General features: G+C 35.0%; 2 protein-coding genes across 2 annotated transcripts in view; both read left to right on the plus strand.

Moving 5' to 3' along the window:
• The first annotated feature begins 36,524 nt into the window (after positions 1-36,524).
• Positions 36,525-49,540, plus strand: LOC100888849 (coagulation factor XIII B chain). Its single transcript, XM_011683740.1, has 6 exons — positions 36,525-36,546; positions 45,058-45,240; positions 45,778-45,969; positions 46,631-46,816; positions 47,956-48,106; positions 48,639-49,540. The coding sequence occupies exons 2-6, from the start codon at positions 45,099-45,101 to the stop codon at positions 48,829-48,831; spliced, it is 864 nt and encodes a 287-aa protein (XP_011682042.1). The 5' UTR covers positions 36,525-36,546; positions 45,058-45,098; the 3' UTR covers positions 48,832-49,540.
• Positions 49,541-62,490: 12,950 nt separating this feature from the next.
• The window catches only part of LOC105446662 (P-selectin-like), a 10,569-nt gene continuing 970 nt past the window's right edge, over positions 62,491-72,089 (plus strand). The window contains exons 1-10 of the mRNA XM_030988311.1: positions 62,491-62,497; positions 62,687-62,872; positions 63,485-63,673; positions 64,015-64,200; positions 65,178-65,363; positions 66,393-66,587; positions 67,787-67,978; positions 69,258-69,443; positions 70,448-70,598; positions 71,901-72,089. The exon at positions 71,901-72,089 is cut by the window's right edge and continues 970 nt beyond it. Coding sequence (XP_030844171.1) covers positions 62,491-62,497; positions 62,687-62,872; positions 63,485-63,673; positions 64,015-64,200; positions 65,178-65,363; positions 66,393-66,587; positions 67,787-67,978; positions 69,258-69,443; positions 70,448-70,598; positions 71,901-72,089 — 1,667 coding nt within the window. The remainder of the gene's footprint in view (positions 62,498-62,686; positions 62,873-63,484; positions 63,674-64,014; positions 64,201-65,177; positions 65,364-66,392; positions 66,588-67,786; positions 67,979-69,257; positions 69,444-70,447; positions 70,599-71,900) is intronic.

Raw genomic sequence — 72,089 nt, forward strand, 5'->3', positions numbered from 1 at the left:
TCAAATATCACTTTTCTTGATCTTAGTATATTGTATTGCCAAACAAAAGTACTTTCAAAATATCAGGACAGAAATATCTATTCATATGATAATTAGGCGTTGATATTGACCTGCTCAATGATTTGGCCATCTATTTCGAAACGCAGTCTAAACCTTTTTTTCTCCTTGGTGCAAACCATAGACAGAGTTTCATTAGCATTTATTTGTAGCCCAAACCTTTAACTTCATAACATCCAGTAATTGTTGCCGATCTTATTCACAAACTGAGAACAAAACGCTGTCATCAGAAAAAAATCGCAAATCTTTAATCTTTGACCTTGACCTATCTTGACCTAAGCCTTCTGCACCATCTGGGAGATGCGTGATGGCTTCAGCTTCATGACGTCAAGCCAGATCTTGTGACGTTCTTGTCGCTTCTGTGAGGGATCCCAGACATCTAGTAGCACAATCGGCTTTTACACAATCTATCCATTTCTTTACTGGTCTGCCCCGGGGTCTATCACCATGGATATTAGAAGTTAGGAGTATATCTGGGTATCGTGATGGTCTCATCCTGTAAACGTGGCCAAAGAATCGTAGCCGTTTGTTGGCTATTTTGTCCAGAATGGTTGGTTTAATCTTTACACCTTCAAAAACTGACACTAATCATATCTGTCATTTTCGTAAACCTTGTCCGCAGGTTTTATAAGCAAAGGTCAGGACAATACATTTCACTGAATTGATCCTTTTTTGATTTCTGTATAACCCGATATGTAATTAGTAATTATGATGGCAACTGTTTGCTCCCAGTAAAGTTTGAAGATTTAACACATGTTACTAACATCAATATTGAATTAGTGTAAGGTTTCAATCAATTTATCTTGATTATTATAAATATGAGCCTCTTTTCCCAGAAACTAAAATCATATATTTGATTCCCTTTCTGGTTGAGTTCAATATTGTTAGCATATTGCCTTTCCTCCGTACAACAGGTCGTTCAACCAATGGAGAAATAGCGCGCAATTTCTTTACAATAACTGCATTTACACTACAGAAAAAAGATTTTCAGCTTTTCTCACATTCCGGTGTTTCGCTGATAGTAGCGAAACGTGACGAAACATTGACATCGAAAACCAATCTCTTGAGTGTAGCTAAACTTTTTTTTTTGCAGTGTAAACAAAACAAAACAATATTTTAGCTTTCACCCACCATAATTCGAAGAGATAAAGTCAACGTTTTCCATATTCACGCTTCTCGACCAAAGATTACATATTTATCTTCATGTGACGTTCCTCGCTTCCGCGCTAACGCGTGTACCAACGAATCGTCGGCATGCTCACCACTCACCCCTTAAACCGGTACATGCAAATTGTTTGAAGTTTTGTTCAGGTTTTTGTTTCCAGAAGCGTAATTGGTAGTCCCCCCCCCCTCACTTTGATTGACCATTTGACGTCACAATGTTTATCAATTAATAATTTGCCTTCAAATCTACTTGATTTAAAGGTAGTCTATTAATTTTGCGGCAAACATCAAATTGTGTAAAACTTTCCAGGAATCATGGGTATGTCACGTATGTCCTTTTTGTGAAATTTAAAAGTTAGCAGTGACCTAGTTATTTGCAAAGAAACCGTTTACTTTCAAGACTTCACTGTCGAATATTGGCATGGATCGATAAATTGATATTTCCAATCCTTTAAAATCAGCTGTAGTTCGATTTATAAAGTAAAATATTACTAATATTTCCTTTCTTTCGTTACTTCTCTTTGGAATGCTTGTTTTGCTGCATTTTGTTTCTTTGGTGTCTCTTAACGAAACATTCATTTAGAAATCTGTGCCAAGAAGTGGTCAGTTAAATGTATCCTACGTTCATGGTTTCCGTTATATTACTTCAAACATCATAGCTGAACGTTTCGTGGGGCGGACGGCTTCGCGGGCTACAGAAATGAATCAAGTAAGGCATTCCATACCCCTAAAAAGAAATGATTCAAAAAGAAGAATTGAAGATATAAAATACAGTTGAATCGAATAAAGCCAAGGCTTCGTTTAACTGGAATAGACTGATCTATGATTGGGGGTGGTCCTTTTCTGACTAGGCTACTCGTCCGAAGCCGACTAATTATCAACAGGTTGAATTCAGGGAGCTCAACTAATGAAATATTTGCGTTTATATAGCAGTGATATAAGTATGATGAACGTGTACAGCTGCGCTTACGGTATTACCAACGATTAAATATGCACGTATTCTCCACTGTTATATCCGTACCAAGCATTCGTTGGATGCAACAAACCAGGTGAGACGTTTGTATGAAACTAAGTTGTTTAACTTACAGCCTCCTTTATTATATTAATTCATAATATGTCAATCATAAGAGTTAGCTTAATTAACACGAAATTCCTATTAAAGAAAGAATGAAAGAAAAAGGAAACTTGATAAACGGAGGATACTTCCAACGGGTATATTGTGACGAGCGTTTATTCCATAAACTCGGATATTCTTATGGATACAAATGTATATAGGGCCTACTGACGTTCGGCTAAGCGTGAGATCCCACCTAAATTACTCCACCAGTAAAACAAACAAAACAAACCTTTTAAAGAGTTGATTTCAATCGAAACCTATTTGCGATCGGTATCGATCTCAGCTATGTACATAGGAGATTGGAGAGTGCAAACTTGCAATTGATTTGGTTCAATTTCAACTGTTAAGACAGAGCCCAGGGCAGGGGACGTCGCTAGACCTTTTACAGTGGGGAAGGGGGGGGGGGGTTAGAGGCCAACGATTACCGACAAAACTAGCCACCAATAACCGACAAAATGAAATGTCCCAATATCAACAAATTTAACCCTACAAATCCAGGGCCGAAGTTTAAACTGTTTTTCCTATGAACTATCTATAATACTTGCATATGCGCAAATGGTCATTTTCCTCGACGACATAAATATACGAAATATTTCGTCAACTTAGTCAGCATCATAGCTATATATTTAAATGCAGGCGCGTAGCTAGGATCTTGTTTTAGGGAGGGGCATTAGTGAGCAAGCGAATCACTTAAAGGGGCCGGTGGGTTAAAGGTCTCCCGTGCGAAGCGCGGAAGCTTAGAAGTTTCATTTAATTATTAGGAAAAGAAACGACTTGTTTTACCGTTCTCTACTTTTAACCCTAATTGTCTGAATTCAGTTCCCCCCAAGCGCGGAAACTTTGACGTTTCATTAAAGAAATTAGAGAAAGTAGACAATTTTTTGTATCGTTCTCGACTCTTAATCCTTGTCTGAATTCAGTTTCCCTTCTCCAACGCAAAGCGCGGAAGCTTTGACGTTTCATTGAATTATTATAGAAAGAAGACGACTCGTTGTACCGTTCGCGTCTCTTAACCCTAATTCTCTGAATTCAGTTTCTTCCACCCCTCCCGCGCGAAGCGCGGAAGCTTTGATGTTTTCTATAATTATTAGAGAAAACAGACGACTCGTTGTTCTGTTTTCGACTCTTATTCTTTATCTGAATTCAGTTTTCCCCCTCTCGCGCGAAGCGCGGAAGCTCAGATGTTTACCTAAATTATCAGAGATAAAAGACGATTCGTTGTACTGTTCTCAACTCTCAATCATTTTCTAAATGAAGTTTCACCCTCCCGTGCAAAGCGCGGAAGCCTTGGCGGTTCATAAAAATATTACAGAAAGCAAGACGATTCGTTGTATATCGTTGTTGCCTCTTAAACCTTGTTTAAATTGTTTGAACCTCTGATTTCTTTAGCTGATATTATAGGAAAGTGAAACTTCGAGAAAATACAAGTATTGTAGTTGTAGTCACTCTCGAAGTCGTCACAGCGGAGAAAAAGTCACAGTTCGTAGGGGAAAAAGACTTCTCGGCCGACCGACATTACCAATCTCACCGACTTCAAACTTCTGCATTGATATAGTACACGAGGATCCAGCAAGAATAGGGACTTTTAGATTTGCGTGGACTAATACGTGCGACGTCCATTCAAAGCAGTGAATTAAAAGGACGTCGACCGTAGCAATCCACATTGTCTTCGTGCCAATCTAAAAGTCCCTAATACCGACACAGCTGACCCGACACAGCAACACATTTATGTGTATGCGTGTTTTACTTGCTCCCTCGACGAGACGAATCCATCCAACAACCCCATCTCTCTTTTACTCCCACTCATCCTCTCTCATGCTCTTACCTCCCCTCACTGTCATTCCCCGTATCTTTCATTCCTTTTTTTCTTTTTGTTTCCTTTTTTTTCCTTTTATTTTTTTTATTTTTTTTTTCCTTTCTGTCTTCTCCTCCCTCTTTTTCTTTTTTGTCTCTTTCTTTCTTCTCTTTTCTTTCCTTTCTTTCCTCTTTTTCCTTTTTTCCTTTCTTTCCTTTTTTTTCCTTTCTTTTCGTTTTCTTTTCTTTCCCTTCCTTCTCTTTTTTTCCTTCTCTCTGTTCTCCTTTTTTCCGACGGCAGCGCAATTTTACCGACAATATCCTGACAGGTGGGGGTGTCGCACCCCCTCCCCCCCTTCTTTGGAGACGCCCCTGGCCCAGGGCTGGCTAATTTTACATTGTGTAGTTCGGTAGTATGTAAACATGATATGAATGTAAGCTTTAAATACTGCATGTGCAGTTTGACTAAGAAATACTCTGTTTATGATGCTTATCACATTATTTCTTACTTTTCCTTAATTGTTATTATTTACATTTTGTCAAGATGTCTGGTTTTACTCGCCGTATGGCCCCTGATTGTAGAGGCCTATGTGAATGGATTTTATAAAATAAATAACATAATCGAACAATATAGTACTAAGGCGAAGCGGGGCATTAATTATCATGCCCGAATATCTATACAACTTTCAATGACCTTCGGTTGGATACAATGAGCATCAAATTTTAGCAAGTCAGCAGAGCGAACGAAATATTTCAAGACACTAGATACGCACATACAGATCTATGTAGGGCAAGTTCCTCGGTTTCATAAAAATCATAAAAAGAACAAGAAAATAAGGAATAATAGATAAAGAAATCTTTATGTTAATCTCTTCTTTTCCCCCATTAATTATACATGTAAATTGCTCAATATTTTGCAAGTTGGAGAGACAACTATTAGCAATAGTTGTTATATTTATGAGGTTCAGATTAGTATTGCGCTAAACAAACCTAAACAATGAAGCTATTAAGCTCTCTGATGGTATTTAAAGTGATATATCTGTACCATTATTTCTGGTCTGCGTCGCAATGGGCCACGAATAGGTATTTGAAGCCGTCAAATATCTGTCATCAGTTGGGATTCAGGGAGCTCAAATAATGGGAAGTCTATGTATATATCAGCAATATCGGTATGACAAGAATGTATAGCTGCTCTTATAGTATTGCAAAACTACACAATCTGCACGTATTATTCAACGTCAAACAAAAACATAGCATTTGTCGGATGCCACAATCCAGGTGAGACATTTGTCTACGACACTAAATAAGCTGCCTTTAAAATTGATTTAAACAAAAACAATGGTTTCGTAAACGAATTTAAAAGGTTGTATTACTATAGGTTTCCGTTGATCTTACTAGCAGGAATATGGTATCATCGTTTTACAAACGTGTCCGTATGTTCGACTATCTGTATTAGTGACAGCATAGGATGAAACGACCTATGATTTAATACAACACTCAAGTGACAGACAATGACGCAAAACAAAATGAAGTGGCAACAAGAAAGCCACGGAATACCAGTCACACACACAAACTCAATATGTATTCCTTAAATCTTAAAATTAATTACTTTTGTATTCATGAACACTGTGATGCGTGCATACGTAATAAGCAATGATTGGGGTTATTTCGATCTTTGATTTTCATCATTGCAATCGCTCATTTGGCATTATGTTGGCCATTTTTTTTAAAGATAATATTTTGAACTGTATTTGCCAATGCATGAAAGTTATTTCCATGGACATTTAGGTTTGGACGTCGGTGGATCAGTAAAGATTCATCTTCCTTGCAATTTAGTGCTACTTTCACTATAAAATTACATTTCGTAAACAACAAGTTGTACCCCGTATGGCGGATCAGTAAAGGTTCATTTTCTTTGCATATCAGTGCTACTTTCACTATCAAATAACACTTCGTAAACAACAAAGTATGTATTTGTTTGTTGTTGTTTAGTAAATATTTAAAAAACAGTTTTTTTATCAATTTGTACACACATTTTATTTTTTTGTATATGTAGAGTTAAATATATATATATATATCAATTTTTTACTTCACAGATTTGAATACTTCGCATGACAAATTATTTATTATATTTGGGTTAATATTAAAACAGTGTAACTTGATAAGTGGTACAGGATAGGAATGCCACAAAAATGATTGTCGCATACAAGTATAATGACAAAAATGAATATGATTAAATTAATCAGGGCATTTAATTAAGAGGTCATTATAAAGGGTGTTTTCTTTTCTAGCTTACTAGCTAACAGATGGTGGTTAGAGTCCATAGTATATTTGTAAAGCACTTAGAGACATTTGTATTAAGCGCTATATAAAATTTAAATATTATTATTATTATTTATACCATTATAATTGGTGGTCACTTTCTGATCGGGCTATTGCGCTGAAGCCGTCGAACATTGATATTGTCATTTATTGGGATTCATGGAGCTATTAAAGTTGACGAAGTGTATTTGTGCAAAGCAGTTATGTCAGTATGATGAACGTGTACAGCTGCGCTAAAGGTATTACGAACGATTAAATCTGCACGTATTCTCCACTGTCATTTACTCACCAAGCATTCGTCGGATGCAAAAAATCAGGTGAGACGTTTGAAGGAAATTAAGTCGTTTAACTTACAGCCTCCTTTATTATATGTATTAACGCCACAATATGTCAATTATTAGAGTGCTTAATTAACACGACATTTCTGTTAAAGAAAGAATGAAAGAAAAGGAAAACTTGATGGACGGAGGATACTTCCAGCGATTATATTGTGACGAGCGTTTATTGCATAAACTCGGATATTCGTATGGATAAAAAACGTATATAGGGCCTAGTGACGTTCGTCTAAGCGTGAAATCCCGCGTAAATTACTCCACTAGTAAAACAAACACGCCGATTTAACACACACTATATTTTGTTAGCCAACCTGATAATACGCGTTAAGCGGAATATACAAATTATTTATTACATCTGTCATATCATTAGAGGACGATATACATCCATAGTTCATGGCGATATTAATTGTACCGAAAAATTAAGTTATAAACCAAAAAAGGGATTTAAAACCAGGGACGGGTAGGGTCTTGTCATTTGGCTTAGAAGTATTGCATGTGGTCTACTGGATAAGTCGTCGGAAGGTGGATCACACGGTCCGTGGTTTGAGTCCCGCCGCGGTACTAATGTCCTCTGGCAAGACATTAATCTACATTTGCAACTCTCAACCCAGATGTTAAATGGGTACCAGTGGGAAGGAATTATTTGAATGCTGTGAGCGCAGACATCTGCAGCCTAGCAGAGATGGGTAATATTCGGATATAAATATCTGATATTAGTATTATTATTATTATTATAAAGAGTGGATATCGATCGCAACTATGTACATACAAGATACGAGACTGCAAACTTACGATTGATAGGAGGACTTACGAATGGTTTCGATCACTCGTAAGCCTTTATAAGACGATGCCAAGGGCTGTCTTATATCACATCGTGTAGTTCGATAATAGGTAAAAAGGATGCGAATGTAAGTTTAACAAAAATCCATGTACATTCTCACTAAGAAATACATTCATCACAAGATTAAAATACTCTTTTTTTGTGATGCTCATCAATCGATTCCTTACTCTTCGTTAATCTTTACTCTATACATTTTTGTAAAGGATTTTAGAAAATTAAAACAAATATAATATAATCAAACAATATAATACTAATTAGGTAAAGCAGGGCATTATATTATGCCTGAATATTAATATACCATTTAATGACCTTTGGTTATACAGTAAGCATTACATTTTAGCAAGTCAACACGACAAATGAGTTATTTCAAGACACAAGATACGCACATGAAGATCCACGTTTATATTTCGTTGCTGTTTTATGGAAAATTCTAAATCACTTTCGGTGGTACTTTGAATATATTTCATTTAGGTTAATACTACCAAAAAGGCCGTAGGCCACATTTTTTTGCGTCAGCCATTCCGTGCGTTGTGGCATTCAAGCATTTGGTTAAGATTCATTTCAAGTTGTATCTCGTTTGTTTGATCACATGCATTACGGGCCCCTTTTAACTTATCACATGGGCGATATGCACCAGAGTGGCTGCGGCAGGCGTCCATATTTGGATACACTAGGTTCCTCCCTGAATGATTCGATACTCATATATTGGTCCTTCCTTAATAGTTTGATCAAAGTACACTGTTCTGCCGAGTTAAGGACAGCCATCTCACACAACAATTCAATTTACGTATAAGTTTTGGATAACATTCCAAAGCCATTTTACATGTAGGCCTACACACAAAAATCAATACAAAATGTGCCTTCACTACAAGTCCATAGCAGTTTCGAAACAAATAAAACCCTTTTTTTGCGACCAGTCGCCATTTATTTACACTGACGGAAAAGAACAAAAACAAGAACGGTTTTATTTTGTATAGCTATTCAGCGGCGGTTTCCTATTGGATGTCAAATCATGACTAAGCTTTTACAAACATTCAGATTATTAACGATATATTCATTAATATATCTTAGTATCACCAACACTAAAAGACGTGGGCAAGCAATAATTTATAGCTTTAAGCTTTTTTTGTTTAGTTATCATATCCAATAAACAGAAAACTAAAAATTACCTCTTTTGGGAGTGTATTTTAACTCTTTATGCGCCACTTAAAAAACCCCCCTGTGCCACATTCTTTTAGGGTCACACATTTCGAGGGAATCTTTATTGACTCTGCTGAATCAAGAGGCTATAACTCTTCACTGGATGATCATGATGAAAAATATTGTGCAGCAAAGTTGTAGACCGGAAAACGTGCTTTTCGATGAACCGTCATTTGTTATATTTTGAATTATCATTTTTATAATAATCATAATTATATAATGTTTAATTTTTCTTATTTACGGCAGTTTTTTATCCCTCTAGAATTTCTTATTTAGCAATGATAAGACATCTTCAAATCGAATCTATTAGAAAGGTGGACTTCTTACCTTTCTTTACATACCTTGCTCAAGTATTCTAACAATTCAGAAGGTTAGTATTTAGGTTGTTGAAGAAAAGAAGTTCAATAGGGAGAGACTTGAAAGTACCCCGCTCAGCCACCCTTGACAATGGGCTAATCTGCCCATTGAAATCCCTATTACCCCAGGTTATTGTCAATGTCCGGTTTAGCGGGGCATGAAAAGGGACGTCGTGGGGATGTTTTTCTTTGTTGTGCCATGATAAGTCAATAAGAAATAAGAGAATGTTATTGATTTTGCCCACTGGTATGAGCATGTAAAAATGGTATAGGCATAATATATTATATGTGATATACATGACATAATCAGCATCTTATTGAAATGTCTCATTATGAATGTTCACCGCATCTGTTCTCTCACCTTCTTTACCCCTCAATAAAATTGATTTCAAGTACATTTATCACAGCCATAGATATACAAAGAAAGAATGAATCAATCTTAAAATATAAACTATATTGCATTGTTTTCCATTTACTTTATTGTGAGAGAGCTTATTATCAGAAATGATTGACGAGTGGAGTATGCAATGAATAAAATATGGAGAACGGACGTGAGAGACATTATGAGAGAGAAATAGTGATATGAAATGAAAGGACTTTACTGTGAATAAAGATTATAAGAGAAAGAGATAAAGATGACGGCAAGACAGGATACATATTGATACGAAAATAACAATAATAATGAGATAGAGATGACGGAAAGAAAGAGAGTAAACACTGATAGCATAAGAATGAATAAAGATAATAAGAGAAAGATATAGAGATGACGGCAAGACATAGGGTACATATAGATAGGAAAATGATAATAATAATAAGATAGAGATGACGGAAAGAAAGAGAGTAAACACTGATAGCATAAGAATGAATAAAGATAATAAGAGAAAGATATAGAGATGACGGCAAGACATAGGGTACATATAGATAGGAAAATGATAATAATAAAAAGATAGAGATGACGGAAAGAAAGAGAGTAAACACTGATAGCACAAGAATGAATAAAGATAATAAGAGAAATATATAGAGATGACGGCAAGACATAGGATACATATTGATAGGAAAAAAATAATAATAATAAGATAGAGATGACGGCAAGAAAGAGAGTAAACACTGATAGCATAAGAATGAATAAAGATAATAAGAGAAAGATATACAGATGACGGCAAGACATAGGGTACATATAGATAGGAAAATGATAATAATAATAAGATAGAGATGACGGCAAGAAAGAGAGTAAACACTGATAGCATAAGAATGAATAAAGATAATAAGAGAAAGATATAGAGATGACGGCAAGACATAGGGTACATAATTATAGATAGGAAAATGATAATAATAATAAGATAGAGATGACGGAAAGAAAGAGAGTAAACACTGATAGCATAAGAATGAATAAAGATAATAAGAGAAAGATATAGAGATGACGGCAAGACATAGGGTACATATAGATAGGAAAATGATAATAATAATGAGATAGAGATGACGGCAAGAAAGAGAGTATTACACTCATAGCATAATAATGAATAAAGATAATAAGAAAAAGATATACAGATGACGGCAAGACATAGGGTACATATAGATAGGAAAATGATAATAATAATAAGATAGAGATGACGGAAAGAAAGAGAGTAAACACTGATAGCATAAGAATGAATAAAGATAATAAAAGAAAGATATAAAGATGACGGCAAGACAGGATACATCTTTCTTTCATTAGTTTTATTCATTCTTATTCTATCACTGTCTACTCTCTTTCTTGCTGTCATCTCTAGCTCTTTCATTAATTTTTATTCATTCTTATTCTATCAGTCTACTCTCTTTCTTGCTGTCATCTCTATCTCTTTCTTTCATTATTTTTATTCATTCTTATTCTATCACTGTCTACTCTCTTTCTTGCTGTCATCTCTATCTCCTTCTTTCATTTTTTTTATTCATTCTTATTCTATCAGTCTACTCTCTTTCTTGCTGTCATCTCTAGCTCTTTCATTAATTTTTATTCATTCTTATTCTATCAGTCTACTCTCAGGGAACACTTTTATCACTAGAGTCTTCGTCACTGCTCGATTCGTCGGAATCAGAGTCCATGCTCCATGCTTCCATAGTAACAAGATCTCGAGCCTCCTCTACACTAAACACACGTTGACGTTTTCCAGCAGGTGCCATCGTAACATCAGTAAAAAAAATCCAAAGAAAACCGCTAAATACACGGTAATTTCGAATGTAACACTATGAAGAAAAACAGTTTACCGGAAAGTGTGCGATGTATACAATGTAAACAATAGTAAACGCAACGCGTGGCTACACACTGCGAGCGGTATTATGAATGTCTAATTGACTCGTATACATCTGTGCAAAAATGCGAAGTTGGCACGCCTACGTCCGTGCAAATCGGCGAACAAAGCAAACAAAGAGTTAAGTGATTTTCAAGTATGGTGCCTTTTGAACTAAATTTAAACGTTATGGACACGTGCCTTCATTTAAACAAAAAAGGTACTCCTGTTCACGTTTTCATCTAACCTAAAAACCACCAATTTATCACGTGACTGGAGTAACGTGATTACACTTACCTCTGTAAATCAAGTGTTTATGACCAAATAACCACTTGACCAAGCAACGAGTTTTTTTTACCGTTAACCGATGGTAGTGATAAATACGTAATTATTTGGTCTTGTAAGCACCTTTATCGATTGGTTTCACAGGTTATCCAAGGTTGATGGTAATAATCACGTTACTTACACCGGCTAATCGTCTTTTTGTTCTGTCCTTGAGTCTCTGGTTATATTAAATTAGTAATTCTGAGGTGTCTTTAAACACCTCTTTAAATTGTTTTCAAAGTTACCATAAATTTCTTGGTTATGATCACGTGGCTCAAGCTGATTACTAATCTAAGCTGTGAATACGTGATATTTAGGTGTGAACATTAGTAATTATTAGGTGTCTTAAAACACCTTTTTTAAATGGTATTCAAAGTTGCCATAAGTTCCGCGGTGATGATCTCGTGACTCAAACGGATTATTAATCTAAGCTGGGCATACGTGACTTGTAGGTGTGAACAATTACTAATTCTTAGGTGTCTTAAAACCCCTTTTTAAATGGTTCAAAGTTACCATTACTTTCTTGGTGATGATCACGTAGTTAAAACTGATTACTAATCTAAGCTGTAAATTCGTGATATTTAGGTGTGAAAAATTAGTAATTATTAGGTGTCTTAAAACACCTATTTAAATGGTAGTCAAAGTTGCCAGCAGTTTCGCGGTGATGATCTCGTGACTTAAACGGAGTATTAATCTAAGCTGGGCATACGTGACTTTTAGGTGTGGAAAATTAGTAATTATTAGGTGTCTTAAAACACCTATTTAAATGGTAGTCAAAGTTGCCTGCAGTTTCGCGGTGATGATCTCGTGACTCAAACGTTTCACAGTTACCATTTAAGTTCCGTTGTGATAATCCCGTGACTGTTGGCATATTTCTATGTTCACCAGTTGACAATTGACTGTTGGCATATTTCCTTTGCACCAGTTGATAACTGGTCTGTGTGCATATTTCCAGTTAAACCAGCTGACACCAATTAATTTGCATATTGAATATGGGGTGCGTGCAGATCTATGTTTTTTAAACAATTTATCTGAATTTAGAGCATATTTCTTAATTACTGATGATTTAGTTATATGCAATCCATTTCGAAAATACTACAAATTTAAATTATCAGTTATTAGGACATTTCGCTACTTCGTATAAATTACATTTAGTTAAACATGAATAAGGGAAGCATTAACTATGCACTAAAATATTTCCAATAAAATACAAGTATATGCATTTTTTTTCGATTAATTAAATAATGTAAGTCTACTTATTACCAATGCCTCTACATTATAAATACAGACATACCAGTATTGAAGTGTTGTTGCCGTTCAACTTGTTGGAAGTTTTACCAAATGGTTCTAATGGTTCAGCTAGACCAGTTAAATTCTAACTGGCCATATGGAAACGTTTGCTTGTATTTATCTCATAAAAAAATTTGACCACAAACTGAGTCCCACACGGTGTTGAGTGCTCAGGGGTCACAGGCCACTGGCTTCATCGGGCAGGTAGTTCCATTATGTAAATGGGTAAATTAACTATTACAAAATGAGGGGACACATCACATTGTACAATAGGGACACACATTGTTTTTATTGTGCAGAACATAGTCTTTTATTGACTTACTTATTGCATGAAACTATAAAACCAAAATGCATTTTGCATTCGAACAATTGGAGTACAAAGAATAATAACAGGTGAATGAAATGCATTAAACATCACAAACACCTGGGGAGGAAGCATTCATAAATGTGAACACATAGGCCCGAATTCACAAAGCAAGGTTTGAGCTCAGACCAAGGTTTGAGCTCAAACCTCCTTTTGTTTCGCCAAACCTCCCTTTGTTATTTACAAACCAGGTTTGTAAATAACAAAAGGAGGTTTGGCGAAACAAAAGGAGGTTTGAGGTCAAACCTTGGTCTGAGCTCAAACCTTGCTTTGTGAATTCGGGCCATAATGTTGATAAACGACTCCGATGAAACTATAAAACCAAAATGAAATTTACGTCCTGGCAATTGGAGTACAAAGAATAAAATGCTTCAACAGCAACACAAACACCTTGGAAGCTAGGAAGCATCCATAAATTTGAATAATTTAGTTGATAAACGACTCCGCATGTGAACGTTTGTTGGAGCAGAAAGCAGTGGATTCTTAACAACACGAACCCATTTAAAAGAATGTCGGAACGTAAATTAAATTTGGAGCGGTTGGAAATGCATCTTTCTACGCTGCGACTTTAATGGTACGATCTAGTAAATTAAAACAGTAAAATGGCTCTTATTTTAAAATTACTCATTAAATAAAATCCAAAACTTCAGTGATATCAGAAAAAAAATATGTTATATCTTACTAATAATTAAAAAGATGTATAAACATTGTGAAAGTGTCGCATTTTGCGATAAAAGACACCGATTTAGCAAAGATGACCTCATTAGTGCGCTTACATCAGGGAATTCAAGGTCAAAAGGTCAATTCAGACGCTGATAAGTTATTGGTCGAGCCTTTTTGTTTTCTTTATTCCGACATAATTATACAATCAATCAAAACAAGTTTAATACCAAAAGAAAGCTAACGATTAGTATTTTCATTAACCGCTTGCCCCAAAGTCGCTTGACCACAGTGAAACGAGTGAGAGCTTGCGAGAGCGGCCAAAGTGTGATTGAAACTCGCTATTTGTTATTCTTCAAGGCAAGAAGAGACGACACTGTGCTGGATAAATGTATTTTTTCCGACGAAAGTACAGACAATTTGCATATGGTCTTTTTATATTATACTTTATGAAATGTTACCCGAGTGACTTCCGGGCGCCCCAATGCTGGAAAGAAACGCCCATTTTAGAAAACTTCACTTTTTCATAGAAAAATGCTTATTTGTCCTATGCACGCAAGTCAGATTGAGCGGATGATACAACGTTTTCATATGTGGATCAACTGGATCATTTAGCCCATTTCAATTTCCAGGGTTACCAGTTGGCATTAACTGGTTCATCAACTAGACTAGTTGCAACTAGCTTTCTCTTCTGGGATGTTTGCACCCACCCCACCTCAATGGCGGATCCAGGGGGGGGGGGGGCACGTAATTTGTACCTTTTGGGGGCGATGCCCCCCCCCCCCCACTGGCGCTCAAGGGGGGGGTGCAAATTTTTAAATTTTCGAGGGCCAAAAAAAAAAAAAAAAAAATGTGCTCACTACCTACTCACTAAGAAATCCGGGTTGAGAACGTCATTATTTTGGTTCATCTATTGTGTAACATTTGCGCCATTTTTGGATTGAACGCGGACGTAAATTTCACGTGAATGAAGAACATGATTCATTTCAAGTCAGCCTCGTAAAATTCACGTGAATTTCACGCAGATATTTTGACTTAAACTATCACTAACGCTTCACGTGTTTCTGTGATGCGATAATTTCTTTTATGAAGATGTAATTTCATAACCAAAGAAACACGGGAGTATTAGGTTTACAAACCACAGTCTCCAAGGTAGGGATAATCACGTTGTTATAGTGGTGATATTGCAGTGACAATTGCGTGATTTAGTGTACGTGTGTTTTAAGTGACCTAGTGCAATAATAAACGTATTAATATATTTACGTAAATGTCAGGTGTTTGAAGAACGTAACTCTCCTCAAGTCGATACCTTGATATTGACATGATTTTCACGAGATTTTGTTTATTGGGTACCTACTAAATCAGCTTTCATTCAGTTAACATTGTTATTTACCCTTGTCCAGATGTTGAAAGCTGAATAAGTTCTTAAATCCGTTTTTATTGGGCAAGTTCCTCGGGTTTTTTTTCTTTTGAAAATCATAAAAAGAACAAGAAAATAACGAATGATGGATAAAGAAATCTTTATTTCAATTCCTTCCTTTCTCCATAAACTACACGAAAAGCAAAACGAGACGAGTTTCTTGTGGCGAGGAAGATATATATTGCTCTATATTTTGCAAGTTAAAGAGACAACTATTAGCGATAATTTATATCTATTATACAGTTCAGATTTTTATTGCGCGAAACGGACCTAAACAATTTAACAACCTAAACAATATTAAGCTCTCTGATGGTATTCAAAATGATAAATCTGTACTATAATTTCTGGACTGCGTCTCAATGGGCCACGAATAGGTATTTGAAGCCGTCAAATATCTGTCATTAGTTGGGATTCAGGGAGCTCAAATAGTGGGAACTCTATGTATATAGCAGCAATATCGGTATGACAAGAGTGTACAGTTGCTTTTACGGTATTGCACAACTACACAATTTGCACGTATTCTTCAACGTCAAACAAATACATAGCATTTATCGGATGCCACAAACCAGGTGAGACGTTTGTCTACGGCACTAAATAAGCTGCCTTTAAAATTGATTTAAACAAAAACAATGGTTTTGTAAACAAATTCAAAAGGTTGTATTACTATAGGTTTCCGTTGATCTTTATAGCAGGAATATGGTATCATCATTTTACAAACGTCTCCGTATGTTCGACTACATGTATTAGTGACAGCATGGGATGAAACGGCCTATGATTTAATACAGCACTCAAAAGACAGACAATGACGCAAAACAAAATGAAGTGAAAAACGGAAAGCCACAGAATACCGGTAACACACACAATCTTAATATGTATTTCTTAGATCTTAAAATCAATTACTTTTGTATTCATTAACATTGTGATTCGTGCATACATAATACGCAATGATTTGGGTTGTTCAGGTCTTTGATTTTCTTCATTGCAATCGCCCAGTTGGCATCATGTTGGTCTTTTTCAAGGATAATATTTTGAACCTTATTTGCCGATGCATGAAAGTTGTTTCCATGGATATTTAGATTTGGACGTTGGCGGATCGTAAAGGTTCATTTTCGTTGCATTTCAGTGCTACTTTTACTACAAAATATAATGTCTATAAGACAAGATATTGCTCTCTGTGTTTTATCACATTCATGATATGGTATGGCATAGATGTGTCAGCAACCAAACAAACAAAGATGAATAACGATTACAATATTTGATTAAATTGTTTCTTCTTACGTCAAATATGATGTGTATTCACATATATATTTGTTTGTATATATACAGAAATATATATATACTTTTTACTTTACGGATTTGAATACTTCGCATTACAATATATATATATTAGATGTTGATTAATATTTTTAAAAACGTGTAACTTGATAAGTGCTACATCATAGGTATGCCATAAAAAAATCATTGTCGCATGCACGTATAATGAAGAAATATGAATATGATTTAATTAACCAGGGCATTTAATTAAGAAGGCATTACAAAGGCTGTATTCCTTTCTAGCTTACAAGTGGTAGTTAGAGTCCACTGTACTATTATAATTGATGGTCCCCGTTTGACTGGGCTATTGCGCTGAAGCCATCGAACATTGATATTGTCATTTGTTTGGATTCATGGAGCTTTCAAAGTTGACGAAATGTATTTATGTATAGCAGTTATGTCAGTATGACGAACGTGTACAGCTTCGCTTACGGTATTGAAAACCATGAAATGAACACGTTTTATTCATTGTCTCATAATTATAAAGAATTAGTCAAATACAACAAACCAAGTGAGACGTTTGATACGAACAGCTCCCTCCTCTTTCTGTGTATATGTCATTATAAAAAAATATATATCAAGATATGCATTAAACCAAAGATTTAAGGAATGAATGACATCGTCATTATGACATCGTTATTCTGTGCAATGGAAAACAAAATCAAGAACAAACGCGATTAATTGCCGCACAAAATAATAGGCGTCTTAAGGTGTGCATCCCTGCCATTGCCTTTTGCAAATACGTGCATTTAATCACGTTTTTATTTGACGTACATCTAAACCTTGCAGTTTTCTTTTTAGATGTGGGTTATCAAGCTTCAAAGTGTGGTTGGGAAAAATGATGTTACGTGGTGTCGTTCAACCGATTGGATTGCCTACATTAAAACCCAATTCATGATCCAAGAAATAAAATGTCAGCTGAATGGATTGCAAAAATGTTACTTAAGTCATAACTGCATTTTTGTCAATCATTCGATCTTTTCAGAAAACTGTGCGGGCTTGAGATTTAATAACCGATTTAAAATACTTTGATTAAGAGAAATCCGCTGCAACTAAAAACAAACTCAGTAAAGTAGAAAAATAAGAAAATGTACGTCATTGCATTGTAATGTATTGTATTAATAGTCGTTATAATTTGGTTACATTAAAACTTTCGGATCGTACAATTTACATCAGAGAAATAATTCAATGTTTAAACGAAATGTATCGCTTATACAAAGAGTGGCATGATGGCTTAGTTAATTAAGACCCGTTGAAGATCACCCATGAGAATAATTTATAACGTGAAACAGAGCTTCCTTTAATGTTACGAAATTGATTTTGATCAATTTGATCATGTTCATGTTTGTCATCAGGCATCACCATTTTTGTCAGAAAGCGTAAGAATACATGACGTAATCGATGTGATCGAAATACTTAGGTCAGAGCTGACTGTACTCTATGATTGCTGATAAGTTGTTGGTACAAGGCAAACTGATGCAGTTTTTCAACAGCTTGAGAAGTGGCCACTGCAAAAAAAGTCGTTGGAAATGGTGGTTAGAGGTAAAAAGAGATCAGATTCTGATCGGAACATATGTACCTGTCGTATCTAGTCTTTGACGCACTCAACCTCTTGAGACGTGTGTAGTCTTCTTGCCAATATACGGTCGAAAGAGGAGGCCAGGGGAGGGAGGCATGAAGGGCAGTAAAGTTGAGAACTGCTTGTTAATTGCAAAATGGTTTCGCTAATTAAATATGATTTATTTCAATGTAAACAGAAATTAGGTGCTTTAGATGAAATGAAGAATTTAACGACTCGGGGGGGGGGGGGGCAGCCCTAGTCAATATTTGAAGTGACGTCAATCTACTTTATGGTCGAAGTTCACTGTACTTTTACCATTCCTGGTTATTGGCTAAACTATTGAAAATGTTGATCATCTTTTGTCAGCAAGAATTCGAGAAACTTAATTACTGATAGTGGGAATTCTATGAATATTGAGATCTATGATGCAAGTGTTTCACTTGCTTTGTGGGGGTATTGACAACTTTAAAATTGGTAATTCAAACTTTGTTCCGTTAAAACCTTTTTTGTAAAGTTACATCTGCCAACTTCAATGTAACTATGAATAAATACAAGACCAATACGCCCATGAACAAAGACAAAGTACAAACGTATACGATAAGACAGAATTAAACGTACTAAGGTACATGATCCTTTAAGAAAGTTATAAAGGCAACTCTGATGATGAAGTGCTTCATAATGAAAAAAAATGTTAAATAGATAAATTGAATACGAAAGAAAAAACAACAAATACAGCCAACAATATGAAACGCACACTTTTAAGCCTGTAGAAAAAGTTCAAATGCTAACTTAACGATGCATTGAAAAAAATTAAAACGCCCTTTGCCTAGAAAACATGTGGTTATTTACCCATAATCGATTCAAATCAAAATTCATCATATAACTGTAAAACTCGTATTTAGTTAAATATGATTTTATTATCAAATGATTAATACAGGAGAAAAGCTGTCATCTCAAATCAAAAGCCTTATATTTATGATACATAAACAGAAATGAATCAACTTTTCAGTCATCAATCATAATTCAGCTTACAGCAAATATAATAATAATATGATACATATAACATACGAAATTCGGATTTATCTGAACTAGTATAAACTAAGGTACTTTGCGAAATACTTTCAAGAGATACCCAAAAGTGCTTTGTGCGGTTGGGCTGTTAGGCTTATCAAATCTAGTACTATTTACTGCATAGTTAGGGGAACTGGATATGTTTTGGTAAAAATCACTGAAGCAATTCACTAAGGCTCAAATAAAAAGGACATGTTTATGTTTCTGCTACTGTTCATGGGGAACGAAGAGTACAGTGTTTACGACTCTGGGGCGGCCCTGATCAAAACTACGACCTAGTGGACGTCAAGCTTCTATAGATGGCAGTTGGCGTGCACTGAACTTTTATAGATAAATGGTATTGATGTATGGTCTATCGTTTGAAACATTCGGAGATGTATCGTCATTTGGGATTCGGGGAGCTCGACTTATGAGATGAATATGTCCATGACAGGTCTTACAGTATGACAAATTTTATTGTATTAACTGTACGGTTTACTGACCTTCGACATTTTCCGTCTTATACATGTATACATATTTAAAGCAATCGTCGGATGCTACAAACCAGGTGAGACGTTACAATGTTAGAAATGGAAACATAACAAATATATCTCGTTTCAACTTTCAAATCTAATATTGTTTTTTTTTTTTTCAACGTCTGATATAGGATCGCACATTTTTAGTAGTTGACGTTCAGGTTCAACCTCAATATTATGATTTTGGTGACTCGTCTAATTTCCTGGAAAGTTTTGTACGGAACTATCTATAATTAGATGAATATATATATATATATATATATATATATATATATATATATATATATATAAATATAACAGAGAAATTCAGATTTTGCAAGATACAACGGAGTTAAGACCAGACACGTTGTAACTTAAAGTATGACACGTGTATGTATTTATTTTGCTTTGCAGCTGGGGGGGGGGGGGGGGGAGGGGACTCAAGGGAGCATCTTACGAGATGAATGATTTTTCTCGGAACGAGGCAATGATAGCGTGAAAACACTTTGAGTATTCTAGTCCAAACATATGATAACTATTTATCAGTATTTTCTTTTAATATCACAAAAAGTATGTGTTGTTATTTTAATTAATTATTAAGAGATGATTAAGGAACCGATGTTTAAAGTATATTATGAACGTAGTCATTCTAGAGGTACGTGTATTTTAGAGTTCAATACAAATATTATTTGGAGTAGGCTGTACCAGCTGCATTGGTCTGATTGGTCCTCTTACCTGAAGCTGTGGAGCATTTGTCGTTAGCTTGTATTTATAGATATCAACTGGTGGAAAAGCATACACTTAGCACCCCGCGGTCACTAACGCAGTTTAGCCCATGTATTTCAAGCTACTGATGCCAACTGTTGCCATTTTATATAGGAGAGTATTCAGTAGTGGTCAGGTGCCACAAACCTGATGAGAAGTTTGAAGGAAGGGGTCTATAATTTATGAAACTAATCCTGACTTTCCCTAAACTTTTCCAAATACACCTACCCAGCTTAAAATTGTTTCTTTCTATTCATAGAACATTGACAGATGTTTCAACTCGGAAGACATTAAATTGTTTGATAATCCAAACGTTAGAATTGGTAAAAGCAATATGAGAAAATAACTTTATGTTATATCATGAGATCTTCTAGCTTTTGAAAACTCAATCAGTTTACATTTGATGATGTTTACACTTTAAATATTCATAAAATAATGAAATACAGGCGACTAGCACAAACAGAGCAAGATGTCCGATCTAGGGCCCGCCTTCTCCTAATAATCCCGAGGCATTTCTGTATTCTTCTTTTAAAATCCAAAGTCCAAACGGTCTGAGGCCTGAATGTTCTATAAGCGTAATCTTAGATATTGTTTCACCTTTTTCTGAATAAGAAAAATACTTGTCCGGGAGTATAGCACAGCAAGCTCATTATTATACCATATATACAGGAAATCGGGCATGTAAACACCGATCTTGATATAATACGAAAACATACAATATACGTTTATGTCTTGAAAAGAAAAACAGACAATTCATACTATGCCGGTGAATGCACGGAAACCAAATTATACTATTTTTTTTAAAGAGAGGTAAATCTAGATAATTAAAGAAGAACTGCATATCATTTATCGTTATGATATCATTAGAACATAGAATATGCCTTGCATAGGCCTGCAGCTATGCATATGCATGTTCTTGTGTGGTCAATCGCTAACACTGGTTAATGAATTCGTAGACTCAACTCTAAATCCATTATTGTGACTGCAACCTGTTATAACAATTTTGTGTTAGACCAAGCCTTAGTATTTTACCAAATAAACCCATAGTGCATTGCTTTGAGACCAAGTGGGAGAGTAACGGGGTTTATATATTGTGATTGTTCATCATGAATACAGGAAAACAAACTTAGTTTCATAGAAAAGACAAGCTGGGGTCAAATTACAAATAAACTTATTCAGATGCACTTTCGTAGACAACACAGTTGCCAATTGTATTAATATATTGTGTGTTTGAAATTAGACTCTCTACAAAGTACAAACGAATATATAAACATTTATAAATATTCGTCACTTTTTTAAGAGGATCGAAGCAAACATTTTTTTGTTGCGACATTGTGTATCATTGCACTATAGAAAAGTTCAAAAGACAATGATACAGCCATATTTATAATAAAAAAATAAAAAAACTCGTAACATGAACAAGGAAATGCTATGACAAGGATAACAAACAAAATAGAGTGACTCGGAGATTGCCAACAACGCCCACTTAAACAAAAAATAAACACTTTATTTACCAATTGAAATGTCTTTTTTCTTTTAATAAAACCGTAATATGAATAAGGAAATAATTGAGAATAAATTATATTGCCAACAAAAAAGTAATGAACAAAAGCAAATTAAAAATTGCAACTTTTATAACAGCGACAGCTTCAAAATGATACTTTAGTTCAAGGTAATATAGTTTTGTAAAATAGTGAATGTTTTTGTTATGCTTAAATGGACATTTTCGTCTAGCGATGAATAATAAAACACTGACAAAAACATTCTTAAGCCAAAGAAGAAACTTTATCAATTCACTACATAATTAACAAAAAATCATGGTGGACTACATGACAATGACTTTCAAAACCTGGTGCGTGTACACACCATTCCAAACTATTTCCATAAAGAGAGATACGAATAGAAAAATGTACCATCCAAAATCAAATTAAAGTATATGTGTATTCTTAATCTTTTACCATTAAACCGAGATACGGGAATCGTGATAAAGGCCACGGACGTAGGAGGTGGAGGGTCAAGGAGCGGAGTGCCCCGGGTTACATATTGCTGACCAATAAAAGCATAGCAAAAACGCGGTAATATATTATTATGTTAGGCTTGCTAGTATAAGGGAGGTAATGAGAGATGGTTTGGGAATAAATATTTGTATTTCTCATGTTTGCGAGTAAGCGAAAAGAGCGACGAAAAGTCTTTTGGAATCATCAAATATTATAAGGTAATGCAACAGCGAGGAAACAACTGAATTAACTAGGGTGTGTTCATAATTTCAAAGGTTGATGATTCAAGATTATGCATCAGTTGCATGCATTGGTAAACCATGCAAGTAACGGCCGAGTATTGCTTTCATTGGGTAAGACAAAATGTATGTATATTAATGATACTGAATATAAATTCTTTGGATTTAAAGGATATATCTCTAGAAAAGAGAACATGGAGAGAACATGGTGTGCCCTTTGCATCATGTCTGTTTAGCAAGAGTTGCATTTGAACACGAGCATATATAAAGAGGTGTTTACAAAGGGGCAGCGCCCCCTGCGCAAGGAAAATTACTTATTTTCAATCTATATTGTGATAATTACATTATTTCAAACTTAACATTATTATTCAGTAATAAAAACATTTACCGTGTGCGGGCTTCTTTAATGCGTAATAATATTAAGGTTTAAAACTGCATAACAATATTTGGTTGAAAATTGCAGGTTGATATTTTGATTGACAGACGTCTCGATTTGTACAGGTTCGTCATACATGAATATTTTGACTCGCGTGACGTATTGACGTTTCTTTCAAATTGCAATCGCAATACCAGAACTAGTCTATACCTTTAATGTTGCAAGAATTTGTTAAAATTAGATACGAACAAACGATTGAACCTGGAGATAGGCGCGTCATGTGTACCTGACACGAGAAACACATATTTTAGAAGAAAATTATATTAGCATAGAGCTAGAAATATAATTATAATATTTCTTTGTATAGTATGGCACTTTGAATGTATTTGAGAAATCAATCATGTTGGGTAAGATAATTAAATCCTATTAACTAATCGGAGGACGAAGACACAAATTATACACGTCTTGTCGGGTAAGTTTAATCTCTCCCAAATTTAAAAATGGCGTTATAAAAACAGCTTTTATGATTCAATAACATAGATAACGATTATATGTTCATATTAATCAAAATATCCACCATTTTCCTGGGGAAACAATGGGATAGATTTCCGATCTTTTATTTGAACGGGTTTGAAAATCAAAGAGTAGCAACGAATATATACATACTGTAGTTTATTGTCATTCGGCACTGATCAGAGCAAGTCGCTAGAATGTACAAATAGCCTTATTTAGAAAATACGAACGAACACAGAGCGCCAAAAAATGACGGCCTGTGATTGGTTGCCAGGAATCAGTGTAGACGTAATGCCGGCCCTTTATGTAAACGAATGTGATATGTGACATGTGACATCGTACATGTATATCGATATCTTACTACATAAGTTGCGGGTAGGGTATTTTAAATCTAAGTTATATTTTGTTTTGTGCGACGTATCTATGGAATACAACTTGTACATATTTACAGTGAGTGTGTCAGTAGGGGTTATCCACACCGACCTAATCAATATGGAATCAATGTTTAGATCATGGCGGTTAGGTTGAATTGTATTGTACAATGAGTATATGGTGGTTGAATATTCATATACAATGGTGTTATGCATCGGTATGATTTGAACTGGTCAGCAGTTAAATGATAGCGGCACGATCATTATGACTAAAGTGACGAGATGCGCTTTAAAAATTACGAAAACATAATAACCTACTCGTATGCTACAGTGTCAAGCGCATACCAAGCAGTCATTGGATGCCACAAACCAGGTGAGGCGTTTAAATGATAAAGAGACACGAACTATTGAACTTGGAAAACCTAATCCTATGTAATCATGACAATTACATTAAATAGGTAGACGATTGGTTCAAATGCAAGTGGACAATAACAATTTTGTTAACAATTACAAGCTAGAAATCCATAAATAGGAATTGATTGGGTATTTGTTTAATACATGTATCAATTTAATCAGAGTAGCCTGTTCAGCTGATAGAGAATTACACTCAAACCATTTGAATATAAGACATATAGTCAATGAACAATGACTTATTATAAAATGTAACACATAGAAAGGTGTTCTTCGACACGGCTCTGTTGACATTATTGAAATGTAAAATCATACATGATTAAATAATGTTCAAAACTTAGGTGTATGAATGTCAAATGATAAGAAGTATACACATTGGGCGATGAACTAAATTTGACTGAAATGTAATATAAATTAAATAAAAACAATTTTGGTTTTGAAAGCCTTTATGTGAGAAATGTAACGTGTAACGTACATGTTAGACTATATCAGCGCGATCAGTATGACGTACGTGCACAGCTGCACTTTTGAAATGGATGATGAAACCATCAAATTTGCACGTATGCTACATTGTCAAGCACATACCATGCATTCATTGGATGCCACAAACCAGGTGAGGCGAATGTTATACTGAAATATAGTGGTTAGGGATGGATATTACCCCCCAAAACAAGTTGTTGTTGAATTATCATTAGGGACTTTTAGATTTGCACGAAGACGATGGGGATTACTACGGTCGACGTCCTTTTAATGCACTGCCTTGAATGGGCGTCACACGTATCAGTCCACGCAAATCTAAAAGTCCCTATTTTCAACTGGAGAACCTAACATAACTGAAGGCTGAGTCTATTTGTTGTCAGTAAAATGATTGTATGGTAAACTGTAAAATGACGAATTTTTACCTCTGTATGCCTAACAAAGATGTTTTCTCGACGTTATTATCAATTAAAAATTGATAATGTAGCAGGTGATTGTAATCAGTCTTTGTATAATAGCATCCGAACCTGCTTCATAACAATACACATCATAATCTATAAAAAAAAATGTGCAAAGTTTTATATCCAGTTACAAAACCATAGCTTGTTCAATGCAAATATCATGAAATACTTTTTCCCTTGTTAAGTAGATAGGAAATCAACATAAGTGAAACGGAAAGGTTGGACATTTTTTTTAAATTTCCTGGTGAATAAGTATCTATATTACATTTTAAAAAAATGAAGAAGCTATGCATTACAGACCGTACTAATCATTTAAAGAGGCATATTATACTGACCACACAAAAACGTTTGAATGCAAGCGCTCAGTCATTCTAAATTTCCAACGAATTAGACAGTATTTGTTTGATGAACTTCATTGACATGTCTATTATTTATTAGGATCCTGAATACAAAAAAAAGATAAAAGCATAACGAGGACACCAACTGTTGTCGAACTTAAATTCTAAAAATTTAACTCTGAACAAGTTAATAATCGCAAAATAAAAATAGTTTATGAGTTTACGTGAATAGGATAGTAAAATTCTTGTTTAAAACGCCTTCAAAGTGCATGGTTATTGATATAGACTTATTCTTATTTATGACAGATTGCTTTGAAAGTAGTTTTAGACCTCCAAAATGTGTGAATTTAGATTAAATACGATCATACCAATACCGCTCCACTTTACTAAAAATACGGTGACCGTTACTCAATTTATTTATCAATAATAACAATAGACGGGCCGGCTGGTTGTGCGAATTATAACCAACACGAACAAATGTTATATTTATGGATATTTCAGCCGTCACTGATCTGATTTTGATTAAACAAAGATGATTTTGCCATTTAAATTATATGTTCTTTTAAATGTGGTACTCAGTTTGTCATTATTTCACCAACAAAAATGGTTTGTGTCGCGTCCTCTGCGACAATTATCAGTGCTCTTTATTTATATATTAATAGCCTTTTTTTAGTAATCCTCTATTATAGATGGACAAAGTTCTTGAACAATTACATTTCAAAATCATGTATGCCTTTTGTTTTCCTACCTTAATTTTTAAATCTTAATTTATTTTGGCCTTCCTGATTCAAACCTAATTCCACTTTAAACAAATTCAGAAAACTGGTGCAAGGCTTGTTACTCTCTCGAGAAAATTAAAGCACATCAACCCAATATCGTATAACTTTCAAAGTTCTTCTTTTGACATACACAATTTTCCATGGCAAAGCCCCTAAATATCTTTCATATTTTATTTCCTAACGTTGTTCTAGTTATTGAGGACTTATTCGATCATCATCAACCTTGCAGTTAAAGTGAATTGGTAACATTGCCTCAGATTCTGAAACAACATCCTGGATTTAGCTCATGCTGCACTCATAATTATAAACCTGTAGTTTAGTCAGGATTCCCATAAATTTTAGCTGGTATAACTCTGCTTTTACAAGCCGATCGCCCGTCTGATTATCAAGATCCTTATGATTTGATATAGAAATTTCTTTTTGTTTCGATTTCCTAACTGTTTTAACACTACAGTCATTCGGTGGAAAATGAATGTGGTACTATTCTGAGGCACTTTATGATCATTTTGAAGCGCTTATTTGGGGGGCTTCAATATTACACCATACCACACACACTGATATAACACGTAGGGCTATGTATACCTCAGATTTAACATTGTTAAACGATGCCTTTAACCCTTGGATCTCGTACTGTTACAATATATAACGATCGAGCTTTTTCAATAATTGCCCTTATCCTTTGGTACAAATTACAAGCTAATATTACATTACTTATTCCCATGATCAGTTTAAGACCTTGCTGAAAACACCTTTTTAAAGTCATAAATGTTATTCTACTCGGGCTCAGTTGTGAGTCGCTCAAAAGAGGTGTACAACATTTTATTCCTTGTATGTTTGATCTTATTTCTGATCTCATCTATATTATTATATATGCATGATTTATCTTTAAAAAAAAAATCATAATACGTGTGCTCATCAAAAGCCTTGGTTGTTAATTTGTAGACAGCTAATGATGCACTTTAAAAAAACGTATTAAGCGCCTAATAAATCTTGTGTATTATGAACTATACAATTTGGGCCGCGACCGATATGTGAAAACTCTTTTGAATATATACCACCTCGCACATTATGACATTAGTGCAGAGTTGCGCATATGGGATTCGAACCACAAAACCTGTTCGTTTTCTCCATGGTCAAACCCATACCAAGCATTTTTCGGATGCCACAAACCATGTGAGGCGTTTGCTTGCTAAAAAGAGTGTATGATTTAAATGTTCTAGTTTTGGAACTCATATATTATACTGTTTTGAGGAATAACTGATTGAAAGCACATACTAATTTTGATATGATGAAATATATATTACTTATCAGTTATTACCCCCAACCACTTTCAATTTTAATAGTATTACCTTTTTACTGTACGTATATTTTGTGTTCTTCTTCTTAATTAAAAGTTTTATCCTCGGTTATAGTGCCTTTTCTTTTCACTCCTAACCCCCCCCCCCCCCACACTCCGGTAACGGAGGGATTCCATGCGTGTTCCCAAAATCTCCGGATCGTAACAACAGAAAAAGGTCTACCCGTATTGACTTTTGGCACACACCGGACTTATGCTGAAAAGGGGGGGGGGGGGGGGTTGTGATCTCAAAAGGCTCGTATAACAAAATAAAAAGGTCTACCCGTATTGACTTTACACAACGGACCTTTGCTGAAAAGGGGGATGCTGGAAGCACGCAAATGCGTACTCTAAATAACACTGAGTGGGGGGGGGGGGGGATCGGGTCCTACACCTTATTTTTCTACCAATCACACACAAAATACTGGTATTACATTTACGCTGGCCGCAGGCGATAGTTAGATTGTGGTTGATGGCACATGATCATGTACCCAGTGTAAATATGATGTTGTTTAATTGTTTCCGTTATGTAAACAAAAGAAACGAACTATGAAATACAGCCATCGGGTTTTAATTACTTTTATTTACAATATCATCACATAAGATTTTCTAAAATTATAATTGTATTATCATATATTCTAGATATTTGGAAGTGCGCGCTGTACATGTGTATATGTGTTGGTGTATTTGTGTTGCAGTCAGAGCCGAAGGTCTTTACTCTCATCACTATTATCATCATCACCATCATCTTTCTCTATTTATTCTTGTATTCGTATATCTATATTGCTCTCTTTTATTTCCACTTAAATGTGTGAATAATTGTATAACAATATAAGCTCTTTATTTCAAATTGACCTTCGATCTTTCTTCACAATTCTTCAAGGAGATTATTTTGTAATTTCGTACTTTACAACTTCATTAAACAGAAGAGGATATCAAATTTCACGCACGTAAATTAACCATTCAAAAAACACACACACCAAAACATGAATTGCAGATCTAATTTTTCATGCGCTGTACAAATATAAACTTGATTCCCCATTGGCCCAAAGGCCAATTTAACCCCAGAAAAAGGAAAGAAATAAAAACGTTCAAAGCTTTCATTCTATACAGCGTTTTGTATCACGTAACATAAGTACGTGGACTTTATAGAACGTCACTAGCGATACAATTTGAAACCACGTTGCAAGCTTGTGATATTTCAAAATACACATAACCTATACTTCTTATTCAATGCATGATACTAACTTTGTAATCGGGATTGTTAGTGCTTTAATAATGCATGTTACTTTTTAATTGACATTGAATCTATACAAAATTATTAACGTTAAAAACTTACCAAAGTGAGACTGCGACGATTACATTGTGGACCTATGATATAACTAAAGGAAACGTGCGAACAAGACGTCATTGACACCTATATTGCAAAATCAACGCGAAAGGTTGCAGTCTCGTACAGAAAAAGCGCCGACATCCCTTAATTAACTAAAATGATTCATTTTAAGTCACTGTAACTTATGCTTGTATTCAGAAATGCCTCAGCTACAACGAAATATATATATATAGAGGAGTTGTGGTCGAGTGGATACGTCGCCAACCGTACTGTCGATCACAAGGTCCGCGGTTCGAGTCCCGCCGCCGCACTAATGGCCTTTGACAATACATTGATCTACATTTGCCACAGTCCACCCAGGCGAAGTTAACGGGTACCTGGTAGGAATGTATTCATTGAAATGCTAGAGCGCCGTATTGCGCCAGGAGGGTCGAATCTGACTGACATGAGCGCTATACAAGAACTTACTATTATTCCAGTATTCGAATGCTTACGACAAATTGATGAATGGATTTTACAAATATTTGTTTTTAATGATAGTAAAAGTAGCGGGGATATGAAGTCTACTGCCCTTTTTAAATTAGATTACGTTTGGTTCGTAGATATGGAAATTACATCTTTTTGTATATACAGACTTTATATCCATACCAACAGAATACTAAAATATATGATTTGTTATATATTTGCATCCATCCAATAAAGCATGTAAGACATTCCATCATTTTAAAATGACAATTACAACTCTTTCCTAATGAGGCTAATGATATAGATATATTATCCTTTAACCCTAATAAGGCCGGGGGGGGGGGGCCATCATGCCCCCCCCCCCTCCACGATTTTTCTGATTGTTCGGGAACGCATATGGATGGCGCCCCGCCGCTCGATGCCTTTTTTTTCTTTCAAGTCTTGCGCAACTTTTAACAGATTTTTTTTGAGAATCGGACCTACGGTTACAAGGTCACGTGACCTTTGTCTTTGCATGTCAGCCCGAAAATTTGTGTACAAAAGATATGGAAAAGTCATTTTTCCTAAACAAAAAATCATACATAGGTTATTAGGTCTTTTTTAAAGTTTAGGTGGTTGTTTCGGGAGTCAAAATATTTGAATTGTATCTAGAAATGAAATAAAACATCGAAAACAATAAAATACATAAGTTTTAACCAAAAAAAAAAATACATAATAAATTATGAAAAACAAGAGATAACATAAGGAATAAGCTGGCACTTCCAATTTGTTATGTCGTATTATTATTCAGAATGGTCTAAAGAATATATGTAGTGAAAAAGAATGCTTAAATATGAATAATATATGATTTATGGATAAAAAAATGTTATTTGTATGACCTTATTTGCGTAAATTAACATAAATATGCAAATGAGTAATTTTTTCAAAAAATGAAATTATCATAGTATTCTATACACTTCACTTGACATGCGTGCAAATTGTCGCGGAGGTCGGCCGCTTTGCGGCCGAGATCTTATGGGGGGGGGGCATAATGAATTATGCATAACTTATGCATAATGCCCCCCCCCCCCCCGGCCGTACTAAGACCTCAAATAGCCCGGCCTTTTTAGGGTTAAAAGATTATAGGAATCCTATGATATTGGAATTAATGCGAATGGCAGACGTATTTCTGTTTTGTTTTGTAGTGTCATACTTGATATCATGCATACATACATGTATTTCAATAAAAAAAAATATATAAGTAGAACACATCATTTTCTATTTCTACATATGTATATGTGTACTACTTACTTTGTTGACGGAGTAAAAACCCTGAACTTTACTTAAAACAACCCCACCGTGCAGACTAAAGGCCTTTATCATCTTCGTGGCGAATCCTCATCATGTATTTACTCACTATAGCGGTTTCATTCTAGTAACCCTTTGCAGCTAATATTGATAGAAACATCAGATAAACAGTTCCATTGTTTTGCACACGCCAATATAACATAAAACGGAACTTTAAATCCAATTTTTAAACAAAAACTAATTTAAAATTGAAAACGTTTGCCTATATTTTAGAGCTTAGCTATTTGCATAGAATGACCACAATGGAGATTGGGTCATGATAGATATCAGTTATTTTATGAAACTTCGAATAGTTCCGTCCCATAGAGATTGCAGATGGGGCAACTCTGGGTCATATCAGGATGTAACGTCCCCTTGAGCCTATAGAAGAAGCAATGCCTCTCATAGCAGTCAATATATATATACTATGTTTGACAAGGAATACATTCTAAATATGTTTTTTTGCATATAGAAAATTGTCATACATTTGCAAACAGAAGTATCATTCGGTCTTCAAAGGTCTGTTAGGCAGTTGGATTGGTCTTACTAAGTTAAAAACTTTAATTTAGTACTAGGTCCATGGTTAAAATAATCGAGGCATCCTCGACAAATTGGTTGGTTGAGATCCTATTTCAAGTAGAGAGTCCTACATGAACAAACTTGTATTCACATCGCTTTTTGAAGCTAGGTACTGACACAGAGAGCTCAACTAATGATGGAATGAATCTGGACATTCTAAACCATTCCTGCTCAAACGAATTAAATAAAAGAGGCGTATGACTATTAAATTGACTTAAATAATTATAATCGTACTTTCAAAGTACCGACTGAAAAAACAAAAGATACTCTTCCTGACTTCGGTAGATGGCTGGACTAGCAAGCACCATATCTTTGTCAATACAAAGTGTCCATATTAACAGGCAATGTACATTTTCGTTACGATGTTCTCGTTGGGTTTCCGAGGAAATGTTCTTCCTTTTATTTGTTTTTCCTTATTCAGTTCGTGTCTATGTTAGTTGTCGGTCTCGCGGGCTATGGGTCTTTTTTGTCGAAAGGGGAGGGGGGGGGGTTAAATTAGCGCATATATGTTGTTATTTGTTATCAGTCTCGGTAAATTTCTGGTGGAAATATATCGTTCTTTATTATATCGTCTGTATATTGCCCTATTGGTGATGTAAGTAATGTGGAACTTTTTTTAAATGTTGGTGTCGTTGACTAACGGTCGTACGTGCCTCCGTGCTCGTTGGCGAATTATGGGGGAGGGGCGGATCGTAATGGCCGTGTGTGCGTGTGGGCTTTATCGGTCTATTTGGTTGTCTGTATACTAGGACCATTATTATAGATTTTTATGTTTCTATCTTATCTGAAATATTGTCAAAATTATATAATGACGGAAACTGTACAAACACACCATAATACCACCATATTTTGACAAAAGGACAACGTATAGACTATCGGTATAGTGGTAACGATTTCTGTCAAAAGTGTTGATAATGATGCAGATATTCGTCTCATCTATGGACCTAATTGCTTTGAAAGCAAGGTACACGTCAAGCTGATTCATGGCAGTTGGAGTAAACTGTATGCATATTATGATTGGTCTGCATATAATCATTAAGCACACATTTGTCGTCAAACTGTGCCGATATTGATGGGATACCTTTGACCTTGACAACACGCTCAGTATGACTAGATTGTCTAACCTTGACTCTTTTAATTGTGGACTTGGAATCTGCTCATTTTATTCACAGTCAACCAAATACCAACTGTTCGTGGGATGCCACAAACCAGGTGAGGCGTTTGGATTAATGCCACTTCTCCTCAACGGCACGGAAGGCAGTTCATATACACCCCCTCCCTCCCAGTGAACTATGAACTTTTTCAGTAACTATTGAATTTATTTAACACTTTACTGCATTATGTTCAAATCCACATTCATATCAACCGAGCACTCTTGCAGATCTATGGTAAATCTTGGATACCCTAGCTTGATCAACCTTTAGTTAGTTCACATGGCACAAAGTACTGTAGGGTGTGCTGAACAATTATTTATGGTTGTGAATGTAATGAAATGAGGAAATATCGCATCGGGTTTCAACTAGTTTGGATATGTAAGAGGAAAATCAATAATAAAAAACGTCAGGGTGATGTAGTTGTTCTGTTGCCGATCCCCAACCATGCGATTTGGATTAGATTTGATTTGATTGACCAATATAAAAACATATAGATAACAATTTACATGATAACATGAGAAAATAACATTAGATGGATCTACCTGCTCAGCGGTGCCAGTGCAGCACAATTGTTCTACCATATTGGTATAATATAAAAACAATATCGTTTACACAGCATCGTGCCCCCACCCACCCAAGAGCAAAACCCCTAACCCCCACCCACCCTATTATTTATCAATATTTACATTATTTTGTTTTAAAGGGAGATAGAATTCAACATATGTTTATTTAATAATCTTATGAAATCATTGTAATTTCGGGATGATTTTAAAGTAAAATGTAAAACGTTAAACTGTGATGCCCCATGATATGAAAACATTCTACGACATGATTTAGTATGTGGTTTAGGTAAAGATACATTTCCGATGGAACAAAACGAATATTTGTGATTAACAAAGTGAAAGGAGTCCTTAAAGTAAGGGGCACTGAGGTCATGAAGGATTAAAAAAAACATGGAATTTGTATCTTTTAAACGACGATGGACCAACAATTCCAAATTTAACATCTGGTGAATATTACAATTTGATATGTGTTTTCAAAAGGACTTATCCCAAGAATAATTCTGTCTGCTCTATGTTGTAACTTTTGCAATTGAGTGCTATAAGCTGTTACCTTGAGTCATACACTACATCAGCATAATCAAACATTAGAAGAATAATGGATTGATAATGATAGATCAATTTAAAGTTAGGCTCATTCAAATACTGACAAATCCGGCCCCCAAAATGTATAAGCTTACTAACTTTTGCAGATGTATGTTCTATTTTTTATTCCCATTTCAATTGCTGATCTATAACTCCAAGATATTTTACACTTTCTTGAGGTTTGATGCACTTACCCTGTATAATTAAGTTAAGTGCATTACACTTGTTAAACATGTTACGAGACCCAATCGACAAACTTTCTGTTTGTCATAGTTTAGACTTTATAAGAACACTTCCATTTGTCAGAGACTCCTGCGATTTTGCAGATTGCAGCTTCCATTTACCAATCTCGGAGAAGCATATGTTTATAGCAAATTGCCCTTATTTACGGGTGCGCTCATGCCTTTCCTACCGGGCAAGTATTTAGCACCTTCCTGAAGAGGAGCAATGCAGATAAAATGACGTGTTTAAGGACATAACAAATATGTGCCAAGACTCACATTCACGACCTACTAACTTCAATCAATTTCAATTAACAAAACCACTTAACCATGACACAAATATTCTACTTTCATTACAATCCATGTGACGAAATGTTTCATCACAAAAATGTTGGCAGTTGATATTAGAATGGGTGTTATTATAAGCTTAGTAACAAGCTCTGAGACGAAGGATGATCATAATATTTATGTCATGGCTTTGAATATGAAACTATCCGGCTTTTATAAAAATAAATCTGTCTATATTCCCTTTTTCTTTGTAAGAAGTACACCTTTCCCTTTCAATAACTACCTCTTTTTAACTTGGATAAGCGCTTTTCCCATGTGCCCCATTTTCCATTCCAATAAGTGCCCCTTTTTCTTATGATAAGTGCCCCCATTAAAACGAAGAGCTCCTTCCCCTTCTCATACTTAACCCTTTTTTAAATCTCTAATAAATGTCCCGTATATTGTTTAAATGTGCCTTTTGTCTTTTGCCACATCCCCCCTACACGCCCTATTAAAATCTGATCGGTGCCCCTTTTCTTTCAACAAGTGCATTTTCCTTTTATAAGTGTCCCTTTATATATCTGGTCAGTGTCCCTTTCAGGTGTAGTACATGATCCTTTTCAAATCGGATAATTTTCCTTTTAAAAACGATATGTGACCCTTTTCCTTCCTAATAAGGGAAAAATTTTTTTTTCATGAACTCACCTGTTCACCTCTTTTAAATTTACCATCAAAATCTGATGGGTGCTCCTTTTCTGATGACAAATGTCTATTTACCATTCTCATAAGTGCATATTTGTACATGTAAGTAGTGCCCTATTTTTACCTCTGATAACTATCCTTTGTATTTTGACAAGTGCTCTTTTTTCCTAATAAATGTCTTATCCCTTTCGATAAGTGTACCTTTTTCCTCTCATCATTAAACATGCCCCTAATTTAAAACGACTAGGAGCAATTTCCCCCAAAAGCTGGCTCGTTACGCTCACTCGCATGAATCTTAAAGATTATATGATTATGTTACCAACCAAAGGTATTTTCTGTTTTTCTTCATGAGACTGTGCTTATAATCTCATCAGGATTGGGGTTTTCCTCTTTAAAAGATGTATTTTTTCGCACTGCGACCCTCACAAATATTTCATTTTTCCTCACTCGCTTCGCTCGCTCGCAAAAGAATTTTTGGACATCAGACCCAACTGCAAAGTATGATGCTTAAGCAAAATATTGTATGATGTGTATACACCAATGTATAAACATTTGTTTTTTCCCCCTATTTTTCTTTTCCAGAAAGTGCCTATTGTGTGTTAGTCCCCACCCCCCCCCCCTATGTAGAAGTGGCTCTGCCGCATCTGGATACACCAACTAAAAGACTAAGCAAAACAATAGTGGTGAACGGACAAACATGAAAAGTGTCAACCATCGAGGGGTTTACTTTGCGAGTGGTCACTTATCAGTTGCAGGAAGAAAAAGCCGATCGGTTAAACTGATACGTGGTCATTAATTGCCATAAACTAGATGCCGCTGCCGCAGCTTTGTTCGGTTGTCAGAAGTCGGCAATGAGCTTAATTCACTTGAGTGAAGTTTGCAGGAACAGTCTCTACTTTGTCACTCTATTACAATTCATGAAACCTTAAACAAAGCTCAACTCCGTCTGTCTGTAGCTGTGTCAGCTAAACTAAAAAGTAGTATGTTAGATGCATAATTCACACAGTTCAGATAATGTTACTCACAGTTACTGACCAGGGTTTGTCTCATCAGGTATTCGTCTCATTCTCGGATCTGATTTATATGCAGGCGAGGTACAGGTCAAACTATCAGGTGGCAGTTGGTTTCTACTGTATGATTTGTATAATTGGTTTGACCTATAGTAATGACCAACATATCTTCAACTTTGGTTATATCAAATATTGGTGGGATGTCTATGACTATGGCAGCGCGGCTTGTATGACACAAATAACGAGCTGTAATTACAGATTGCATCAAAAGCTGCACGTTTACTTCAGTGTCAGAGAGATACCAAGCTTTTATCGGATGCCACAAACCAGGTGAGGCGTTTGACTCTTTAGGTCGAAAGGTTTTAGGAAACATGACGTGAACCAAATAAATATACAAACGTTAATGTAGAGGTACACTCATTCTGTTTGACGTTAAAACCTGCTTATAAACAACAAAATGGGGTCCTAATACGAACCTCAGATCTGTTTTTTTTTAAATAAATTTTGCTACAAATAACGGGTTCGAGTCATTGTTATAAACTCCTGAAATATTGGCATTCGATTAGCTACGAAGACTTCACTGTCAGACACTTTTGGGTGACTGACTGACTTTGTTTCTTCTTTGGTAATGAGATACATGAAATGAGCTGTAAAGGGTAGGCCTACATGAGCATTTGTCTACATCAATAACCCACTTCTGGAAATGGTAAAAATTAAACTGATTCAATCTTTGTACAGCACAAATCTACGACCATTCGGTACAATGGTCTAAAAATCAGGCTATTACTCACTGATTTGCTAGAACTTTCTCGATTTGACAACTAATAGTCATTATTTTCCCACTAAAAGACACTTTCAAGCCCCCCCCCCTTTTTTTTTAGAGAAGTTCTAAATTAGTATTATCTTTCAAATGCCGTTGGAATTTAACATTTGTATTTGTTTGCCTTCAAATAGGTAAAAGTACTTTTAAACATAGCCTCGCACCGTCTATTTCTAGGTGTGTTAGTTAAAGTACAGTTCAGTTTGCTATTTGCATAATCTCACATTGAATATTACTAATGACTGACCATGGTTTGTGCCTCCAATCTAACTCCAATGTGACTGAGTTTTGGGCCCGCCCCCCCCCCCCCCCCCACTCAGTGTTATTTAGGGTACGCATATGCTCGTTCCCTCTTTTTGAAAGCACCCCCTATCTGAGGACTGCCAACATTTCCGAACCCCCCTTTCACGGGCTTTTTGCGGGCTTTTCCTGTCTTGGAGACCCCCCTAAATCAGGAAAATGCTCAATGTACCCCCCTAAATTCGGAATAACTCCTCAGAAGTCCAAAGAGATGAGAGAAAAAAGGGGAAAACACCCCCTTTTTAAAGAAATCTCCGGGTGAAAAGTCAAATACACCCCCTTTTTTTACAATTCTCGGGCCGGACTTTGTCGCACGAAAAGTACCCCTTTACCGGACATTTTGGCAACACGCATGTGGTCATTCCAACCCCTGAGGGGGGGGGGGGGGGTTCGGGTATTCGTCTCATCCTCGAATCTGATTTATATGAAGGTGAGGTAAAGGTCAAACTAGCAGGTTTGTTCTGTTTTATTTGGCGTCTGTTTTCGGATTTGTGTTCGGGTCTCATGACCCTTGTTATCAATTTGTCTAAGGACATTCAATGGTTTGGGACATAATTTCAAATAAAGCAAGATTATTTCCATTTTCACTAATATTGGTGGTAGTCATCTATGTGTTGATGTCATCGTAGAGAAGAGATAGGACTGGAACTTCTGCTTGACATTTACTTGCAATACTCTTCGTATCGATGGGCGTGAGGATCCCTGTTACGATTCAATGAATGGAAGGAGTTGTAAAACTCGAACGAATATTTTGCTTTAAGTTCCTTCAACTTTCGCGTCATTCGATCTTTGAAGCCGTCTACTTTTTGGAAAAAGGCGTGATAATGTATGAGACTTCCGCACATTTCACGCTCTTCCACTCCTAACAAACTTGTACTGTTTGCATTTAAAAAGGCCTTTTCTATTTCCCTTTTTTGGTCACTTTCAATTTATATGATGAGTCTGTGTTGCTGTATAGTTTGCTGTTGCTGAAATCTTAAATTGCGTTGAAGAATATAAAGCACGTTTTAGAGTATTAAAATACTGACCAGGGTTTATCTCATCAGGTATTCGTCTCGTACTCGGATCTGATTTATATGCAGGCGAGGTACGGGTCAAACTAGCGGATGGCAGTTGGGTTCTACTGTATGATTTGTATAATTGGTTTGACCTATAGTAATAACCAACATATCTTCAATTTTGGTGATATCAAATTTTGGTGGGACGTCTATGATTATGACAGCGCGGTTAGTATGACACAAATAACGAGCTGTAATTACAGATTGTTACGCAACAAAAGCTGCTCGTTTTATTCAGTGTCAGAGAGATACCAAGCATTTATCGGATGCCACAAAGCAGGTGAGGCGTTTAACTCTTCATGTTGATAGGACGTAGGAAACATGACTTGAACCAAATAACTATACAAACGTTAATTTAAAGATACACTCATTCTGTTTGACGTTATAACATGTTTATAAATCACAAAACGGGGTTCTATTGCAAACAAAAGGTCTGTTTTTTATTAATCTTGCTATTAATATTGGGTTTCAGTCATTGGTATAAACTCCTGAAATATTTGCATTCGATTTGCTGCGAACAAATTTGTTTAACCATCTGCCACCAACTATTATCAACAAATTACAATTTATAAAAGATAACCCTAGTGTCAATCCTTTCGGCAAGATTGTAAAGTACATCTCCACCCGTCCACCCTTTTCTTTTTTATTTTGGCCACGTTGGTGGCAGCCATTTATGTGTTGATGACATCGCAGAGAAGAGATAGGACTGGAACTTGTGCTTGAAATGTTTTTCCAACACTCTTTATATGAACGGGCGTGAGGAGACCTGTTACGATTTAATGACTTTTGAAGCCGTAAACTTAGGAAAAGGGCATGATAATTTACAAGGCTTCTGAACATTTGATACTAATCCATTCCCAACAAACTTTCACTGTTTACATTTTAAATGACCTTTTCTATTTCCTTTTTTGGTCACTTTTAATTTCTATAATAATTGAGTGTTGCTAGATCGTTTACTGTTGTTGAAATCTTATATTGCCGTGAAGATTATGGACCACGTTCTAGAGGATTAAAATAGTTTTCAAATTATAGTAAGGCTTTCTTGACAAAGTAACATGACTTTCATTCATCTAAGTTGTTATCTTTCCATCCTCAACTATGGGATTTATAACAACAACCTCAACAAAGACAAATATCTGTTTTAAATTGAATGACAGGATAAACAAGGCAATTTCATTAAAAGCTATGATTTAGACAAATCACTTTGTCCTAAAAAAAAAAAAGGAAATGTTCATACTCATAATCTTGTCAGTGTGTCACATGACGAAAAATCGATAACTCACGAAAGTTTGCTTTTACGAAGCAAAAAATCGGCGAAACTTCGGAGAGCGTTAAAAAAAAAAATCCATAGGTAATAATAATAATAATAACATTTATAGGGCGCTTTATACAGATGTTTCTAAGCGCACAGGTGGTACTGTCTAACTTTTAATTATTCAACATGTTTAATACCTTAAAATCAACAAAGTAAAATGAAATATTACTAATACAATACAATACAATACAATTGAGTTGAATGGAATTAACTACTTGTGTGCGCCTCCAGTAAACTATAACTGATTAAAAAGGTGGGTTTTGAGAAGGGTTTTGAATGATTCGATGGATGGGGCATTTTGAATATGGGGTGGGAGTTTGTTCCAGAGGGCGGGGGCAATCGATGAAAAGGCACGGTCACCATAACGGGTTTTTGTTCGTGGGCCGTGTATTAATTGCAAGGAGGAAGATGAACGGAGGGATCTGGCAGAAGAGGAGGATCGAAGGGAGACTAGGTCAAGAAGATATTTAGGGGCAAGGTTATGTGTTATTTTGTACGAAAGAAGTAGGATTTTGAAAGTAATGCGAGAATGGACCGGTAGCCAATGAAGTGAGCGAAGAACGGGTGATATAGGTAGGGTTTTCGATTTCGATTTCTTGCGATTGGCAGCAATTGCTATGCAACTATTTGCGAAACACCGGAATTTGAGACAAAGAGACGATTTTGGTTGCATTGTAAATGCAGCTCGAGTTTAGTAGATGACTCACTGTCAGACTGTGTTCAGCTCAAGTAATAAACAGTGAACAGGTAAGAAACTAATAAAGTATGACTTGACTGTCTGTGAATTTAGGAGGTTAATCTGTTACACTTATGATTTCTGATTGGTTGAGATTAACAAAAAAGCATTCATTTTTATGTAAATTCTAAAAACAAGATGAGACCTAGATCTACTCCATGCACACAAGACATGAATATTCACATCGAGATGCTAAGTCTTTATATGTGGATTAGATCTAGATCTTTTTAGGCAAAAGTTAGTTATATAGGGTCTAGGTTTTAAGTGTTAGCCTTACTTATGAGTCTTCTACACTCTTTATTTCTTAGAGTTATTTGCATGTCCTAAATAGTTACTTTTTTGGTCCAGAAGAGTTTTAAACCGTAGAAAAACCACGGACTTGGATCTAAAGTAAGACTCTCTAAGACTTTTGATTCATATCCCTCAACATATTTACAAAAATCAAGTTTAATTTTTAAGGTCAAGTCCCAAAATATATAGTGTTGAAACTTTCTAAACACTCAATCCAGTTAGCGATAAGCTATAAGCCCTCACATATGTATATACCCAGAAGAAAAAATTTCTTTGAACTTTAAATTCTATGATTACCTTTATTAATTTTCAAGACTCTAATTAACTGTTAATCTAGCTTCAATTATACTACAAACTTCAGTTCTAGAAAGAGAGTAACCTTAGAGCTAGGAATACGTTTCGTTTCTCAGAGACCTTTACCAGATTATATCAAACGTTATTTCTACCGCATGATCGTATCGTTAATTTATCACATGTCAAAATGTCACATCGAAATAGAGTAGATTAATATGTATGTTGCTTTATCGATGAGTTGAGGGCTTATGTTCCATATTTATTATGGTTCAATCTTTGAGGGTTATGGTCGATAAATAAATTCTATCTGGGCTTCTTCTTCGGGAAGTGCCAAGTGTATTCGACCCAAGGAAACTTTAGGCTACACATCTACTTAAAAGGCATGTGACATGGTTTTCATCTAGTATTAAATAAAATAAGTTGAAAACAGGATGTAAGATTTGCATAGAGGATGTATGATACACATAACCCTAACTCCTGCCTTTCCACTGGATTTCAATTGCACAGTAATTAGTTAAATATAAGTTTCTGCTCCTAACATTTAAAGCTTTTTAACATTTTCTAGCTCCGACCAGCTTCACTGCTTTATTTTCTCCCGCTTTGTTCACTTCTTCCCTTAGACTAACATCCACACCCCATGCACGCCTTGAACAGACGCCAGGACCACCCCCATGCACTCGATATGGAGAGCACGCCTTCTCTTCGAATCGCACCAAAACTCGGGAATAATCTACCTACTGACGTCCGTGATGCCAGTTCCCTTAACCCGTTTCACTGTACAGTGAATTAAATACTTTCTCGTCCGACTTTACCACTATGTGCAAAGTACTCTAATATTAAAGCTCGATTATATTAATGGTATTAATGTAGCTTTATTGTAAAGTAGGTTGTAGATCTTTATTATGATTTCATTATTTCTTAAGTATATTTGTTGTATCTTAGAACAAAACTAATTATGATAGTTATTTATATTATCATTATGATATGTAGTAGTATCAGTAGTAGTAGTAGTAGTAGTAGTAGTAGTAGTAGTAGTAGTAGGAGTAGTAGTAGTAGTACTAGTATGTACAGCGCAATAAAACTCAGTATGAACCGCGCCATATAAGTATCGCGTAGTAATGCTCTTGTAATAAAGTTTACTTCCATTGAACTCGAACAGTTCTGATCATTCTTTTACATTTGAAGAGAAATAGGATAATTAGTTAATTAGTTATGTTTACAATCCTACATTAGCTATTTTGTTAATGCTGTCCGCCAGGTTTTCGAATTCAGATTAAAAAAAAACATCTGTGAAATCAAAGGGTGAAATGCAGGGTACTGCTTTGACGAACAAATTATGTTTGTGTATATAACTAAATTTAACAAAAACGGCAATCATTATGCAACTAGAGGATCTGAAATGACATGGGTCTTCAAGACAATTTCGAGGAGCGTACATCAGTATCAAGATTGTATGATTCGATAGCTTTAACCATTACCGGAAATTGGATGCATGACATAAATTGTCTTTTACAATCCATGTAATTCTTATTAAAAAAGGGACAACTTTGGCTCAAGTGTTCAAGGTAAATTATAAGATACTCACTTGTGAGAAAAAAAAATGTATTCCAGTCACATATTTTAACAGACAAAGAGCTAAACATTTTTTTTCTTCTGTCCTTTTTCCATGCACAACCACTTTTGATGTAAAGTTCACTCAAAGTGTTTCGTTGTGATATAAAGTCTTAACAAGCCATCGATTACTCAACATAGCCACTATTGCCTATTGATGTGGTGCTAAGAACACACATTTTGGGGCTTAATACATGGATTTTTGATTTTTTTTTTTAGTTATCATTATCCACCGGTTATTTGAGTAAATGGAACGTATGGAATGTATAATTTGTAACGAAGTCGATACTAACCATGGCCCAAAAAATGATGGTGATTTCTGATCGTAATCAATGTTAAGTATACGCTTGTACAAAATACTATTGGACCATCTTCGACGTGTTGTCTGGTTTTCGCGTGTTTGTTCCCGGAGAGTCTCCGGACGTGCGGGTTCGGCTGCCTATGCCAGATATTTGTGTTTCTTTTGTCGGGGCTTGTTCGGTGCGCAATATTTTATGTTGTTCGTTGCTAGGTCGGACAGACCTTGAGTTTATTCGACCTGGCAATGGCAGATTGATTTACGCTGAATGGGCCTTGGCGGGGGAGACCCGGGGATCTGGCGCGGGCGGGTTGGTTCGCGCGTCTCTGGTCTCTTTGGGAGCGGACATGTGCAGAATTTGATGCACGTTGTTGATGGTCCATTATTAATTTATAATGGGAATCTCTTTCAACAAGCCTAGCTTTTCTGAGATTCCCTCCCCCCCCCCCCTTCAATTAAATCAAGCAATATAAAATATTTTGTCTAATTCTCAAACGTAAATGTACTCTGTAAACTTATTTGATTACGAACATACTTGTCAGTATTTCGTTACTTTTATAATTCAATTGTTCTATTATATACTGTATTACTGTATGGTATATATATGTCATTTAGTTTGTAGATATTTGAGTGGAAAATAAATAAAATAAAATCAATCAAAAATGTTGTAATAATTACATTTTTAGTAAAGTGTAAGAAAAAGTCAGATATAACGATGAAACATAATAAAGTTTTACATTTTAAACTCATAATTGTGTTAAAGTCTGATGATATCTCTGAACGTTTCTATAAAAGGCTATGATTGAATTGGTGAATGTATTTTGAAAATAGGTGACGTCATTTGTTCTAAGGGAATGTATTGATACCCAATACCAAAATACAACCACGCCTACCATGTTCTAAAGAACGTCTGTAAATCATCCCCAAGATTGACCCATATCTCGAGCCCATGTTTCCAGATTGCTTTGAAGCAAAGGAGCAAGTCGATAAGGGTGGAAAGTTGGCTCGACTTGTGGTATATGTTAACTAATATCGGTTTAAAATTAAACTCAGATACATTCTGTGTCAAATCACACCCTGAAAAAATTAGTGAAAATTAACGAATTAACAGGAAAGTTTTGTTTGAGAAATGAAGTAAAAACTTGCAACGTTTTCGATCAAGTAAAAACGAAAATTAAATGTAAAGACACAAATGATTCAAAATATTATATTGCAATTAACTAAGCTTACATTTCCATTTTATATCTACAAATTTATTTTTATTCTGCCTTTCTTGCCGAATTTCTGTCTTATCTTCTTCCTACTCTAGAATTGAAGCATATGGTTGTCTTTTTTTTTATTTTGTTGAAGACTTGGTTTGAACAAAACGTTGATATTGCTCAGCATATTGTGATTGTCAAGTGTTCAGGAATCGTAAACAGAATAACAAAAATAAAGGAGTTGATTACTTTGTTGACACGATCTTAAAATGCAATATCAATTGAGAGGTTTCGATATTGGAGTATTGATATTTTAATTTAAATTATATTTACCTTAGTTCTGATTTTTTCGAAATAAATTTCAATCTCTTGATGCGCTTTTCAAGTTTTAATTCCATGCTGATATGGATCTTCTAAAATATGAATGCCAAAACATTTTGTCAGGATATGAAAGTTCCATTATGCAATGTTTTTTATTTGTGTAATAGTGAATTTTCTTTTTGAGCAGTTCTGTCTGTTTAGCTACTCTTTACATGTCATGTTTCCCCGCTACACACTCATACTAACATGTTTGCACTCCCACAGCCTATTTCTTTTACAGCCATTCCAAGCTTTGAATGAATTATTGCTTGTCTTCTCACTCTTCGTTGTTTTGTTCATAATAATATTAATCATCTTCATAACCACGATATATCTTTTTAATAATAATGAACATAACCTTCTTGACTTCAATTTACTTCTTAGCAACGAAACCCTGATCTACATATTTAAAATGATGACAGGGTGGCCAGTTTTTAAGGACACGTGCTAGTTATACTTATGTCTATACACCCATATTACGCATACATTTATTTACATTAAATGTGATGGCGTAAATTGTCAAAATCACTTTATTCTGTTAATTTGTTTGTTCTTTCAGATTCAATAAAATGTGGTGCTCCCTATATTCCTCATCATGCCATGGTGGAAGATCTCCGTCTGAATTACAACCACGGTGACAGTGTGAATGTAACGTGTAATACCAGTGATGCTTTCTTCCCCCTTCAATGTCATGACAAAGGATTGTGGAGCGGGCCACTTGCGTCTTGTCCAGAACCAAAGAGTAAGGTTTCCTCTTAGTTCCTGTAAAAATATGATATAAGCTGATTCTGTAAAAATATGATATAAGCTGATTCTGCTTCCAAAGGAAGTATTTCAGAACTTAATCATTAATCATTTAGTTCCATTTTTAGAACATCAAAATCACAGCGTTTCATAACTTTTCATCAAATCCCTTTTATTGATGAATATAAATCAGATCTGCAATATTGTTCCATATGATCATAATATGATCCGCAAGTAATGTAGAATTTAATCATTATCTCTTTTTCTTTTTCACTACGTTTATGTTTTGCTATCATACACTCTAAAAGGCCCAAATTCCCTTTTAAATGTACAATCGACATTGTCAATATTTTGAGTAATACACAATCGCTCTAGAATAGTCTTAAAATCATTCGTGAGAGAGAGTCAAATCTCCTTTTCTATACCCTTTTTGTTTATTGTAATTACACATTGTTTTTTATAAAAAAACTAATACAATATTCATATTCTAAAAATTCCTCAAATATTCATCACCTCTTTTCATTTGTCCTCGCAGGTGCTCCATCAGTTGACTCTTGCACTGCCCCAGCAGTGCCAATTGATTCAACCATTCAGAATCTTCGTCTCTCATACAAAAACGGTGACAGGATGAACGTGACATGTAACGAGGGTCCTGAGTGGTTTCCCGTGACATGTGAGGATGGAACATGGACAGGCCAAAACATAGTGTGCCCTGTCCCTGCCATAGGTATGCCAAACATACATTGCAATGAACATAACGGAATAAAAGCTACCGGTCGTATATAGATTTTGTTCGGATAAAGATATAAATGTTTCGTGATATAGGGCTTCATTAATTTGAATTTTAATCGAAGGGTTGAGGAATCGACTTCCATCCCGCTACTGATGTCATTTAAACACATCCATGCACATTTGCCTTTCTCTGAACATGTATATATAAGTGCGTGACAATTAAAAGAAGAAGAAGACTCAATTATTATTTATTTTTTAACAACATTGATTAATAATAAATCGGTATTCAAATGCTTACACTAAATTTACACGAGAATGCAAGGTGATGTGACAATTTTATTTAACATTTCATATAAAGATTTAAAGCGCCCTTAAAAAAAGCTGACGCTGTCGTGTCTGTGGGGGGGGGGGGGGGGGTGGTGGGTGGGGTGTAGGATAGTTTGTTTAACCCATGATTAGAGTCGCTTCGTTTTCGATCGAAGTGTATTTTAATTCTTAGTAACCAAAGATGTGCGCTTTATTGGCAACTCATAGCGCTTGCAAGAGGCTTCCTTGCATATTTACTCTGCTGTAATGAATGTAAAGCCTTCGAAAAAGTTTTTGATATTGAATATTCTCCAAATTTCTTAATTTTGTTTTAAATACTTCATTTGCAGAATGCAATCAACCAATCATCTCTGCCGACGCATACATTGGAAATGTTAAGCCTCGCTACAAGAATGGTGACCAAGTGAACATCACATGTAACGTCGATTCTGTTTCTTTAATTTGGGAATGTCAGCGAGATGGCTTGTGGCGTGGGCCTCCCTTCGAATGTTCCCGTACTCATCCACCGCCTGAAGGTAATTATGCGCTTAACATATCCGATAAAACGGGATAATGTGGTACCACATTATGACACGATCTGGTATAATATCACATCATATACCAAATTATAAAGTAAACTATTTATCCTCTGGATGTATAGTACTACTACATTTAGGCGAGGCGTCAAAAATAAATATACCAGCCAGCGGCAGCTAACTGCACTTGTACGTCCTGGCTGCATTTTTTAAATTAGCTCAGCCGGCTACCGCTGGCGGTAGGACCCTCAATTAACTCATGATGTCATCATAATGGTCTCTGAACAAAAGCATGCGCCGGCTGCCGCCTTTCGAATGGAAACCGAGCCTCAGATCCCAGCCTGGCGCAAGCCGGCTGGGCTAATAAGTGAAAAATAATTGCCCCAGCCAGGCTTCGGCCGTAATTGCAGCCTCGATGCGCCAATACGTGAGGCGGCAGCCTGCTGGTATCGATATTTTTGACGCCTCGCCTTAGTAAGTGCGCCTTTTACATGTAACATCAAGCTCTGTGACCAAAATGTCTCTCCACCTGAACAAATGAATAGGTAGACTTCCCGCAAGCTCTTTACTACAATACATTTCTTATTTCAAAGATCAAATAAAGCATGATGAATTACAAGACCCAAAAGCATATTTACATGAGATGTAAAAGAAACGAAAAGTAAAAAACAAAAAAAGGATACTGCTTTACAAATTAAGATCATCTCTTTGCATATTATGAATATTTGTGGAACAATTTACCTAATTAAGCTTATATTAATACCGTCTATAGTTTACCACCCGGACTATTCTATACATACAATTTTTTTCATACCCACCTTGTTTTTTTATAATAATTGTTATCTTTAAACAAATATATATTTTGTGTACGGGGTCGCTAAAGTTATGTACGGATTTTGCTGCATGTTCTGTACAAAAATAAAGATATCTGAAAAAAAATACTGAAACAAATGTAAATGGAAATATGAGAACAAATACAAATGCAAATAATAAATGAAAATAAGAAAACAAAAATAAAATTACCAGTTTGAATATGAATACGAGTACAAATGCAAATGCTAAATATGAATACAAAAATATAAATCAATAAAAAAAATAAATGCGATCTTTGCTGATAACCAAATTACTTGTATTTTCAGGGCAACAACCATCATCCCCGGGGCGCTTTACAAGACCTAATACTGATCACGATGGAAGAGATTACTTTATCACCGGCCTTCTGGTTACAGCTGTCATCTTATTCATCCTTGTTCTGATGTGTATGGCTGTGTTTGTTATCTTCATGAGAAAGTAAGTAAATGTGTTCATTATTGTTTTCTATTTATGCAAAATGTCTTTTATTGTATCAAGGCCGTGAATAAAAAAAAATGTACCACGCGTTTCGTCACAACCAGGCAATGGGATGGTTTCATGATATCATTACTTTCATTATACATTATACATATTGAAGACAAACAAAAGTATTTAACCACTAATGAACTCCGCTGTAAGAAAAGTCTCCACTATATTTGTTCGGTCAGATAATTTGAGAAATATTGTCGAAATCTTAAAGCAGTTTCTTTTTGTAATAAAGATTGATTTTTAAAAAGTAGACAAAGGTGTTAAATTGGATAGATTTTTCAACAAATGCTTATAAACTTCGTAAAGTTTTTGCGCAGAGCCTAAGATTCCGTTAGAACAGAAAACAAAATTGTCATGCAATGCAACACTTGCATAAATAAATCGGATGTTCATATTTATAAATAAAACAATCGAACTAAAATCAGAATAAAACCTGATTCCAATACTATATTTTGTTGAATTTCATTTTATAATCAAACAGTCGTGGGTACGATTTAGTAACGTCATCGAAAGACGCTCTTCAAGATGAGAATGGATCTAGAGGACCTCTTCCTGACGTTCCTGAAGGATATGCTAACTACGTTGCTGGTGAACAGTCACTCTATGTCGAACCATATCTCAAACAAAATGGAGATCACATTCCAGCCTATGAAGTCTACGAAAAACCAGTTTGATTAATTTATCCTCGACAACGTAAATAGCTAATCACTATCAGTGTTAGATTCAGCTTGCTTTTCCCTTTTTTGTACCAATCATGTTAATATTTGTTTTTTGTTAAGTTTACAAAATGTTTAGGCCAACCCGGCCATACACCTTCGCCTAATAATATATTTATTACATTTTTAATTGTTTTAATTTTAATACTATTTAATCTTTAAATGTAAGTTCTTACAACCAGTTATTCCCTTCTGCTTTCTAAATTGTACGTATATTCAATATATAGAAAAGGTATACAATTTCTGTCCTCCCCGATGATGCATTAATTATTGTCCTCAATCCAACATTGATTTGTTTTCTGCATACTTAAATGAAATGTATGTTTATTAGCGTGTTTTGTTCTTCTTAATTTCTCAAGTAAGAATTTGAAAAGCACAATTTTCTCTTGTGTATCAAATGTTTAATATTGAGATCAATTTAAGACGAGGTTAAACCTTTAACGCTTTACACACAATAGGTAGCAGATGTGTACAGTATGATTATATATGTAATTGTTCATGATTTGAAAACTTTTCGTTCTTCAACGTACATGTCCAGGTTATTATCAAAGTGTACGATATTTAGCTCATTGATTACTCTAATACACATGGAATCCATTAATACCCAAAGAGTTATCTGCAATGAAAATAAACAAAACAAAACTTCAACTTAGGAATACTACTTTCATTATTTTCAATCCATTTTTTTTTCTCGAATTCATTTCGATTTCAATTTTCATTTCAGTCCATTCATGTAGCTTTACATATTTGTATTTCACTATTTTAAGTAAAGACTAAATTTTTTTACAGCCCTTGCAAATTTGATGCGTTCTTGTTTTTTCGTAAATCAAGAATAGTAGATGCCCTGGTTGAAATAACGCTTTGTTTATTTGTTTAGATAAAAAGTTTTAATATGTCATATTCTCAAGAAAAATAAATCCATACAAATAGATTGTTCACATGCTTTCTTGTTTTGTTTAAGCGTTATAAGCGTATTAATAATATAGTTGTTAAAGTCATGAATGTGTACCCCTATTATTAAAATTAATCAGTGTTGTCCCTGTATTTTTTTAAGTGGATTTATTTGTAAATAAATGATAATTATGATAATGGTGGCTTCGTATATAGCGCACATATCCGTCACGATGTGACGCTCCTGGCGCTGCCCCGATTATTGAGGAAAAAAAAGCTATTATAAGTAGGTGACATATGTTCAATATATTAAATATGACATATGTATATATATATCCGGAACCGATAGGAAATAATTTGTGTACAAAACTACCTTGGATTTTTTCTTCTGACTCGTTAAATATAAATGCATACATACACCATATAACAATGACGATGAAGGTGCTGATAAGGATAATGATAATGATGATGATAATAAAACTACTAATGTTAATGTTGATGGTAATTATAATAACAATAGTGATGACAATTATGATAATGATACTAATACTGGTAATGAAGATGGTAATTATGATAACAATATTGATAATAAAAATGATAAAAAACCGTAGCTCACAATGTCCTCATTTGTTTAACGGTGAATAAAATATAACGCAGTTTGTTTATAAAAGGTTCATTAATTATAAACAGGGGAAAACAGGAATTATAAAAATCATGAAAACAATGATGATATTAATTGTAACAATAAATGACTAAATCATAATAATACACACTTTTACTAATGTTAATGACCATTATAAAAACAATTATAATAATAGTAATACAAATACAAATAATAATAATACAAGTAATAATATTAATAGTACAAATGCTAATACGAATAAGAAAAATTGAAGAGGATTAAGAACATTTAATAAAAAAAGTGGTTTATCTATTAAACAATGTTTTGCTTTTTATTCGTTACACCTATATATTATAATCTATACTCAGACTTGCACTTCATATGCTACGGAAATGTTATAATGTAATATTGTGTTGTGAATCTACAGAGCATGGTATGAAAATAAATTACTTACATTAGCATAACATTTTTGTATATGAATTTTATTTCCTGTAACTGATTTCGTATGTAACCACCCTAAATACGTTGAGATAATAATTATCATGCGCACTCCAATAGTTTCATCCTTCTTTGCCTTCTGTGAGGTTGAGTTTAAGAATACCCTATACTCGATTTGAATGAAATATATACCTAAGATATCAGAGAAACATACAATCCCAGTGTGAGAGGAGACAGAGACATAGAATTGAACAGTGCGTATCACATGACATTTGTTGGATAAGGTTGGATAAGAACTTCATACTCTGCGACCTTGGAATTTTGTTCACGATAAACGATAACAAATATCCGATGTAAATATATATATTATGTAATACTCTTATTTCACAGAGGACTAAGCATCTACATTTCATTAAAAACCCGTGGTCGACTTTGATAGCCTTTTCGCCATGTTAAGGTTTATACAACGAATTCAAACGTTGGCTTCCTATCAAACTGCACCAAATTATTGTTGTATTCCTAGCAGTCGACCTTAGCTACAGCCTAAACTTGATACAAGAGGATTCTGAAAACATTTGTTGTAAAACATTGGTGCTCATTATTTCGTTGAAGCCTTGTTGTTAATTTGATAGGATTTAAGGGGATATAACTTATTTAAACAAATGCAAGATTACACACGTACATTGTTTTATTTGTTCTCTTTTTTTTCTTGACAGTCGACTAACATTGGTTAACTTAATATCTTCAAAACACTTTTGATAAGGAAGGGTTTTCACTGTATGGTAAAATATATATTTTATGTATAATGCATTTATTGTTTTAAACGTTCTTACCATAATAGCCTCGTTTTTAATATGTTGTTGCAAACGAATTTACCGTAATAACAAAACAATTGTATATACTTTTATCAAAATCAAAACATTTGGAAAATAGGGAATAAATGTATTTAAATATACGGCGTACTATTAATTGCCCAGCTTTCGATGAATGCAATTCATCAAGACTGCATTGCTTGTACATAATAATTATTTAAATTGGTTATCACGTATTATTCCGCTATAAGGGAGATAAATGAACAAAATGACAATAATAGATTTCAGGCAAAATAATTTATTTCTGTTCTTAGCCAGTCATTTTTATCAAAGTAAACTGTTATTATTTATAGAAGAAAAAAATCGTCACTTATCTTTTTTCTACAATGGTATTTTTAAGTTGTCGACATTGATAATAGCACATTTAATCAAGTCAAGTACCAAGTGAAGCGGGCATTAAACTCATGTACGGACCTGATCGGTATTCAGGCTGGGTCCAGGTCAAGCTTACAAGTGGCAGAAGAAATAATCTGAACCCATAAGTCACCGACTTCTCACAAATGGAATGTGTTTACGGCTCGCACGCGGACCTGATAAGTACACAGGCTGTGTAGAGGTTCGAAAGGCAAATGGCGCTTTAAAAAAATTGGACAACGCCAATATAAGACCAACATTAAATGTTACGTTGTTCTACTCAATAATATTGTTCACCTGCTAGCAAATATTCTCAATCGCTCTCCATATCCTTCTCTCTCTGACGAACAACATTCAAACTGTGGCTAACTGCACCAAATTATTGTTGTATTCCTAGCAGTCGATTTCAGATCGATAACTATGGGGTATTTTTTTTTTTTACTCGTACAACCGTAGCTTCAGCCTAAACTTGATACAAGAGGATTCTGAAAAAAATTGTTGTGAAACATTGGTGCTCATTATTTCGTTGAAGCCGTGCTAAAAAATTTGGTGGATTTGAGGGGATATATTTGAAACAAATGCAAGATTACACAAGTGCATTGCTTTATTTGTTCTCTTTCTTTTCTTTACAAACATTGGTTAACTTGATATCTTCAAAACACTTTTGATAAGGAAGGGTATTAATTTTACGGTAAAATATATATTTTATGTATAATGCATTTATTGTTTTAAACGTTCTTACCATAATAGCCTCGTTTTTAATATTTTGTTGCAAACGAATTTACCGTAGTAACAAAACAATTGTATATACTTTTATCAAAATCAAAACATTTGGAAATTAGAGAATAAATGTATGTAAAATATACGGCGTACTATTATTTGCCCAGCTTTCGATGAATGCAATTCATCAAGACTGTATTGCTTGTACATAATAATTATTTAAATTGGTTATCATGTATTATTCAATAAGGGAGATAAATGAACAAAATGACAATAATAGATTTCAGGCAAAATAATTTATTTCTGTTCTTAGCCAGTCATTTTTATCAAAGTAAACTGTTATCATTTATAGAAAGATACAATCGTTACTTCTCTTTTTTCTACAATGGCACTTTCATGCTGTCGACAATGATAATAGCACATTTAATCAAATAAAGTACCAAGTGAAGCGGGCATTAAGCTCACCTACGGACCTGATCGGTATTCAGGCTGGGTCCAGTTCAAGCTTACAAGTGGCAGAAAAAAAAATCTGATCCCATACGTCACTGACTTCATACTTTGTGATTAATATTACGCTAAATGTTTAACACTTCCGATTGTGAGATGATTGATCATGGCAATACTGCATCATCCGTAACCTGTTCTTAGGCGGTTGAGGTTTAGCTAAGAAGGCCAAGTTGGAACTGGATGCGAGGGACTCCTTTTGGCTGGGGAATAGTTTATGTGGAGTGTTTTGGAGGTGGTTAGACAACTAATCCATCCTTTTGTTTTGATGGCTGGAATCAAGAGGCTCTACATTGGACAGGAAGCCATACAAATAATATGACAGCAGGGCACTCACATACGCTTGCGTTGCAGCTGATAACATGCCTTCATATCTCATGTTTTCAGAAGCTAGAAACCTATTATATGAATCTTAAATTCTGAATATTATTCAATATTTATATGGCCTTGTCGGAAGAAGAGCTGCATGGTTGTTTCACTGCACCGAGTTCCCATATTTAGGCACTTACAATTTAAAAAATCTTGATTTGAAATAAGTATGGCTTTAGCCTTACCTCGTAATCTCGCAAATTTTGAACATGAATATTAAGAAGACAAATTAATTGATTCCATTAATTAACATAATTCTGATGTTAACATGAACATTTAAATCCGGCAATTGTAAAATGAAGTGTGTTTACGGCTCGTACGCGGACCTGATCAGTACACAGGCTGGGTAGAGGTCAAAAAGGCAAATGGCGCTTTAAAAAAAATGGACAACGCCAATAAAAGGCCAACATTAAATGTTACGTTGTTCTACTCAATAATATTGTTCACCTGCTAGTACACATTCTCATTCGCTCTCAAATGTATTTCTCTCTCTGACAAAACAACATATACCATTATGACATTTAGCGTGTGTGGTATTTAATTTGATGAATTACAATTCAATAAACAGTTATCTATATAAGAACGGGCAATACGCAGCTCCTTTACCTCATCATTAACCTAAGTAGTTTGATATAGGTTTTCCCTCCCAACTTCCTAAAATGATCAACCAAGTAAACATTTTTGTTCTCAATTTCGTGCGAAATTGAATGAAGGCGTAGATGAACATTCAGAAATTTGGTTTTTCTCATTCAATTTGGTTTTAAGGAGCATACGATTGCATTCAGCAGCTGCGATTTGAGCATTCAATATAGAATTTGATTGAAACACGGCTTAAGTTGTATTTAAACATAAAGGATTTCAGTGACACCAAATTATATGAGGTGGATAAAGGTTAGAAATGAAGCATGCAACCAACAAGCAGCCTAAATTTGAGGGAACTTAGAATCAGGCAGGGAAACATAATACAGAAACTTGTTGGCCTTACGAGTAAAACGGGGAAATAAAACATATTATTCCGTACACACACACACACACACACACACATACTATATTAATGAAGTAGTAGTACTAATACAATTGCTGGAGATACCAAATATACGAAAACCCCTTGTGTTGTATCTCCTACGGTTGTTTTTTCTTTTTCACCTGATTATTTATTTTAAAATACCGCATTTAAGTATGTTTTAACATGCTGCTTTTTCAGTCTTGGTACTTACAGTACCTTCTACTTGGTATCTATTTTCAATTGCGAGATCGATTGAATAGGTAGGATAGGGAAACCGATCTGGACATAGTCTTGAATGGACTTAAGGTGGTGGAATATTTTAAATATGGCACCGCATCCACTATGACTGTAGTGCAGAGCTGCACTTCTGATTTACACACCCCCGCACCAGCTCTTCAATTTAAGAATGAACAATGTCGATTGCCACGAAACGGGTGAGGCGTTTGAAAGTACTGATGTTCAGGAATCTGTTAAGAGTAGTAAAACTTGACTTGAATGACTTCACCCAAATGTCAACACTGCTTCTAAACGCATGATAAATAACGATTTTAAAGTAAAAAATACTAATAACAGACACAAAACAGACAGATGGAAAAGCCAATGGTGATTACTTTGACTTAATGTATTACGTAATACGAGAGGCGATTGCCTTTCCCTCCTTTCCTCAAAACAACAAAATAACAATGCAATGGTTCTTGTAACGTATCTACTAGAAAGAAAACAAAGTTTAAAAAATAGATACATAAAATGATCGGTAATAATGTTGACCAATGGTAATTATGGTTGCACCCTTAGTAACTACATTTGTTACAGTTACGACATATACAAATGAGTAGACTTATGGAATACCAACGGACCTGCTTAGGTTAAGGTTGGGTCAATGGCAAATTGGTGACTTACGATTTGTTTATGGATAGGTATTCTATGATGGAACCATCTAAATTTCGTCAACATTCAAAATGTTCGATACAAAAAAGTGGGCTAGCTAATAATTGAGCAGCACGCTCAGTGTGACAGAAGTGCACAGCTGCGCTAAGGATTTGCGTACCACCAAAATAAAAATCCGTGTAAGATACCACAAAGTAGTTCAGGTGTTGGACTAATATAAAAACACAAATTTAATCGTATTTGGTATATGTTGTAACATAGACATTATGAACAACCTCTCTCTCTTGCTCTCTCCCTCTGTATCTTCATAGTGCACATATATTACACATTTTTTGACATTTTCTATCTAAATATATAGAATGGAATCGTGTCATTGTAGTAAAACCTCACTCATCAAATACAAGGAACTCTATTAGCTTGTAAGATCTCATTTAGGACAATGTATTTTGTGTGCATCAAAGTACACGCGATTAAACAGAAGGTCTATTTAAACAATAGCATTTTTAGGTGGCAATGGTGGATTTTGAATAGTTGTGTCTGTCTACCAATGCCTTGAAAAAGCCTTACAGCTAGTAAAAGATCAAGTTTGCTATGAATTAGTGTTAACCAACATAATGGAATATCTATCAAGATGTTTGTGGCGTGCGTTTATCTGACCTATTTGGAAAATCTCATATCTCAATAGAAGGGTAATACCAAGTTTGGAGACTCCTGGGGAGGCCAGCAACGTATCGCCACTTTCCAATTTAAAACAAATGTATAGTGGTATAAATGTCGGTCTCATTTTTTGCCGGTCAGATGGGCTTTCTCGCTCCCCAGAGTCACCGTCAGCTTTACGCAGCGCCTATATAAGATCACGTGTTGACGAGTAAACTTTGGTATGGTCTATGTCTGCTTTGCGGCAAGCTGCAGAGCAGGTTTGCGGCTCACGCACGGACCTGATAAATATTCAGGTGGTGTATGAGTTAAAATTTCCAATGGCAGTTTCACTCGGTTAGTTATCATTCTTTGCATATATTGATAAATAATTATCGTTCAGTTTTTAAGGGAAAGCCTGTGCGTAATGTTATCGCAAGATAGCTTAAATGACTGTTTTCGTCTGTCAATTGGAAACATTGTAAAACAACTTGAAGATGTTATATAACGAAACAGGTGTTTGATCTCATGTATGTTCATTCTTATATATGCTTTCCAGGCAAATTAAGAGACAAGATATACAAATGGATTAACCAATATCCTCAACTAGTGCCTAAGGATAACCAGATGGAACTGAGTTACTGTCTCAATAAATAATCAATGAATCAAACATTAATCATAATTAAATGTGTTGTTCTCCGAAAAAAAATTAAATATCATATTCACTTTTGAACTAACAAAAGTACCACGACGCCTTTTCTCCTTTTTTTATTCGGCAAAGCTAATGAAGGGATTTGGAATATAACATACAATACAAGTGATGCGGGTGTGCGGCTCGTCGACGGACCTGATCAGTATTCAGACCTCATAGAGATCAGTTTCGTCGTGAGCTGTCTTTTTTGGAGAAAGGCACGCGTTTAATATATGTTTTTTTCTTCACATTCAAATAATGTCAGATACCAAAGACTATGTGAGCTCTTTAAGTGAAACGAGAGGGAAAGTTTAGCAATTTTAAATTATTAGGGAACAAGGTTTTGGCTCATGTTTTTTATATTGGCACGAGGAACACTGGACATTTCGCAACCAATAGTGGTCAATTTGGCTCTCGGACCTAAAATATATATGTATGGCAAAATTACATTACCACCACAACTACTATGACCCTAGTGTCTAGCTGTGCTTACTAACTTTGACACCAGACCTGCACGTTTACTCCATACTCATCCAAATTCCAAACATATATCAGATGTCACAAACAAGGTGAGACGTTTGACAAAAATGATTTTAAACAGATTACTTACAAGCATACACGTTCTTTCTTAGCAGGCAGGTAAAACAAATAACAAACCAAACACTGGACAGAATTAAAAACCATCCACACAAACGTTCGTTATATGCAATGTATCAAATTGAAATTGGTGAATAGCACATCGCCAGTCGTTTGATCAACGTTTGAAAACCGATACCTCCGTAGTAGAAGTATTGACGGGGAAGCTGAAAAATAAAGTGTGTATTAAAGCCATGCTGTATTAAAAGCAGTACACCAACATCCCATTTTTAGACAGATCAGAATGAGCAACAATCAAATGGCTGTTCCTTACTTTCCTAAAGAGCTTTTATTCATGATTCAATACAACTTTTGTACACAATAAGAAGGGCCATTATACAAATAATGCTGCTAACTGATATCCATTTGGTATAAAAAAAAACATTACCACAAGCAGAATTACAAAGGAGACGGGGCAAAACATATCCAAATATCCCTTCCAAATAAACACATTTGATTAAATGTCACACAAGACCAAAGCAAATAATGATATGCTACAAACTAGGTAATGCGTTTAACTGGAAGTTTCTTTCCTCACATACCCCTTCCCCGCAGTTACTTCCAGAAGACAATTGGTATTAATGATTACCGTCTTCAACCCTTTTCAAGGGATCCATATTGAATTAAATGAAAAAGAAGAATCATTAGAATAACGTCGAAATATTTTCCATGATCCTTAAATTTCGAAGTTTCATCACTCTCACCATATAATTTGTCACTGCATATTATTGTGTGAGGTAATCTCAAATTGCAATGTACAAGTTTTTTCTTTAATCACTTTAATATCATTTATTACGACCTTGCTTACAGGTTCAATTCCTTGCAGTGCCCCGTACATTCCCGCACACGCACATGTTACAAATCCTCGTCTCAACTACAACTTTGGGGCCAAAATTACCGTGACGTGCAATGCCAGTTCTGATACCTTCAACCTTCAGTGTCATAACAAAGGACTATGGAGTGGACCGACTGTATCCTGCCCTGAATCGACCGCAAGGGGTAAGATAATATTCAAATCCGTACCCGTTTTAGGATAACTTTGCTTCTGTTAAGATTTGAATCTAAACAATGCATCAAAACCCCTTACACTGCGACAGGTAGTACCATGCGTGAATATGTTCGTCCCAATACGAAACGTTTTCAAAAGAATGTTTCGCTCTGTTCATAAACACATGTCCATAGTCCAACTTAATTACCCGAAAGAATCCCTAGCTGCCAAAATACTGTGAACTCGGAATGCTATTAAACCTGATGAGCACTAATCCCAAAATGGTAGTGCTGAGTTTGTTGCAGCGTGATTGGTTCTTTTGTTCTTTAGTCCTTTTTTTTTCTTGTGGCACTTCATTTCGCGAGAAGCATTCGCAATTTGGTGAAAGTGAGACATATTGTTTTCTTTTAGTTTAGTTTACGCAATCCTCCACATGAAGGGTGCAGACATAAAGTAACAATTGTAGACATTTCGTACAGTTATGAAGCAGGTAACTTAAAATTTGTTTCCCTTAACCCTAGCTCTTCCAACGAACTGTAATGCTCCTTCAGTCCCGAGATACTCAACGCTCGAAACCCTTAGCCCGAATTATAACCTTGGTGACAGTGTAACATTCAGATGTGACAATACCACCATTCAACCGTTCAGTCTTCTGTGTGAAACCACTGGGTTATGGAGTGGACCTATGCAGTCGTGCCCGCCACCTGTCTCAGGTATCTATCACATATGTATATCCATTATTGCCACAGACGATATATATATATATATATATATACGGGACTAAAAATAGAACACCGATAAGAGTCAAGTTTGCGAGTTTTTTTTAAATTTCGATCACTTTAGATCATAAACATTGACAACGACTGAAATATATGAATAGATATGCTGCCTTGTTAGTATTGAGGTTTATAAAGAAGCGAACCATATGACGGCATTTAAAGGTATTATGTGAATTGGTACATGAAGCTTATCCCCTGACAGGAAAAGTTCGACTGGCTTCCGTCATAGACGATCCCCAAATTAATGGATATGATAATGGAGGAAGATTTATTAAATCCTAATATTAGATTCAGCGAAAAGCGCCCGTTACTGTAATTCTTAATTGACTTTTTATTATCAGGTAACATGTCGGCTCATTATCGTAATGTAGGACCGATCAACACTATGTCTAGACGAAGCATTATATAAAGTTAGGTATTAATAGTTCAAGTAAAGAGGTCCAGTAGGGTAAGAGCTCCATTGCTGCGCTATTGGTCGTAAAACTGTTCGCCATTATCCATAATTGTAGCATTAACATCATGGTATCAATACATCAGCTCCTAGTTTAATCTATAGATATTGATCATTACTTTCTCTGTCTAAACTACTAATGCTATATTATTAAACATACGTCTTGCATTTTCATTCACAGCCCCTACACGATGCACTAGTCCATATATCCCAAAGTATGCATCAGCTGTAAACGTTCGTTTGGTCTACAGCATCGATGAGAGTGTAACAATCACCTGTGACAGCAGAACAGACCGATCGTTTACCCTTCAGTGCAAATCAGATGGGTTTTGGACGGGTGGTTTCCAGTCTTGCCCACCGCCGTTGGAAGGTTAGCTTTATTTATTAATCATTTATTAATTATATCATTATTCATGTACCCAGCTATCAATGTTCAAAAACTTGTAAATAATACCTAAGCCCCAACGCACACACATATTTAATTAACTGTGCATTTGTTGTTGTTCGTTGTTGTGGTAAAAAAAAAAGATAGCATCCAACCACTTAATATTGTCCTTGTTATCTCTCAACAACATTATACTAGATAAATATTTGTTGTATCAACTATCATCTTTACTTGATTTTCTTTACAGTTCCTGAGAAGTGCAGTGCCCCTTACGTTCCAAGATATGCAACCATTCGAGACCTGCAACTGAATTATGACTATGGTGACATCATTACTGTGACATGTGATAATAGCAGTGATCGGTTTAACCTTCAGTGTGACACGAAAGGTCGATGGAGTGGGCAGGAAGTTTCTTGTACCGTACCCACCCCAGGTAAGACTTTTTGAAATTGTACATTTATTTGATTTGAATCATTGTTTTCGTCTGAACCCACCCCCTGTATATTAAAGCTTTATTTATTATTCCTCAATCATTATTAATTTATTTACCTATAGTTATCAATTGTCAAAAATTGTAAATAATACCTAATATATAGAGCACCTATGCCCCTACGCACACACGTATATAATTAACTGTACAGTTGTTGTCGTTCGTGATTGTGGTTTAAAAAAAAAGGATAGCATCTAACCACTTGATTTTGTTTGTGCTATCATTCAAGAAATTATACTTTATTTCTCCCGGTTACGTCTAGAGATATACTCAAATAACATTTCAAGTAGATAAATGTTTGTTTTACGATTTATTATCTTCACCTGATTTTCTCTCAGTTCCGGAGAAGTGCAGTGCCCCTTACGTTCCGAGATATGCAACCATTCATGGCCTGCAACTGAATTATGACTATGGTGACAGGATTACTGTTACATGTGACAATAGCAGTGATCGGTTTAACCTTGAATGTGACAAGAAAGGTCGATGGAGTGGGCAGGAAGTTTCTTGTCTCGTACCTACCCCAGGTAAGACTTTTGTTGTATTTGATTCGACTTGATTAATTGTTTTTGTCTAAAACTCCCCCCCCCCCAACAAAAAATAAATAAAAATAAATAAATAAATAAATAAATAAATAAATGAATTTAAAAAAAAAATAATAATAAAAATTTAATAAATAAATAAACAATAAATAAATAAATAAATAATAATCATAACAATGATAATAATAATAATAATAATAATGATAATAATAATTCGACTGGCTTTTGCAATTTACTTAACAATTGTTTTTTTTTTTGGTGGTTGTGGTCAACATAATATAGCATTCAACCACTTCATTATTCTTTGTTTCTCCAGATTACGTCCAGAGATATACTCAAATAAGTTTTCAAGTAGATAAATGTTTGTTGTACCAACTATTATCTTTATTTTATTTTCTGTACAGCTCCGGAAAAGTGCAGTGCCCCTTACGTTTCACGATATGCAACCATTCACAACCTGCAACTGAATTATGACTATGGTGACAGTATTACTGTGACATGTGATAATAGCAGTGATCGGTTTAACCTTCAGTGTGACACGAAAGGTCGATGGAGTGGGCAGAAAGTTTCTTGTCCCGTACCTACCCCAGGTAAGATTTTTTAAAATGTTTAATTTATTTGATTTGAATATGATTTGATTAATTGTTTTTGTCTGAAACCCCCCCCCCCCCCCCCAATTTCGATTAGCTTTCGGAATCTACGAGCCCAATATTCATGGCCGTGATGGTAAAGGGGGATAGCAGAAAAGGGAAATTAGATCCAGGGAAAACTGCCAGTTTCTGAGCGAATAAGAATTTATTTCCAGCAGAGTTTAAACAACAACAATAGACATAGATGTTAATAGGTAAAGCTAGGAGGTCCAGTACGTAGGGTTAGAGATTTATTGCTGCGGTATTGGTTGTAACACTGTTTGACATTATTTAGAATTCTAGCACGTACATGTGGTATCTGTAAATTAGGTACTAGTTTAAATTGTGTATTTAATCATACCTTTCTCTGTTTAAACTACAAATAATATTTAAAAAAAAAACATTTCCTTTCACAGCCCCTACACGATGCACTAGTCCATATATCCCAAAGTATGCATCAGCCGCAAACATACGTTTGGTATACAGCATCGGTGAGAGTGTGACAATCACCTGTGACGGCAGAACAGACGGGTCGTTTACCCTTCAGTGCAACTCAGATGGGTTTTGGACGGGTAGTGTCCTTTCCTGCTCACCGCCGATAAAAGGTTAGCTATAAATATTATTCAATAACAATTATTCATTTATCTACCTATACTTATCAATTGTAAAGAACTTGTAAATAATACCTAATATATAGATCACCTATGACCCTACGCACACACGAATATAATGAACTGTACAGTTGTTGTTGTTCGTGATTGTGGTCAAAAAATTAAGCATTCGACCACTTAGTTTTGTCTGTGTTATCACTCAACGACATTATAGTTTAATCTTCCTTTTACGTCCAAAGATATACTCAAATTACATTTTAAGTTGATAAATGTTTGTTGTACCAACTATCATCTTTACTTGATTTTCGTTACAGTTCCGGAGAAGTGCAGTGCCCCTTACGTTCCAAGATATGCATCCATTCAAGGCCTGCAACTGAATTATGACTATGGTGACAGCATTACCGTGACATGTGACAATAGCAGTGATCGGTTTAACCTTCAGTGTGACACGAAAGGTCGATGGAACGGACATGTAGTGTCATGTCCTGTACCTACCCCAGGTTAGACTTTTATTTTTTTATTGTTTTATTTTATTCGATGTTTCTACCTAACCCCCCCCCCCCCCTTTCGACTGGCTTCCGCAATATACGAGCCATCAATCAATGGTCGTGATGATTGAGGAAGATATGTTAAATCCTAATATTAGATCCAGGGAAAAGTAACTGTGCAAATTATAAGAGTTCGCATTTCCAAAAAGGGTTTAATCAACGACAATATAATTGCCAAATATGCTATGACATTAACAGAGGGACTGGCTTGGCACGTAACTGTAGACCCGACTTATTATCAGGTAACATTTTGAACTGGGCTTAACATGAGAACTCCGGATATATCGTCACTTGTGATTATAACTAAGGCTATCTCGAGACGAAGAATTTATAGAGATAGGTATTAATAGTTCAAGTTAGGAGGTCCAGTACGTAAGGTTCGAAATTGATTGCTGCGATATTGCTCCTAAAGGTGTTTGACATTATCTATAATTGTAGCATTGTGGTATCAATAAGTCAGCTTCTAGTTTAAACTGTAGATATTGATCAAAACTTTCTCCGTCTAAACTAAAAATGTTTTTTTTTGTTTTTGTATTAACATACTTATTGTATTTCCATTCACAGCCCCTACACGATGCACTAGTCCATATATCCCAAAGTATGCATCAGCTGAAAACATACGTTTAGTCTACAGCATCGGTGAGAGTGTAACAATCACCTGTGACGGCAGAACAGACGGGTCGTATACCCTTAGGTGCAACTCAGATGGGTTTTGGACGGGTAGTGTACTTTCTTGCACACAGCCGATAGAAGGTTAGCTTCATTTATTATTCATTTATTCACCATTTATTATTCATTCATCTACCCACCTACTATTGATAAACTTGTAAATAATACATAATATTTAGCACCCCAATACTCCTACGACTTCCACGTGTATAAATAACTAAACAATTGCTGTTGTTCGTGATTGTAGTCAAACAAATTAGTATTCATCCACTTAATTTTGTCTGTGTTATCACTCAGCAGCATCTTACTTTTTTTGTTATACTCCGTTTACGCTTAAGGATAAATTCAGATAATACTCAAAGGACATTTAAATTAGATACATGTTTGTTCTACCAAGTATCATCTTTACTTGATTTTCGAAACAGTTCCGGAGAAGTGCAGCGCCCCTTACGTTCCGAGATATGCAACCATTCAACACTTGCAACTGAATTATGACTATGGTGACAGTATTTCTGTGACATGTGATAATAGCAGTGATCGGTTTACCCTTTGGTGTGACACGAAAGCCCAATGGAGTGGCCAGGAAGTTTCTTGCCCCGTACCTACCCCAGGTAAGACTTTCAATTTTCATTTGATTGCATTCATTTTATTTGCCAGAAACTTACCCCTCCCCCTTCGAATTCGACCGCTTTTCTCATAATACAAGCCCCAAATCAACGATCATGATGGTGGAGATATATATAATAAATCTGAAATTAGATCCAAAGAACACTGACATGTGCTGCGCCAATTGTGAGAGTTTACAATTTAAAAAAGAGTTTGACCAACATAAATAAAATTGCCCCAAAATGCCTGATGTATCTATAACAAAATAACATGTTTACCATATTAAAAATGTAATTGTGTGGCCTGCTTGCAAATTTTAGACATACGACTTGTCCGTTTGCATGTACATGGACATTGACGTGTACCAGAGTGATGGAAAATTAAACTTCTATCATTAACATTTTACCATACTCAAAACGACATTTGTTTTAATAAATTGAATAATTATGTATGTATGTGTGTGGGAACCTAGAACATTATTCTTGATAATTTGTCTGAACATTTTGGTATAACTACACAATCAGCATGGTCATTTAATTGTATCATTGTCCTTGTCTAATTATTAATACATTTTGTATACTTAATTCTCGGGGGAAAATAAGACAATCTATCATTTTACCTGGGACAGACTGCGATGTCATTGAGATATTATATTGTCAGTGTGAATAATTGATACGAATACATGCTGAGGAGCTGAAAATAATGCTCAAATTACAATAATAAGGGCAATGTTATGTGTAAGGTGCTTTACAAATAGTGTTGACTTCACATTTCACATTTCTATTCTAATATCATCGTTGTCTGTGCTAGACTTGGCTTAACAATGCTATTGACAGTTGTATTTTTACTGTTTTCGTTCTATTACTGATGCTGTTTTTAATACTACCTGATTATTTATTCATGTTTTTATGTTACATACGTGATTTCTTTGTTGCATCGAACCTTACCCACCAATGAAGTTATGTTACATCTTTTCAAGCAGCTCCATCTCAATGCAGTGCTCCTGTTATTCCAAGACATTCTACCATTGCATTCTACCGAATAACCTACAACTCAAGTGATGACGTGATTGTAACTTGTGATGCAAGCAACGATCGTTTTACCCTTCACTGTAACAACAGTGGAATGTGGAGTGGACCGGAAATGTCTTGCCGAGAACCAGCCAAACGTAAGATATTCTGTTTTTATCTGATTTATCTGGTAATGTGCTCGGTTTACCTTAAAAAGAACAAAAGATATTCATGATAATAAGTAGATTTTTACTATTTGTCAAAAATTTGTACCATCCTCATTCTCTTTTTTTTAACACTGCATGTGTAATTATATATTTATTCATACCGTTCTCCATAAATATCCCTATTCTCTACCCCTCTATCCTGTTTTTTAAATAAAATTCTCTATCCTCATTCTTCCACTCCTCAATATCTTATACATCATTTGATGTTGTCTACAATGTTTGCCTTTTATAGAAATACGTTCATTCGGGTTTTCCTTTTCTTATTTAGTATCTTGCTATATTTGTTATTGAATGCAGTAAAATATTTATGTTCGTATCAATTGTAAAGTAGTCTAATTTGTGTTTCTTTTACATTTTAAATTAATTTTTTTTTTTTTTTTTGGTTAAAATATAAGGACTTTCCGTTTTGTTGGCGATCAGACATAGCCGAAAGACTTTATGCATGGCTGATTGTCAACGAAACGGAGTTAAGTCATTTGTCAAATCTGCTTGTTGCTATGGCATGCAGCCAGTGAAAACGAACCTTTTAAATCAAATTATGAAAATGCAAGCATCACTTTAAACAAACAGAACGTTAATATTCCTTGCTCATTTTTCATGATTGAGGTGGCATATGAAAGGGCAGAAACTGAACTTTCTGTAGATGTGACTTTCCCTTTGAAATTTAGATACCGTACGCCAAATAACTTTTTGGTTCCCTCTCTTCAAATTGATGTTAATCACTTATGCGTGAAATATGCATCATATGAGTTACATCAAATGAAAGAAGAGGATCTAAGCTGTATAGATATGAGTCATTTATTAATTATAATTGTGATTAAGTTATGGTGAAACATCGATAATTCTCGGTTTCGTTTTTTCTGGGACACACTGTATAATGTGATTTTTTATTTTGAGGTTTCAGTGGTTTCAGGTTTGAACTTTTCTTCTTCTTTCCCCCAAATGCTGTGAATATGACAGCTCCAACACTGTGCAGTGCACCTTATATTCCGAGATATTCTTCGATTGAAAGTCATCATTTGAACTACAATTACGATGACACAGTGACAGTGACATGTGACACAAACAATGATCAATTTATCTTGCGGTGTCAGGCAAGTGGATTATGGGATGGCCCTGATATATCTTGTGCAGCACCGACATTGCCAGCTTCATGTAAGTAAATATATTTTGGTATTATATTTGAAATGTTTTCTTTCTTATACTCCCCAGCACGCAACAGGAATGGTTTCAACCTTCATCATCGCCATCATCATCATCATGTTTTCTTTCATTATCATCTCCACTACCAGTTCCATAACCATGGCATAAATGGGGCCCGGAGAAGTACATGTATAACAATATAAATATAAAAGTAACATGAACGCGCACTGAAACGAGCACAAATATTTCGCTTAATCCCTTACAATAATCACTGATATTTGGAATAACATTTTTTCCCCGAGAATGTGATGTTTGTTAATTAACAAAAATACAAAGTACATATATAACAAAATATACAAAGTACATATATAACTCAATCCTGTTTTATAACTTTAACTGTTTTTCATTACAGTTTCTTTCTTTTTTTCTCTTTTCATTTCTTCGATTTCCAGAATCTGATATCCCTTTTCACACCTTAACCTACAAACTTTCTTCAACAACAAATCTTACCACCTATCAATTTTATTCCATTGTCCTTAACATATGATAAGGACGAATATTTTTAACCTTGATTAGTAACATTTGTGGATTTAAAGCAAATTTTCAAATATAAATGTTGTTTTTCTTTTATGTGTTGCTGTCCCAAACTTAAAAACGCTTGAATTGCCATTACAATGAAAAATATCTAGTGTAAAATTGTTGAAGGGTATTGGTTCTGTGTGAGTAATAAAACTTGTCTTTACTGAGCAGAGTCGTACAGGTATTTTTGAGAGAGGTTCAAATCACCTGTTCAATACTTTTTTTGTTTTAATTCACACATTAAATCTATTTATTTTTGTTTTTTGGGGCCGCCATCCTTGTCAAGCTTTGCTCATGATTGCGGTCTCCTGCACTTTTCCAACAGAATAGTTTGGTTAATACTTTATGATTATATGTTATGGAAATATTAAGTTTCGTTAGTATATGTACATATATTATGTAAAAATAACATTTTTACATGAAGAAATTATTGTTTATTTATGTTGTATTATACCTTACATTTATATGTTCTTTGTTATTCAGTTATATTTAATATGGAAAAAGTGCAGAAATAAAATCAAATTAAAAAAAAAAAAATATCCTAAAGAATTCCTAAAAAATGAACCAACGCTTCCCATTATTACAGTACCTCGTGGCCTCCATAATATTGTTTGCATATATTCTCTCCACAGTTCCTCCATCACATGCCTCCTGCAGTGCACCAGCAGTGCCTATTGATTCAACCATTCAGAATCTTCGTCTCTCATACAAAGACGGTGACAGGATGAACGTGACATGTAACGTGGGTTCTGATTGGTTCGACGTGTCATGTGACGATGGAATATGGATAGGCCAAAACATAGTTTGCCCTGACCCTCCCAAAGGTATGCAAAACATACTTTTTAAAAAGCTACCTGTCGTAAAGTCATTTCATGTAATACAAATGTATAGGTGTCGTGGTATAGGGCTTCATTCAATTGACTCTCAGTCGAAGGGTTGAGGGATCGAATCCCATCCCTCTATTAACGTCATTTGAACACGTTGATGCCCATTCGCCTATTTTCGACCATGTATATACTGTTTGAGTAAACAAAAAAAAGTTTACACCTAGAAAATTGCTAATTATTTAAAAAATCACCTATAAACAGTAAATTATTATACACCTTATGAAAGAGTATTTTATCCCATATCATTTGGTATCATTTTTGTGTGGTATGTGATTGCGCTTGGATGAAAATGAGGCATTGTTTGCGAGAGTGCACAAATCGAATTGCGCCAAAGTGATGCATACAGCATGTATTATGTTGGGATAAGCGGAGTTAGAGAATGGGTTGAATAAAATGCATTGCATATGCTTTGTGCAGAAGCAAAGTCACACACACACGCACACATACGCGCACAAATGTTCGTTGATATTTTACATTCAATATTTGATATATATGTCATGATTAATTGTGTTAGGGACGTTATTTGGATCTGCAAAGACCGAATTAATACCCAAATCCCAATTTGTTTATTCAAGCATCACACAAGCAACTTTGGCGCAAATCGATTTTTGCACTCTCGCAAACAATGCCTCCTGTTCATCCAAGCGTGAGCACATACCACACAAAAATGATACCAAATTATTTGGGATAAAACACTCTTTCATAAGATGTATAATTGTTTACTGTTCATAGATGATTTAAAAAAAAATAGCAATTGTCTAGGTGTAAACCTTTTTTTTTTGACTCACACTGTTTAGGTGCTTGACGAAGACGAAGACGAAGACTCGTTCATTATTTATTTTTAATAACGTTTATTATCTAAAAATGACACGAGGATAAGAGGTAATGTGATCAATAAAAGATTGTAAGCGCCCTTCAAAAAGCTTATGATCTATTTGAGAGTGTGTGTGTATTGGACAGTTTGTACCGTGCATAATCAAGGTAACTACGTTTACGATCGAAACATAGTTCCATTTTCAATCATCAAAGATTTGCACTTGTTTAGGCAACTACAAGCGCTCGAAAGAGGCTTCTTGAATGAGTATTGTGCTGTAATCATTGAAGAGTCTTCGAAGAAGCTATTGATTTTGAACATTCTACAATTTTCTGTTTGTGTACAAATATACCCTAATCCAGTGAATCAGTTTTGTGTAATGTTTAAATACTTCATTTGCAGAATGCAATCCACCAATCATCCCCGTCGTCTCATTCATTGGAAATGTTAAGCCTCGCTACAAGATCGGTGACCAAGTTAACATCACATGTAACGATGACTCTGATTGGTTCGCTTGGGAGTGTCACACAGATGGCTTGTGGCGTGGGAATTCTGTCCAGTGCTCTACTGATTGTCCACAGCCCGGAGGTTATTATGCACTTAGAAAAGTCTGATATAACGGGATAATTTGGTACCAGACTATGGTAGCAATCTTGTATTACATTTTATAATAATTATGGTGTAAATGATTATCATCTTAATATGTAGCATACTAAAAGATTTAATGTAATAAATGTAAACAGGTCCTTTTACATGTAAATATAAGTAATATGAGAGCATGCCTGTCCGCCGCCACAAATTAGGGAGAGTTTACACTAGCTTTTACGTTGCACAATATATGCTCTGCTGAAAGACCAAGTAAAACAAGGTGATGAATAACAAAAGCTAAATCATTTTAGACATAAGATGGGAAAGAAAAACAAATTGTAAGGAGAGAAAGGATACTGCTTTACAAATTAAGGTCATCTCTTTGATAATTATAAATAATAGTGCATCAATTTACTTATTTGGGATTTCATTATTATTGTTTATTATTTACCTCCCTACTTTTTTTGTCCGTGTATTCTTTTCTAGCTAAAATTTTTGTTATGATCATTTCTCTTGTTAGCGTTTTAGTTTGTTTCACATAATTTATAGGGCTACAGTTATCATATACAGGAATTTGCTGTTTGTTTGTTTTCTAACGAATATCTGAGAAAAAGAATCACAAATAGAATAAGAATGTATTCACACATATAATAATGATATATATACAAATAAGAAAAACATTTACAAAATGCGATTACAAATACGAAGAAGAATACAAATTGAAAAACCAATGTAAATGATGCACCTGAAAATCAAATGATGCAAATACAAATACGAAAAAAAAATACAAATACAAATACAAATTCATATGCAAATACTTTTTTTGAAAAAATACAAATACAAACATATATACAAATGACAAAACAAAATATATATATATATATAAATACAAATACGAATCCAAATTCAATTACTGCAATTTAATACAAATATATATATATATATATATATATATATATTGATATTGTGGTGTTTGCTTATAACCAAATTACTTATATTTACAGAAAGAAAACCTGCATTCCCAGAGCGCATTGCATATTCTAGTAGTGAGCAAAAGGGAAGGGATTACTTTATCACCGGTCTTCTGGTTACAGCTGTCATCTTATTCATCCTTGTTCTGATGTGTATGGCGGCGTTTGTTATCTTCGTGAGAAAGTAAGTTAATGTTTACCATAATAATCTTACAAAGTGGTAAAGTGTGACGTCTTCAAAAAACAATTTTTAGAATTTCTCATTTATTTTTTCATTTTCTGAAAGAGCATCAAAAATAATGTCCGAAAGGCTAAAACCGATTGAATATATTAAGCATTGGCTGAGATATGACCATCTGCAAAAATATGTCCTATGGGAACTCGGTGTTATAGTGCTCTGGTTCATAACATCAAGAACCAGAGGACTATAACACTGAGTTTCCATAGAACATTTATTTATTCAGAGGGTCATATCTCAGCCAATACTTAATATATTAAATTGGTTTTCGACATTCGGACATTCTTTTTGTTGGTCTTTTGGAAAATGAAGAAAAAATTGAGAAATTCTAAAAAAAAAAAAAAAAGATTGTTATGATGTCACAGCTTCGGTACGCTATAATGTGTAGATATGTACAATAACTTGTTATATGTTTTCAGTGTATTTTCTCTTTATGCACAACATATGTCATGATAAAAATCGACTCTCAGTTGATTCCAGGCATTTTACCCTTTTAACATCAATTACTCATTTCAAATTAACTCAATGTGATGGGACTTATGGAAGGAGGCTGAACCCCCGTCGCTCGTCCTCATAATTCGTAAAACTACCAGTACATGGGAAAGCGTTTCCTTGCAATCGAGGAACGAGGTGGTTTCGTGGTTTTTGATGCATTTTATGTATCATCTTAGAAGGAAAACAATATTACAGAATAACAGCACTAATAAACTCCGGTAAAAAAATCCTAACCAACTTTGTGAGATAATTTTGGAAAATACGTTGACATATTCAGGCAATTTGTGTCTGTGTTATTGTATAGATATATCTTTTAAAAGTAGCTGAACCAACAGAAGTGTTTAATTGAAAACATTATTTAATAAATGAAAAGAAAGATAGTGTTTATGAAATGCAACCTTAAATCCCCTTTTAAAGTGTTGGGATTCCCAGATTCGCAACAAAAAGATGGTAAAATTTCGCTTTAAGTGTATCTTAATGTGAAAGAGGGTGTCATTTGAGACACATTTCTGCAAAGATTCCCCCCCCCCCTAGAAATGCGTTCGAAGACAAATATTGATAAAAAAAAATACATGATGTGATATTCTTTCATCAATATTCTATTTCAAAATTTTTTCAAATGTTAGAAATGTTTTACATAATGAACAGCGCATTTATAGTTCCCCTAATTTAACGATTCAATTGAAATCTGAATAGTAAAGTAAATGTTAATTGAACACAATATTTGTTTCAATTTCATTTTATAATCTACAGTCGTGGCTATGATTTAGCAACATCATCGAAAGACACTCTTCAAGATGAGAAGGGATCCAGAGGCCCTCTTCCGGACGTTCCTGACGGTTATGCCAAGTACATTGGAGGTGACCAGTCACTCTATGTCGAACCATACCTCAAACAAAATGGAGATCCCATTCGGAGCTATGAAGTCTACGAAAAACCAAC

The sequence above is a fragment of the Strongylocentrotus purpuratus genome, unplaced genomic scaffold (genome assembly GCF_000002235.5).
Source record: "Strongylocentrotus purpuratus isolate Spur 01 unplaced genomic scaffold, Spur_5.0 spur5_scaffold_17, whole genome shotgun sequence".
NCBI lineage: Eukaryota > Metazoa > Echinodermata > Echinoidea > Camarodonta > Strongylocentrotidae > Strongylocentrotus > Strongylocentrotus purpuratus.

What these genes read in the sequence shown, in the direction of transcription:
- LOC100888849 (XM_011683740.1), top strand. Translation starts at nt 45,099, where the DNA reads ATGGTGGAAGATCTCCGTCTGAATTACAACCACGGTGACAGTGTGAAT. An exon ending in GTCTTGTCCAGAACCAAAGA is followed by an intron (nt 45,241 to 45,777) that starts GTAAGGTTTCCT and finishes TTGTCCTCGCAG; the next exon opens with GTGCTCCATCAGTTGACTCT. An exon ending in TTTGTTATCTTCATGAGAAA is followed by an intron (nt 48,107 to 48,638) that starts GTAAGTAAATGT and finishes ATAATCAAACAG; the next exon opens with TCGTGGGTACGATTTAGTAA.